Source organism: Empidonax traillii, unplaced genomic scaffold (assembly GCF_003031625.1).
Source record: "Empidonax traillii isolate 1590-97213 ecotype Southwest subspecies unplaced genomic scaffold, ASM303162v1 scaffold474:size1423191, whole genome shotgun sequence".
In the NCBI taxonomy this organism is placed as follows: Eukaryota; Metazoa; Chordata; class Aves; order Passeriformes; family Tyrannidae; genus Empidonax; species Empidonax traillii.
In genome coordinates, this window is record NW_020955667.1 from 1124767 (window position 1) to 1186971 (window position 62205).

The 62205-nt window shown below is 46.2% G+C and overlaps 5 protein-coding genes across 7 annotated transcripts; 2 read left to right on the forward strand and 3 right to left on the reverse strand.

The window, feature by feature from the left end:
• Positions 1 to 9746: 9746 nt before the first annotated feature.
• Positions 9747 to 23182, reverse strand: NUF2 (NDC80 kinetochore complex component NUF2). 3 transcript variants are annotated; one of them, XM_027895913.1, is made up of 13 exons: positions 22995 to 23182; positions 22008 to 22082; positions 20512 to 20588; positions 19811 to 19872; positions 18814 to 18911; positions 18369 to 18442; positions 17112 to 17208; positions 16083 to 16145; positions 15089 to 15226; positions 14004 to 14144; positions 13022 to 13197; positions 10887 to 11022; positions 9747 to 10226 (listed from the first exon to the last, which is right to left on the reverse strand). In XM_027895913.1, the coding sequence occupies exons 1-13, from the start codon at positions 23115 to 23117 to the stop codon at positions 10077 to 10079; spliced, it is 1410 nt and encodes a 469-aa protein (XP_027751714.1). In that variant the 5' UTR covers positions 23118 to 23182; the 3' UTR covers positions 9747 to 10076. The 3 variants fall into 3 exon arrangements, with proteins under 3 accessions (XP_027751714.1, XP_027751715.1, XP_027751716.1); XM_027895914.1 differs by having other exon boundaries at positions 21989 to 22082; positions 22995 to 23100; XM_027895915.1 differs by lacking the exon at positions 19811 to 19872 and having other exon boundaries at positions 18814 to 18856; positions 20566 to 20588.
• A 441-nt stretch (positions 23183 to 23623) lies between these two features.
• LRRC52 (leucine rich repeat containing 52) lies at positions 23624 to 28669 on the forward strand. Its single transcript, XM_027895855.1, has 2 exons — positions 23624 to 25065; positions 27373 to 28669. The coding sequence occupies exons 1-2, from the start codon at positions 24303 to 24305 to the stop codon at positions 27621 to 27623; spliced, it is 1014 nt and encodes a 337-aa protein (XP_027751656.1). The 5' UTR covers positions 23624 to 24302; the 3' UTR covers positions 27624 to 28669.
• A 206-nt stretch (positions 28670 to 28875) lies between these two features.
• On the forward strand, positions 28876 to 34428 carry MGST3 (microsomal glutathione S-transferase 3). Its single transcript, XM_027895857.1, has 6 exons — positions 28876 to 28931; positions 31422 to 31545; positions 32418 to 32491; positions 33067 to 33124; positions 33793 to 33865; positions 34205 to 34428. The coding sequence occupies exons 2-6, from the start codon at positions 31429 to 31431 to the stop codon at positions 34330 to 34332; spliced, it is 450 nt and encodes a 149-aa protein (XP_027751658.1). The 5' UTR covers positions 28876 to 28931; positions 31422 to 31428; the 3' UTR covers positions 34333 to 34428.
• Positions 34429 to 34633: 205 nt separating this feature from the next.
• On the reverse strand, positions 34634 to 42434 carry ALDH9A1 (aldehyde dehydrogenase 9 family member A1). Its single transcript, XM_027895854.1, has 11 exons — positions 42221 to 42434; positions 41371 to 41516; positions 40174 to 40303; positions 39735 to 39869; positions 39057 to 39253; positions 38120 to 38260; positions 37305 to 37493; positions 36712 to 36799; positions 36224 to 36365; positions 35606 to 35718; positions 34634 to 35501 (listed from the first exon to the last, which is right to left on the reverse strand). Exons 1-11 carry the CDS (start codon positions 42399 to 42401, stop codon positions 35407 to 35409), a joined length of 1557 nt encoding a protein of 518 aa, XP_027751655.1. The 5' UTR covers positions 42402 to 42434; the 3' UTR covers positions 34634 to 35406.
• A 132-nt stretch (positions 42435 to 42566) lies between these two features.
• Positions 42567 to 60609, reverse strand: TMCO1 (transmembrane and coiled-coil domains 1). Its single transcript, XM_027895856.1, has 7 exons — positions 60462 to 60609; positions 59051 to 59128; positions 55777 to 55836; positions 52739 to 52785; positions 52066 to 52133; positions 48461 to 48605; positions 42567 to 42899 (listed from the first exon to the last, which is right to left on the reverse strand). Exons 1-7 carry the CDS (start codon positions 60529 to 60531, stop codon positions 42801 to 42803), a joined length of 567 nt encoding a protein of 188 aa, XP_027751657.1. The 5' UTR covers positions 60532 to 60609; the 3' UTR covers positions 42567 to 42800.
• Positions 60610 to 62205: the final 1596 nt, after the last annotated feature.

The following is a 62205-nucleotide window of genomic DNA, read 5'->3' on the forward strand; positions in this document are numbered from 1 at the left end:
AGTGCAGGTATTGCTGATTTGGGCACAAGGGCCACACAGATCATCAAAAAAGCAGCACAGTTCAGGTGGGAAAGGACCTTCAAGAAGATCATCCAGCTCCAAACTAGTTCTCCACAAGAACAACAAAACAGATTATAAAAGGCCAGAGTGTAAAACCCCTGATCTTGTTGTCCCACTGTGTTTCTCTCCGAAATGCAATGAGACAGAGCACAGATGTGCAAAGCTGTGCAGTCTAATTACATACAGGACTGCTCAGTGTATGTTATATTTTACACACCTTCATTTCTTCTGCTGCTCGTAAGATACAGCTAGGAGCTATCCCTCAGTAATTTACTGGGAAAAAAGAAAGACTAGAAATGAAAAGTCAGGAGAATTAAAGACACAAGGTCAACATAAAGCTTTCCAAGTACTTCCATCTCTTTCAGGGTAGTGAACCAGAAGAACTTCTGAGTTCAGCATTCAGATGTCTAGAATCGGTTATCAACAAAAGTATGTTACTTAAAATGAAACATTAACTGTTTGCTTAATTCTTACTAATATATTCATTAATTTTTTTAAAGTTATATGACGAAACAAACAAACAAAAGAAACATGAAAATTGGGTTTATTCAAATATTACTCTGATGATAGCAAGTCCAAACTCCATCTTTCACAGAGTCCTGCTTCCTGAGAACCTCAGCAGAAATAAAAGTAGAAGATACTAGATTTTAAAAACAAAATTCTGGACAAAACATAACAGCAAAGAGAAAAGTATAAAGCGGTAGCAAAACGAGCCTTTCTAGTGATTTTCTCCTATTTTAAGGAAACTGTGGGCAAACGGACAAGGCTCTCACATTCCACTCAGTTTTGCTTTACTGCTCTCTGAGCAGCATCTCATCTGAAAGAAAAGTACCTGCAGAGAACACATCTACAGTATCTTCATAAAGCACTGAACCTTATCCCAGATGGAAAGGCATTCCCAGGCAGCTCTGTAGGATAAATCAAGAAGCAAGGCACAGGGATAAAACAGCCACCTGTAATAGAGATCTACTTTACAGAAGGAGCGATTCCCCACGTTACCAAAGACAGCTTTTCATCTGGATATCACTTGCTGTGAAATTAAATCCTGGCACATTTGGGAAATGGTCCATGGAGAGGTGATTAATTCTATTAGAGGATGTGGAGGGAACTCACTCTTATTTCCTTTGTTAAGGAACAGAAAGAGGGTCCAGAATTCAGATTGTAACAGTGTTTATTCTGGAGCAGCTCCTTGAATCTGTCACTGTCATGGACAGGGTTACTATTATGTGTCTGTAGGAAATGACCTTATCCTCTGCATTTTTCAACATTTTGGAAATCTGAAGGCTTTCTCTGGCTCTCCTCTCCCATAGTGGCTCCATGGAGATGTACTTGCAACTGGACAGTTCCTGGTACTGCAGCCCTCACCTCCCTGATTTCAACAGGATAAAGCAAAGGACTGATCTGGTTTTGTAACTTGCACTGCCCACCATTTAAAGGGTTCTAGTGGTCCCACTATACCCTTTTTTTAAGAGTTGATCCAAGATGCCATCAACTGGGTGAAAGGAGACAATTTCTGGTTTGGTTGGTTGTGGTTTGTGGGTTTTTTTGTTTGCCTTTGTTTGTTTTTCTTTGAGTTTGTTTGTGTTTTGTTTGTTTTGCTTTTACAGGTGTGGTTGTTTGGGTTTTTTTTTGTTTTGGGCTGGGGTTTTTTAGATTTATTTTATTTTCCTTCTTCATCTTTCATTGCCTTCCACTACCAGCACATCTTTTTGCTTGCTCTGTTCCTTGTATGTTTACACACACTTGTTCCAGAAGGATTTCTGGCACTGAGAAGTCAAACCTTTCCTTTTGTCATCACTAGAAGCAGCTTTCACTACCAGCCTCTGAAACCTGCTGCCAAAGCAGAATGAAACAGATAGCAGGGAACAAGAGCTTAACAAGGAGTTAAGAGTAAAAGCAAGTGGAGTTGGGAACCAAAGGACACATCCAGTGGGTTCAAGGTCTTTTTCTGGCGGGCTGATGGGTGAGCATTGAAGGTTACAGTCAAGAGTTTCCTGCTATCAGCTTAGTTTCCCCCTGCTATAAGTGAAGTTTAATTTTCTCCCTCTGTAAGATTTGTCATTACTTATCCCACAGATCATGATTTCCCAGTTCTTTCCCATTTTTGGCTTTTGAAATGCACCCTTGTGAAGCTGGATACGTTTTGCCAGCCTTCAGCAAGCAACAGAAGTTGTCATATCTCTCCACAGCTTGCTCATGACACTCCTATTAATGCTCCCAGGAAGAAGATTTCTTTTTAAAGGCACATCCCTGACTCACTTATTTGTGATTCACTATGAACCCAACCCGTTCCCTGCAGTACTGCTTGCCTAGGCAGCTGTTTCTCATTTTTTTAATCAGATGTTTCCTCCCTAAAAGTAGCATATGGCATGAATCTCATCTTATTGATTTCTAGCCATTCCTACAGCCTAGATAGTATTGAACTCAAAGCCTTCTCTATAGACTGCTGGTAAATTCACACCCCACAGCATCTTCCTCAGGCATTGTAAGGGATTCTTTCCTGTATAAGCCAAAGTATTCATGGAGGAAAACTGAACCCAGGGCAGAGAGTTTGCAGGTTTAGGGGGGAAAAAAATAAAAATAATAATAATAAATTTTAAAAAATCACTCTTTGACAGTAAGCCAAGGGCAACTGTTCTTTGAGAAAGGTTCTTCCAATAAGTGTGATCCCACTTTCTAAGCAAATTCAGTTTGTGCTGATTTTACAGTGGTGTCCTCAAGGATAACAACAACTACAGTCAATAGGCATTGCATCAACCACCATTCACTCACCCACCCAGCAGTCACACAGCCCAGAAGAAAGATTCCCTTTCTCAAAGTGCTTCCTTGTCCTGTCCAAATCATCATAGCTTGATCCTTCCTATAGCATTTTAAAAGCCTTCAGAATCCCAGTGGCACAGACCTTTCCATACCCAAATCACAGGACTCCAACCCAGACAAAAACTCATTTTGTTTCACAGAATCCTAAAATGGTTTGGGTGGAAGCTACATCAAAGCTCATCATCTTGTTCCAATCCCCCTGCCATGGGCAGGGACACCTTCCACTAGAGCAGGTTGCTCCAAACCCCACCCAACTTGGCCTTGGACACTTCCAGGGATCCAGGGGCAGCCTGATCTGTGCCTCACCACCCTCACAGTGAAGAGTTTCTTCCCAACATCCAACCTGAACCTACTTTCTTTCAGTTTAAAGCCATCTCACAGCAACACAGGAGTGCCAGCGCAGCAAACCCTGACCAGCTGACACATTTCCACTGATACAGGGCAGGACAGCTCAGACAGAGCCAACACGTGCTCTGCAATATGTTCACTGCTGGTTTAAAGCAGCAGATTACACCAATGCCCCATTCAGAGGATGTCAGGCTGTGTTGGCACATGGTCACAATGTGTTGTTACATAGTAATTTTACCCTCAGCCCAAATATCACTCACACTAACACTCTGGCCAGCCACTGCAAGGTAATCCCAGGCAAAAATAAAACCCCAAATTTTTCCCTATTAGGTCTGTGTACAACATAAATCTGTCTTATTTCTTTTCCCCTTGCATTCAGCTTTTTGCCTGAATGCAAGAAGACAGAGGTTTAAGAGGAATACATTAAAAATGCTTTCTTAACACTAACTGTAAATTCACCTGTCTCCTCAGTGCTGATACATTTTCCTTCAAAAGTTTGCATCCTTTGACATCTTTGCAGTCCCTCCATGTTCCTGCTGCTGTTTCTCAGCAATAGATAAGAAAACTTCAAAACCTTGCTCTGCAATTATGAGATTCAAAAGAAAAGATTTTTTTTCCCAATCATTCTACATAAAAAAGCCTGAATCAGAGCCCAGCAGTGCACAAATATTACTCATGTCATTGACACTAAGAAAAGGGAAGCTGTGAATAAAAAATGTTAAAAATGAACACAAGGAGCATTGTTTGCATATCAGAAAAATTAATCTACATAGAGAAGTGTAAGAGCCTGCAATTCAGAAAGCAAAGAATTAGGACAGCCCAGCTGAGAATAATTTTCTAGCCAGTTAATTTAATTGCATAAATCATTCCTTTGTTAGCAATAAAGAGATATAATTAAAATGAGATTGCTTCTCATTTCTATTCTCTGGAAACTAAAGGAATTGATTTTGGGGAAAGCATTCTTCCAAATACCAGATCGGCAAATTACATTTACCTTTTTAGAAAGGCTAAATTATTTTGCGCTAATATCATGGAGGGTTTAATTAATTATAGATCTGCCATATGATCTTAAAGAAATAATTTACTTAATGCCCACAGAACAGAAGTTTGTAAGCGCGTGTATCCCTCTGATAGATGGTGTGCAGATTTTTACAAACAGGTCACAAGTTGAACAGGTGGCTGTCAGGAGAAATAGGAGGAAATATAATAAATGTTTAAGGATGGGGGATGGTTTGTTAAGAGATATTAAACCACTGCTTCCTATCTATTGGCACATACCTGGATTACTGTTCCTTGAGCACCCGCAAATTGGGTTTTCTTTTAAATATTGTAATGATGGTTGTTTTCTATCCACAAATCTTCAGGGCTCAATAAGCAGTAACAGGTTAATAACTGAACCAGTCAGAGAGGAAAAAAAACACATGAAGCCCACCAATTAAAACAGAATATTGCTTCTGCTGAATACTGCAGGGGTTGGCCACTGACAGGGCCTTTACAAGGCTGTAAGGCACAGATCTACACATGGAAATCCAGTGCACAACGCTCTGTAGGCTCTGCTTGTCCCCCCAGAGCCATCAGGCAGCACAGAACCAGGGAGATCACACAGGTTTGGACTCTCCCTGCTGCACTTAGGGCCACCCAAGCAATGGGTCTAACAAAGGGGACTGAAAACATCCCACTCTGCCCACCTACCACACACCCCAGCACTGCACCCACAGTCCTAAGACCTGCAGTAAAAACAAAGGCCAAAGGGCGTGACCAGCACTCCAGCTTCGACCAACAAATGCAGAAGAGGGTTCCCAGAAGTAAGTAGAAGTCTCCCCAAATCTTCATATGCCCTCACTTTTTGAACTGCATTAGCAAGGGGTAAAACAGCAGCTTGCAAGTTGGTATCCAGATTTCACTCCTTTGGAGCTCTTCCACCCCAGATACAGTTAAACATACATACATAGTTTCACGGAATTGTAGCGAAAGGACAAGAAGTAACGGATTCAAACTAAGAGGGGAAATTCAGCTTGGATGTATGGAACAAATTCTTCCCTGTGAGGGCACTGAAGCCCTGGCACAGGTTGCCCAGAGAAACCTGTGGACACTCCATTCCTGCAAGTGTCCAACGCCAGGTTGGATGGAGCCCTGAGCAACCTGGTCTAGGGGAAGGTGTCCCTGCCCACGGCAGGGGGTGGGAACAAGACAATCTTTAAGGTCCCTTCCAACCCAAACCATTCCATGATTCTGTTATAAGATACTAAGCATCATTTGAGATACCTGCCTTCCATTACCAGCCCCTCTTTGTAATAATTTACCACACACAGGACCTCAGGTACCAGGGGAGGCAATTCTCCCTCTTCCATTACCCCTCCAAGAACAGCTCCTTTTGCCTGCCAGGGGCTTCAGCAGAGGCAAGGATGGAGCAAAGGGTGGGGCTGCTGTGGGCAGAAGACGGACAACAGAATCCACTCCCTCTCTGTTGTACCAGGAGGGTTCTCTCACATCCACTCCCTCTGCTTCTCTCAACAAAGAACAGACACTCCTTTCTACATATTTGAGACCAATAGCAATCTCATGGATTTTTGCCATGCTGATGACTCTCTCAGGTGTCTTTTTTGTCAGGCAAAAGCCGCCACCCTTCCACCTTTCTCCACAAGAAACCTCCCCTGCCATCCAGCATTCCCATTCCCCAAATTTGAGGCTTTTCAACAAGCAGAATACTAGGTACAAATTTAAGTCAGGCACAAATTTAGAACAGGCTACTTCTGATGAACTCTCCAAATGGTCACAGGAAGTTTTCCACAGATCTCCAACAGGCACTAAGCTGTCATTTCCATGGAGAACACATCCCTACGCAGCAAACCCTGCAGGCTATGGAACATCTCAGCAATGCACCTGCCAGGCAGGTACAAGTTCCCAGTACCAGCTTAGCCCATCCTCTCTGGGATCTACAGGGAACTGAAGCTCCCCAGGATCAGCACATGTGGGAAGTCATTCCTACACGCAGTTCATCCCACACAAGCTGCCTTGTAAGGTTTTTCCTTTTCTTCGTGCTTTGGAACAGGGGAACAGAACAGGAACAGCTGTGTCCCAGGGACATCATTCCCCACAGAGACCACTATGGCATGGTGACAACACACTCATCACTAGAGAAGATGCTGAGAAAGGAGAGCAGGTAAGTCGAGAAAGGAGAGGGCTCTGCATGCAAGAGTTAAATAGCAGATAGATTAGATCTCATCATTTGAGTTTTCCAGGAAAAGTATTGTGTTGCTATGGAAACCTCAACATAACCTGGGTTTTCCCTCCTTTTGTTTGCTCATTTTCTACAAACACTGGCCTCACCCAGTCCTCTCCTGCTGGACTTGTAGCTTTAAAAAAACAACATTTTTTTCCCTCTCATGCCCATTTTTCTTTGCAAGTACATTTTTCAGTGCATTGCCTTTCACAACATCACTGTTCCAACCTCCAAACTCCTTTTTGCAGTAAGTACTGTATGATATGCTACCCATTAGGAAACTGTGTTTCTAAACACCTTGTTCTCTTTCTGCCTGGGGAAAAAGGGACAAAAACCTCATGGTAATAAAACTGAAGCTTTATTCAGTGAAAAAACCCCACATCTACAACCTCCCTTCTCCCAGAGTCAACATGCACATCTAGTGATTGTTTTTTTGTTACTTGTAAGTACCTGTTTCACCCAAGACACTGTCTAGAGTGTTTATCTCCAAATTTCAACAGCTCTACTCATGTACCTTCCATGCAGCGAGACCAAACCCAAAAAGCAGCACTGCAGGGCAAAGACCATCAGGGACAGGCAGCAAAAAGGGTCATATCCTTAGGTGGAAACACGTCAGTAAGTTTTAACTTCCAGTTTACCTGGTCCTGGCCAGTCCTAGAATATTCGAGTGTCAAGCTGCAAAGCTGTTATCCTGAAGCCGCAGATTCAGCAAGTTTCCTTGTCAGAAATGGAACACGAATCCACAGCCACTCTCCGTGCCAACATCCCCACCAAGTGGCCAGCACACCAGCTCCTCTTCCAGCTCATCCCACGCCACAGCAAGAGGGTCTCAGAGGTGAGAATACAAACCTTGCTCAGCCCTGCCCACCTCACCCAAAGCATAACAGAAATTGGGCTTCAGAGACAGAGCTCTAAAGATCTTTAGAGCCACACTCTGGAGCAAAGGCAAAACAGAGGAGTGATAAAGAGGATTCCTGCCTTCCCAAGAAAAGCAGCAGCACGCTGGGGAAAAGGTATCACACAGCCTCTTCAAGTTTTGTGCTCACTTGCTGTGCCAAGCCATAATCTGAGCTCCCAGCACACTTCCCATCTTACTTTTTCCATTTGCAAAGACACCAATGTTGGTTTAAATTCTTTTAAAAATTGCTCAAAGAATATTGTTAGTAACTCAACACATTTCAAAATGAGTGTGGCCAGTCCAAGCAGTACAATGCAATCTTGCTACAATTTATGTCATATATTATGTAATACACTTAAGCATATAAAAAAAATTAAACTGCACATTTAAGCAGTAGTTTAGACAGAAAGTCAAAATTTTCTTGTTAATTTTTTTGTTAGTTTAACACTGCCCTCTTGAGGGAAAGAGCTGTATTGCCTTAGCAAAGCCATCCTTCCTTCACTGCTCTTCAGGCCATGCTGAATTCCCCTCACTGCCATATGGTTCAAGGTGGGTAGAATTTTTTAAAAGGCAGTAGACTCACACCTAGGAACCAATAATCTCTAGATATAAATAAAACATAAGCAAAGTGTATTTTAAATGCTTTAGTAAAAATACACAGGTGACTGTGAAGGCACAAGAGCCTGTTGGAAATACAAAAACCTGTCCCTTGAAATCAACAGTTTTCTTTCTTCATAAATTTCAGCCTTTTATTTTATCCAACAGCCAGAGTTGCAAAACCCCTGAGAGAAGGAACCAGGATCCAGCTTTTTCTTTGTGCTGCAAATTCCTAGTCACTGGGATACACAAGCATCATCTCTACAACCTAGGAATCTTCGTCTGCTGGCTGGAATAATCCCTTGTAGTATCTACTGGAAGCTTTTGGGATTACCACTTTAAATCTTTATGGCATCACCAAATAAAAAAAGTTAGAGTCACACCCCAAAATTGTCAGGGAGATTAAAAGAAGAAATGCTTGGCTTCCAGCATCTTGCCAAGCTGGGATGTAGGCTAGACTGACAGCAGGGATATCACAAGAAAGCTCAGGGAAAACTTCAAAGTCATCTGTCTTCAAATGTCACAGTATTGTAAGGCTGGAGACACCCAGAAATTACCCCAGCATTTTGCACAGGCATCAAGTTCACTGTTAAATACTGCAATGAGAAGCCATATCTTCCCATGGGCAGTATCCATGTTACACTGGAATCCACCCTATGGCAAAGGAGTGGAGCATGTGAAGAACAGTGTTTTAACACACAGCACAAGAGGAGATATTAATTTAAAACTCACTTCTGAAGTACAATACCCAATTCTACATGTGGCCTAGAGCATGAAGCCCAAAGAGAATTTTTCTCTGCCTTGTATGTACTCAGCATCTTCAGGTCTTGGAGGAAATCAACCACCTTAGCAGTTACACTTTCCCTAATCTCTGCACAACGCAACAGAACTTTGGGATGAAGACTATGCTCACTTAAAAACACGATGTGGTGCCACACGCACACCTGTCACACAGAATATATTTGGTGAAATTGGAAAACTATGAGAAGCTTTTTACTAGGTTGAAGTTAGCAGATTAACACAGGCTTCCTCTGAAAAGTCCCCATCCCTGGAGATATTTACAAGTGTGGTTGTGGCACGTGGGGACACAGTTTAGTGGTGGAGTTGGCAATGCTGGATTGGATTCAATCTTCGAGGGCTTTTCCAATCTAAACAATTCTGTGCTACAGGGCAAGGAAAAAACCCCTCAAAGCAAAACCATAGAAGGGTTTGATGCCTCAGTAAGAGCTTTAGAAGCAAGGATCAAGCCCTGACTGACTTACAACCTCTAGTTAATAAGAGATGGAGAAGAATTAAAACTAGAAAGATGGCTTGAATCCTCATCCTTTCATCATAAAAAGCTGTGTAGCACACATTCCTAAAAATGTACAAAGCAAAGTTTTTCAATTGAAATGTTATGCCAAGTCAGTTAGAGGAGTAGAGAAGGAAGAGACAAGAGAAAAAGGATTAAATATCCTTATATCAACTATTGTAAAAAGGAACATTTTAAAAATAATTAAAACCACTGTGGCACACTGGGTGCCATCACAATTTAAGGTACAAAATATCAATCTATAATTTAAGAGAATTAAGCACCCTAAAACAGACATTTTAATAAACACAGGTGGGAGTTCAATACCCCATAGGGCAGAAATAAATTCAAGGATTGAATGGGACTGTACTGTTAACTAAAATGATACTCCTGTGTGTTTACAGTTACCAATATTTGTGCTGAGAGCAATTTGGCATTTACATGGATTTCATCCTAATTGAGTGATGGTAGTAGAATATCACCTGTTACTGACTTATCTTGAACAAGGCACCAGGTCTTCCAAGAACAAAGTTTACAGAACAGTTCCTACAAAAATCAGGATTTTGTCTAAAGGCCTGAGCAATTTGGGGCTAGCAAGAATTGCAGTATTACCAGTAAAACCAGGTACTGACTGAAACAATAGAAACTGGGTGTTTTCTTATCTGTGTTAGTGAGCTCACAACACGAGGATCTGCAAACAAAGCTAAAGGTGTTCTGACATGGTTTTTGAGAAAGCTGGCTTTTGCCTGGAATCGTTATCCACCCCATGCAAAGCACAAGCTCTTGAGTTCAGGTATGAGGACAAACATAACGAAAGCAGAACACAAATGCAGACAAGCTTAGCGACTACTTCCAGAAGACTGAATGCTAAGCAGCCCTTTCTTTAGTTCAGCAATTCTCTCTTCTCTTGAGGCTTCATAACTCTTTGCTGTCTTAATGAGAGATTCATGACACTTCTCCAATGCAGCCTTCAAAATTTGGTGTATTTCCTAGAAAGAGAAGATGAAGGGAAAAAAAAAATCCATCAACAAAGTTAAATCCTTACCAAGCATAAATCTTAAGTGAGTGGTGTTGTGGACTCAAGCGATTTCAAAGATCTGTAGCTTAAAAAGCACTCACAAAACACAAGGGAAGTTACAAGACATCAGAAAAACAAGGAAAGCCACAAACAAAATCCCATTATTGTGATTCTGTTGAAACTCCAGTGGTTTCAACACTAAGATGGTCAAGCCAACCATCACCAGCCCAGTATTCCCACCACTCCTGCCCCCATTCTGGGTTAACCTGTGCCACCCAGGTCTCTGCCACTGTGACTGCTAACCCCTGCCCTCCCAGCATGGTCAGTACTTCAGTAATAAATAGATAGAATGAGATGCTACAGGCAAACTGTGACCCCTTACTTTCAACCCATCAGGATTTCTGCCTCCTTCCAAGGCTGAGTTGGACAGATATCTTAATAAAAAATCTAGGAAGAAAGTATCTGTGATATGGCAAGTGGTCCCTGTGTTTGAGGGAGGCTGTTGGGAGGATTGTTGTACTCCCCATTCTACAATAACTGTTCCTTTATCTACACAGCTCAAGTTAAAAGTCAGTTGGTTGTTTTACCAAAAAGAAGATTTCTTTGTGGGGAGGGGGTAAAAAAACCTCACCTTGGCTTTCATTGCTTCTTTTCCAGCATTCTCCTTCAGCTCCTCAATTTTGTACCTTGTCTGTTGGATTTCCTTGTGAATGGCCATCACTTTATCATATACAGCACCCCTCTTCTCCTGGACTTTGTTACAATATCTAAAGGTGAGAGAAAAAAAGTTACTTCTGAGCCATTTGACTAATTGCAGATAAAACTTTAACCCCACTACAAGCAAAGCTTGCATTTTAGGAGCATGGAACTAGCAGCTTGAAACTAACAACGATGTCTAGAATTTACTTGTTTGGAAATCAATCCAATTTTTAAACCAGTAAATCTTACGTACAAGAAGGGAAATTCGAAGTGGAATTAAAGGAGGATGTTGAAGATCCTCAGTTGCTGCCAGTCAAGGCAACTCAAGTGACCTCAGCGGAGCAACTCCAACAGGCAGCTGGACACTGTCGTGCTGTCTTTGAGTGATGCAGGTTAAAAGCAATACAGCTGCACTTGATGTTTCAGCATAACTGAATGTCACACATTTTCCTCAGCCCTAGATCCCATCCCACCGGACTCTAATCCCATACATCTACATCTGTTACCTGCAGCAACGTCCAGGCCATCATTTCACTGTGTCCCAAGGACCAAATAATATTTCCCCAGCATGCAGGTAAATCCAGGTAGCTCCAGCTGTGAGCTGCCACATCATCAGCAAAGGGTGAGTGTGGGAACAGGGGCTCTAGTCTGACTTCAAGTGCAGAAACCACCTACCAGTTTATTCTACAAATGCTTAGGGTAATTACAGCTGGAATTGCAGCAACAGCTTTCTGTAAAGAATGACTAAACTCATACTTGGCAAGAGCCCACTTACACCTTCCTACCTCAAGGGAACAGTCAGGACAGATTCTCTTATTCACCAACAAAAACTCTTGTTTTCAAATCAAGGTTACCTCCCTTCCCCTCTTGCTTATCAAAGCATCTAGTTTTACCACTCAAGGCAAATACCTAACACATTAAAACTAGAAATCAGCAGCAACTTTTGACATAAAGAAGCATTAGATTATATTATTTTTGTTCTTTAGTTAAAAGCTACTTTTCACAGAATCACAGAACCAATTGGGTTGGAAAAGACCTCTGAGATTATTAAGTCCAACCTCTGAGCAAGCACCACCCTGTCAACCAGACCAGGGCATCAAGTGCCATGTCCAGCCTTAAGCACCTCCAGGGACAGTGAGTCCACCACCTCCATGGGCAGACCATTCCAATTTGTAGATACCCTTTCTGTGAAGAAATTCCTCCAAGTGTCCAACCTATTTTCCTTCCAAATAATCTCACTGAGCTGGTATTACACACTAAATAACTAAATCTTGCTGCCATTCTACAGACCACACAAACTTCGAGCATGACTAAATCTTCCTTGACTCCCTCAGCTCTGTGGAAGAAGCTCTCTTCTGTCACAGTTAATCTACTCAGCCAATAATTTTCCACATTCTCTTTCCTATCCATGTACAAAAAAAAAAAAAATTGTTCTATAATAAATTTTCTATAACAGTTCAGCTCTTCTAATCTCACAGTGAAGCCACGACCTTACAAGGCTGCAGTTTGCTGCTGCAGGAGTGACTGACATGCTGCAAACAGGGCCCTGCAACCTGCCTTCAGCATATGGTAGGAAGGAAGAGGGACTGAGAGGCTTTGATCAAATGACACTTTTCCTTTTGTTTGAGAAGCATCATGTCAGGATAATGCTCCTCAAAGATGAGAGCCCCCTTTCCCCATGGGTCTTGAACATCTTTGATAATGAGCAAAAGTGGCAAGGGAAATTATGAAAAATTCATGAAAGGCAAATGGGGCTTTGTTGAAGTCTGATAAGTTGGAAAATTATCCCAATGTGACATTCTCTTTAAGAAGATAAAAGAATCAAGAATAAGCATTATAAATTAAATTAGTGCTCCAATAAAAGAATTGCTGTCAAGTCACATTGCAATTATTGATTTGAGACCCCAAGTCCCTGCCTGAAGCATTGCTGGTCTTCATACAAAGCTGTCCCACACTGCTCATTTTCCTCTTACTGCTAAGCTGTGAGTTTGTACGAGACACGAACTTTGGCAGCGCATAAAGAAGACATAAAAGCAGCATCAGGCAGAAACATCAGCTCATCCTTACTCAAGCACAGTGCACTTGTGCTGCTCAACATCTTCACGCTTCTTTTGTATCTTTATCTCGACCGTAGACAGCGCCTCATGTTTTGCAGTGACCAGTCGCTTTAGGGACATTTCATCTGTCTTCACCCTTTTCAGCTCTATCTGAGCACTATCAATCTGGTCCTCCAGATTTCTGGCCTGGAGTACATAAGGACAGAAAGAAATTAAATGAGGGGAAAAATAATCAAGACAACATTCCTTGTTAGTGTACTAAGATTAGAACTAGGTTGATGCTTTTTGAAAATCTGACTGCTGACTCATTCTCCCAGTGAAATACCACTTCTTTATTTGATTATAAATACATCCAAATGGGCAAGATCCCATTACTTAGAATGACTTTCAGAAGTCACTGACTTCTGCTATAGCTCTTTGCCAAGGGTAATTGCAACACATGCTATACAAATACCCAAAAAGACTCCACAGCATTTTTCAAATGCTCCTAACAATTGTGTTCTCCCAAAACCAAGTAGCAAATAGCAAGGTACTGTATCGTGACAAACACTTCATCACAGCATGTCTGCCTTAGTAATATCAATAAAGGCATATAAGACATGACTCTTCCCGAAACAGCAATTTTCTTGCTCTTAGTTTCCACTCTCAAGGCAGAAGAAACTCGATTTGACTCTTCCTCTTCCATCATTTCTTACCAAAAACCCCAAGACAGTTCAAACTATTTTAGGTCAGGTTTCTATGGCAACAAAGGCTTTGACTATTCAAAGTGGTCAATAGCCAGTGCATAGTACATTAGCTAGTGCCACACAGCAAAGCAGCAGCAATGTTTTACTGGCATTATAAAGAACGGCATTTTTAAGTTATCCAAATTCCTTCTTTCCAGGGAAGAGGAGCGACGGAAAATTTCACAGTACAGACATTTATTGGTGGCCACCTGCCTTGCTTAGACATTACATTCATGCTAATCAGACGTAATTTTGGATAATACAAACCTCTGATAATACACTGGCCAGTCTCTCCACATTTGCTCCTTGTCTTTCCATCTTCTTTTTGTATAACTGCAACTCCAGTTGGCATGATGGCAGAATCTCAACCAAGTCTCTATAACTCTCATATTTCTGAGTAATTTCTTCCTTTAAAGAGAAAAGGCTATTAATAAACAGCTTTGGAGTTATTCTATGTAGAATTAAAGCATATTGACTTCTGTACCCATTCCCTCGCTGTTTACTGGACACCAGAAGTAACATTTAACAGTTACTGAAATGAAAGTTTAAGTTTGTAAAAAAATAAATAAATAAAAAGATTTATTTGGAATCACAGTGTTTTACACTGAACTAACTAGTTTGCTAAAAGAGCTTCCAAGATAGAAAAAAAAAAAGCTGTGAAGATATTCTATACTGGTAAAACAAGACTCTCATAAAGCATCAGAAAAGCAGATACCTCAAATTACAGAAATAAAGTTTATACCTTTGGAACAAAAATACCTACAGAGGTATGAACAATCATGAACCACAAAAATTATAAGACTGTATATTAAAATAAATTAAAAAAAAAAAAAGCTAGGAAGAGAACTCAGTGATTAGCATACTAGTTCAGAGAGCCATCAGTTCCAGAAACAGTGAGTGATAACAGAACCATTACAAAGCACATATTCTAATTTCAAAGGCATTTGGGAGCTGCCAAAGATTGTCATTTCTTGAGAGCAAACAGTCAGGCAGGTACATTACAGATTCAAGAATTCTACATCTAGCCTTACAAACAAACAATTACTCATTGAGGAATAAGCAGAACTGACTGCAATCCTAATTAAAAAAATCAGCGCAAGCAAAAAACCTCCCCAGAACCAACCCAAAAAAAAAGCAAAAAAAACAAAAAACAACAAAAAAATAAATTAAAAAAAAAAAAACTCCATCATGAACCTTCAGTTCTCTGAAGTTATGATTTCATTTCGGATTAACCACTGTTCTGCTGCTGTTTTACTATATGTCATTCAAGAAGCAGTTCTAGATGACAGTTCAGTAAAACATGTAATTTTTCTAACAGAAAACCTCCTTGTGTGGACAGTGGAAGACCTCACCTTGGATTTCTTCAGTTTCTTAACAGTCTCTTTCATCTGTTCTTTGTAATTTTTCAGTTCCTCTGGACTCTCCACAATTTTTGATTTCAGCTGTTCTTGTTCTTCTTTCAAAGTAGCCATAGCCACTTTAAGGTCATTCTGGTTAACAAGACAAATGCACTTTCAATATTAGCAATTAGGTGAACAAAGAAGAACTGTACAGCATTGTTTGCCAGGATCTTATAACTAGACAGTTTCTTTGCTCTGTAGTTGTTTCTTGTTAAGTGTTTTTATGAATAAATTCTTCTAAACAGTATTAACATTTCAAAGCAGTTCACAGTCCATTTTGTTTCCCTAACTTGTTTACAGGGCGCAATACTAAGAACTGCAGTTAACTAGTACTCCACAAGGAGTCTGCCAGCCAATCCTAGAATGGTTTGGGTTGGAAGGGACCTTCAACATCATCTCATTCCAACCCCCTGTCATAGGCAGGGACACCTTCCACAGACCAGGGTGCTCAGAGCCCCGTCCAGCCTGTCATATGACTAGCAACTCTCTCCCTCAGAATACCTCATTTAGGGAAACCAAAGCAGTCACTGGAGGGTTTCAGAGCCAGTTTTATTAGCCTGGTAGAAGAGCAACAAGTTTCCTGTGCAATCTCTCAAAACCTCCTGTTTTGTCCCCACCGGGTCAGTGCTGCCTCATTGGCCCACTTTGTGCATTTAAGGTAAGCCCATGGCATCTCAAAAGCCCAGATTTCTTGCCCTTTATCAGTTTCCTGAACACAGAGAGCTTGACGTTGTAGAGATGTGTATTCAAAGTTAACAAAACAAGCTACTGCAGTAAAGCTTCCGTGGAAGGAAAAAAAAAGCCAAGTAATTTCTTTTGGAAAATTAATGATCACCGCCTGAAAGCAACCTAGTTCCAAGAATGACTTGATCCTAGAAAGAGAGATGATCTATTAGTTGATCTGAGGTGAAAGCTACATCCTGCACCTACACAGGGGTGTACTCACCAGTTTTCGGGTATTCTCGGCAATATCCGTCTTCTTCTGCGAAATCACTTCTTGCAGAGCTGTCTAAAAAAGCAACAAGCTTTAAATAAGCATCTCTGCAATTGCTACCTGCTTCATCCCTCTATCAGACCTGCCTACAGGAGAAATCCCGTTTATGGGTCCTTTGGAGTGTCATCACCAGCAGACAAAGCTGCAGTCTATAAGATTTTCAAGACAGGAAAGGAGAATGTTCTTGCAAAAGCCACTGGGAGCACTGGGCATGTAGCCAGCAGTAGGTAACTAGGAACAGGGATAAAAAGCTGACTACCTCTATTCCTACTGACCCCAATATTATTATACCCCCCCAACCTTCTTTGCCAGAGGCCCTGTTCTTCAGGACAAAAGAAAAAAATTTAATTCAAGGTTCCAAATAATATTAAAGTCAAGCATATGGTTCATAATATTAATAGTAAAGACATGACTTGATATAACAAAAACCCCTAAGCGTGCATTATTACTTTTCTTTTTCCCCAAAGTTGATGAAAAGGTTACACATGAGACCTTAGAGGCAAGTTCCCGTTGCTGAGCAGTTACCCCTGCAATTAAACCCCACTCTTTTTGCCAGGCATTCCCTCGGGTAACCCTTCTTAGGTCTCATTTCTTGCCATGGCTCACCTCTAGTTCCAATTCTCTAAATTCAGATGGAAAACAAAGGGAAAAATACACATTACAGTTCTGAATAGTAACACGGGTATCTCCCAAAAGCAACACAGGTATCATTACCAAAAGAAAGAGTCAAATATACTTTTGTATTCCCCAAGTCTGATTTCAAATATGTTTCACACTCCTTATAGCAAAATGTAGAGGGGTCAGACACAGCATTGTGTTGCAATGACCTTTAAGTCAGAAAATTCCCCTTTATCCTGTGTTACAGGGAATGGAACAAACAAAAAACAAAACAAAACAAAAAAAAAAATTCGACAGAACTGAGGAACATCCACAATCAGAAATCATAGCAGCATTTCAGAGAAATATATAACAAGACCATACCTGTTTCCGACGATACTCTTGCCTTAGCAGGTGCTCCAGTTCCCTAATGCTCTCTGTTAGCTGCTTGACCTCTTCTTGTTGTTCGGCTGGAACGGTGCTAAGTGAGAAATAAAGATATTGCATAGCTTCAGCATCATTACAATCAAGTCAGAGTACAGTAGATAGAACAATCACTCTCTCCAGAGAGTTTACAGTCAGTAACTTTAGTAATCAGAGCAAGACAGACTTAAATTAATACATCTTATTTTCCTTTGCTTGCAAGACTTCGAAGCATAATCTAAGGGGCTATTTTGGCAAGAAGTGGTACAAGCATAAAAGAGGACTGAGTTTAAAGATCACGTGAAGCAAAGCATAAAAGAACAACACTCCTATCATTTTTTGTGGTGATTTTCATTTACGAAATTTCATATTCCCTGCCACAGAAACAGCTCGTTACAAGGTAGACCTATACTAGATAGAAAACCTCCAGCATAGCACACACCAAAAGCAGCTGCCAGAAAAAACTCTTTGTTTTGAATGCAATCTTGGAAAATAGCCATCTCTTGATCCTATTACCCACAAACAAAACCAAAACTTAATGGTGCAAAGACACAGGCAGTAGGACTAAATGGCTTGAAACAGAAATTGTGGCAAACATGCCAGATAACTAAGGAAGATGACTTTATTCATCTATTAAGTTAAAAATGGGCTTCCTACAGCTATTGAAGAGAGACATCATTAGAAACTAACTGTAACAGCAAAAAGTTTCACCCTAGTCCCCAAGATACAAATAACAGGATTCTCTCAAAGCAGCCATATATTCCCAAACTCATTTTCATTCTCTGCCTGCAGAGAATAAACACCCACAGCTCCCTCAGATGTAGTCCAGATCCTTCAGCAGCTCCATTGCCCTTCCCTGGACAGCCTCCAGCCCCTTAACCTGAGGGGCCCAAAACTGAACCCAGGATTTGTGGTGTCACCAGTGCCCAGCACAGGAGAGCAGTCACTGCCCCGGTCCTGGTGACCCAAGCCAGGTTCTATTGGCCTTCTTGCCCACCTGGGCTCATGTTCAGCTGCTATCGACCAGCACCCTCAGGTCCTTTTCTGTCCAGCAGCTTTCCAGCCCCTTTTCCCCAAGACTGTAGGACTACAAAGAGTTATTATGTCACAAGAGCAGGACTCCACCCTTAATTGGCCTTGCTGAACCTCACACAACTGGCATTGTCCCATTGATCCAGCCTGAACAGGTAAGTCAAGTAGTGCTCTCCTCACACTCACTTCAGTTTCTCCAGCTTCATTGTTGCCTCACGATTTGCAGCCTCCAGTTGTTGGTGTTTCTCCAGAGCTGTTTTCTGCAAATTAAATATTCAGATGTTTTTTATTTTAGAGGAATATAGCTTCTCTCTGGGCATCTCTTAGCCTTGCTCATCATTATTTCACATAAAATGCTTCTCTGAACTATATCTTTTCTCAAAACAACGCAAGTGTCAATCCTTCCCTTACCAGGCTAAACTATCAAATAATTATTGGAAAAAAAAAAACCAACCCTTTCAATAATATCCTAAGTAGTAACTGGTATCTTCCTGTACTACTTGGCTACATTTAAAATCCCAGCATGTCACATAAACATGAAGTTAAATCACAGTCTTTATGCTCCCATTTCTAGGTTACCATTAATTACACTGACATAGCTATCTTGGAGTAAAACAACCCGCAGCCTTACATAGTTCAGTTGTAACTCCAAGTAGACCTGACGCCGGAATTCTCTGAAGTTTACAAAGTTAAGGATGCCACTCAAGAAACGAATAGTCCTCTTTGTTTCTGAAATAAGAATTGCAAGACATCATTGTGCTGGTTTCCATATGTATTGCAATAGTTTATGAAAATTCGGGCAAAATATAATTCAGAGAAGAGGCAGAAAATGCAGGACAGAGTTCAAATTAGTTCTTCCCCTGCTCATCTCGGAAAGATTTCAGACTACACAAAAACCAGCACCAAGCTAGTGGCAAACTTTTAGCAATTCTGTGGAATTTAGCAAATGAAAAATGGCACCTGGGAAAAAAACACACAGCCTCCCATTAAAACAGAAGGCAGGGAGAAAAAGTGTCAATCTTGAACTACAGCCCTGAAGAGAGAACCTCTCTAACTCTTTGACTAACTCAAGGCAGCAATTTGAACTGCAGGGACTTTTTGGCTTTATTCCAAGCAATGTGAAAGATTACAAATATGTTTTATTCAAGACAGATCCAGAAGCGAAAGAGTTCTTCACAACAACTTTTTCCAGGTTGTTTGTGTCATAGCAGAGTCACCAGAGCTGGGTATTGAAGAGGGTGAAGCAAAAAATCCAGTCACTTCCTACACAGGCCTCAGCATAAGAAATCCTACAGAGTTTCAAAGTTGTCAGGATAATTGTCATTACCACCTATTTTTACACTATTTTAAGTGTGTCACAGTCCACTCTCCAGACCAGCAGTTCAACAGACTCATAGCACAGCAAAACTGCCCTCAGTTATTGACCTGGATCGGCCTACAAAAGGAATAAGAACTGCTCACTAGAACCAACTTGTCTAAGGACCACAACACGGGTCAGAAGAACAGCTGGAACCCAGGGACCATACTAGATGTCCATCTGGTTATGCCAAATAAAAAAAAATAGCATCTGGATATTAAGCAACACCCACCACTCCTGGAAACCCAAGAATTATAGTGCACTTGCTTACTTGGGTTTAAAACATCAGCAATTTGGAAATCGTTAATCCGGCACACCGGCAGCAATCGCTCCCTGCAAGGAAAAGAAAACACACCTCATGTGTAGTGACCATTACCCAGTTTTTGTGCTGCAAACATTTACTACAAAACAGATCTTTCCTCTCATCCCAGAGCATTTGCACAGCAAGCACAAGTCTCAGAAGAATAACAAAGCAGGACTCCACACACTGATCAGCATTAATAGTTTGCATTCTTACAGCATCTCAGATGTTTTGATTGACAAAATATTTGCCTGTAGAACAACTTCTCAGCTTAATTAGGGAACTCCTACACCTAACTATTAGTCAGTCCTCCCCTTACAACTGAAATAAAGTTTAAAGTCTAACACTTACATGATTTCAACAGACTTCAGACAGCAAATTTCCACAACAGGAACTTAAGATCTCTGCTCTGGGTAATGATGGCCTTCCAGCCACTCCAAGGATGGATTTGTGCTCCGATCTTGGTGAGGCTAAATTATTTAACCCATTCGTTTAAGAATGTTACTCTATCAAATATTGCTGCCCCCATTCATCTGCAAATTTAACTTTTCTCAGAGCCAGCAAGCAGTGGAACCACCATCAGCACAAAGGCATAAAAACCCAAAACTTTTAAAAAAAATCAGACTTTCACAAGAAACAGCAAGTGAACAGATGCAGCATCTTTTACTTACATATGAATATACAAATTACAGACAGGTAGAAAGCCTTCATATATCTGTGGATACATTATATCAACATTGACCGGCATCTAAAGAGTAAAGAGAGTCAGTGCATAAGTAGAGAACACTTATAACAAAAACTACACAGGTTTCCACAGCATAAGATAATTCCAATAGGTTACACACTCTGAGGATTGTCTTCCCATCCACAGGGAACACATATTAAAGGCTGAAAAGTGTCATCAAGGTAATCAGCAGACTACTTTAAGTGTCACTTTTGGCTGGAAAACATACAAGAAAACAATAACTAAAGCAGCAACACTGCAAACTCTGGAATTCAACCAACTCTACTTTAATTTGTTCATAACTGGTGCAGGACAACAGTCTCTGCATTACACATCTACCAGCAAGAAGCTTTTTCTTTAAACACCCCAAAACTGACACTCAACTGTTTTATGAGGAAGTCAAAATGAGAAAGTAGTGGTACACTGTCACATTTTTCTTATATTTTAAATCTTATGATACAGTATCCCAGCTAATGTCATGGCCTGTGAAGAACAGTTACCTTGTGCACATAATCTGAAATGGCATATCTAAAAATGCCATGAGAAACAACACTATTTTGTTCCCATTTTCAGGCATCAGTTCTTGCCTAACATAGACAGAAGATCAAGTACCTTTTTCACTAAGAGTTATCAGCCTCTCCTTACTTTCCTCTCAGTTAATGGAGAATGGAGATGATCAAATATCAAAAGCAATACTCACTTTCCTTCTAGATCAGTCCAACTTCCTCCAGCTGAGCCCAAGGCAGATGCCCAAGGACACAATATGTATTTTCAATGCTGGACATGGTGTCCCTTCATAAGCTTGTCCAGTCCTTCCTGGACCTTACAGACATTTCTGGCACCCTCAGCATCTCAAATAACAAAATTCACAGCTTAACCACAGAAGGAGACAGTTCTCCAAAGCCTGTCCTCACAGCTTACAGAAAGTGTAGGTGAGCTCCTCTTCATGCCCACTAGTTCCTGTAGTGAAGCAGGGAGTCCCCTTTACAGGGTAAAAGTAAAAAAGCAAACCTAGAGGCAGCACAGCCACAAAACCATTATTCCTACAGGTCTCTTGAGCTGAAATTAATTTCCAGATGAGGAGCAATGACCAAAGCAACTACTCAAGGCCTCAGCAACAGCCCACAGATGATGCTCCCAGGTTCATCTACCTCTGGTTAACGACCCGTGCCAATGGCTGTCCTGCACTACTGCAATCCCATTCCTAAGAAACTGCCCTGAACACAAACTCAAATGCCTGTGGCACCTCACACACAACACCACCTCTGTCGTTTCTGCAACAGAGGCAGAATTCCTAAGCTCCCATTGCTGCAATTACAACACACAAAACAGCAGGCTGCTTGCCATTTACTAGTGAGAAGGCAAGAGTGAGATACTTCAACACTTGTTAAAGTGAATATTCTTTTCCTTTCACATTCCATTACTCTGCTACCAAAGCCATACCATGTAGAAGTGCTCCAGGCCAATTCCATACACTTTCTGAAGGATTCTCATGTAAATCAGGTGTAAAACTTCAAGCTGCAGGAAGAAAGGACATGAATCAGTATTCCATACGTTTGATTATTCAGAGCTCCCAGGCTAGGCCATAAAATTAGTTCAGCCTTTAACACAGGAAGGCCGATTTCACTGAGCCACCAAGACAAATAAGTTTCACTTTTCAACAGTTTGCAGTTCAAGCAATACTTGCTCATAATTCAGTTTTAAGGGACAGCAGGCAGCTCAGACAAGTACAGCCCTACGTATGCCATGCCCAGTTTTCATTACATTATTGCTCACTAAGCAGTTTTCAAACCAAGTGGAAAAGAAAAAAAAAGAAACTCGAATCTTGTAGCAAAGAGCACCCTTCATCACAATATTAAAACATAAGGGAAAAAATACCTATAACCCAAATAGTTTTCCATTTTTAGTTCTAATCCATTATCAATTTTGCTTCTTAAAAATCATCATCCTGTCATTTCTTAAGCAGTTAGGGCCAGACCCCTCTCTCCCCAGGCAAAAGCACACGGAGCCACCTTGAGGCCTCAATTTCACTTTAAAGCCACTTTTCTTCCGCTGAGGACACACACACTAACAGCAACATTAACGGTCAGAGCGACACAGGAGGAAAAAGGGTTAAGCAAGGAGGGGTTTAGAAGCAGAGGCCGGTTTAAAGCACTAATTTATCAACCAAACTGTTGGAACACCGGGACTTCACCGAACACTGCAGCTATTTTAATCCAGGTCTCACAAAACTGGGAAAGACAGGCCGGGTACTGTGATGACACCACCCCCCCACTTCCTGGCGAGGCCCGAGAGACGAGGAGAGCCCCGGGACTCGGAGCGAAGCCCGGAACACCCACCCCGCGGTGATATGGGCCAGGGCAGCGCCCTATGACGCGCGGGGAGGATGGAGGGGAGAGACAGCGAGCCGCCCCGCGGCGCCTCACCCACCTTGGGCGTGCCGAACAGGTCGCCCTTGACCAGGTTTCGGCCCTCGGCGCCCGTCAGGACGTAGGTGCGGAGGGAGGTGATGATCTCGTCGGGGCTGTAGCGGGGGAAGGTCATGGTCTCCATGGCGGCGGCGGCGGCGGAGCAGGGACAGCCCGAACCCGGCACAAACACAGACACAACGGCCGCGCCGCCGCTTTGAATGCGCCGCGCGCCGCCCCGCCCCACCCGCCGGCCTATCAGCGGCAGCGCCGCCGCCGGAGAGGCGGGGCTTTGGGAGTCCCCACCCAATCCGCGGCCGCTCCGTAGCGGGGAGAACGGGGCGTGGTTTGTCGAGGCCCCGCCCCCGCCGCGGCCGTTGGCCGTGAGGGGCGGGGGGGTGGCCCGCGGCTGTCGCGGGGTGTGGAGGGTCGTGAAAACATCACAGAGTGGTTTGGTTTGAGTTGGGAGGGACATTAAAGGTCATCTCGCTCCAAGCCCCCTGACATGGGCAGAGACACCTCCCACTAGGCCGCGTTGCTCCAAGCACCGTCCACTCTGGCCTTGGACACTTCCAGGGATGTGGCAGCCACAGTTTCTCTGGGCAACCTGTGCCTTATCACCCTCACAGGGAATAATTTCTTCCAAATATCTAATCTTAAGCTCTCCTCTTTTAGTTTAAAACCATTCCCCCTTGTCCTACCACTATCTGCCCATGTAAAAACTCCCTCTTTTCCATAAACCCTGGATAAGGCTTAAGTAATAAGTACTGGAGGGCTGCAATGAGGCCTCCCCAGAACCTTCCCCAGCCTGAACAACCCCAGCTCTCTCATCCTGTCCCCTTCCTTTACCAGAGTTGCTCCAGCCTTCTGGGCATCTTCATGGCCCCTCTGGACCCACTCCAGCAGGTCCACATCTTCCTTGTGCCCAGGATCCTTGGACCTGGACACAGCACTCCAGGTGGGGACAAGAACCTCCTGGCTCCTGCCATAAGACGATGCCAATCCAGTGCAGCATTGCACGGATCTCTTTCCTAATCAGTAACCAGTGAGCACCTCCTGCAGTGTGACGCTATTTCTGACAAAATTCGTACAGTTCACTGCTCTCCCTACACAGTTTCAGTGCTCTTATCGCACACGCAGCTTCCCGCACCTTCACGCAGCTGGAAGCAGGTCAGCAAGGTCACGGCACTGTCCCCGAAACCAGGCAGCTTCTGCAAGCCACTGACATCACGGAGGTGTCACCTGGCAGAGACGCTCCAGCCACTGTTCCACACTTGTCGATGTAAAAACCAGGCTCAGTTTCCAGCTGGGCGCTCTGCCAAGGGGTCAGATGAGCCACGGACACAAAGTGCTTCCCCAACAGCCTGGCAGCCGGACATCTCCTTGGCATGGCTGTGAGGGTAGCGCAGCTTTCATAGGGCGCCTCGCAGCCCCCCAAAGGGCTGAGCGGCCTGGAGTATCTCAAACCATGTCTCCTTTGGGTAGATTGTGGCCCCTGAGCCTCATGGTTTTTTTGGGGATAGGGATGGCATCAGAGAGGATCAACTGCCCGAGCAGGTGTACCTGTCAGTACCTGGAAGTGAACTGCACCGGGCAGCAGTTCCAGGAGTTCCCTGCAGACATCCCTCTGGACACCAGGCAGCTGATTCTGGCGGCAAACAATGTCTCGTACCTGCCAGCAGTGGAATTGAGCTTCCTGGCTGATTTGGTGTACCTGGACTGCAGCAAGAACCTCTTGGGGGATGACCTGGATTTCACTTTCATTGGTATGGCCAAGCTTGTCTATCTGGACCTCAGTTTCAACAACCTCACCCAGGTCACTGTCAGCACCTTCTCACACCTCCTCAGCCTGGTGGTGCTGAAGATCTCGGACAATCCCAACCTTGTGGCCATTGAGAAGGATGCTTTCGCCAACAACACCTGGCTGAGGCACCTGGACGTGAGCCGGACAGGCTTAACATTCCTGGACACCAGCACCGTCCAGCACCTGCCCAACCTGAGGTTTCTGGGGCTCAGTGACAACCTGTGGCACTGCAACTGTTCCTTTTTGGACTTCATTACCTGGACGATAGAGAGCAACATTCATTTTCCAGGTGAGGGCTGTGTGAGCAGAACCTCTCTCCTCCCTACTTCCACAGATCTCTGTGGAACTGAGAGGGCTCTCTATTCTCTGCCCAAAGTTCAGTTTACGGGGCTGTGCCACTGCATGTCATCTGAGGGTTCCGTCTTCTGCTGTTACACAAACCAGGGGTGGGAGCAGTTGGGTTACGCACCATCCAAAGTTGGGTTTCGTGCCCTCCACACATGGAGAGTCATACTTGCTCACAACCTCAGGGCAGTCAGGGAGGTGTAGGCTGTAGGTGGGATATTGCTGCTGCTCTAAAACACCTGGATCCAGACTCAGGTGTCCCTGTGCCCGTGAGTCATCCCACCCCATGGCTGCAGTGCCAAGAATGAGGATCCTAACAGAGCTCTGGGGAGATGTGCACGGGGAAAACTGCTGCTCTGAATTTCCTGCCTTATCTCCATCCCAAAATCAGCTGTTTCCCATCATATTGAGTGATTCTACAACTGGGCCACGGACAGGCTGAGGCGGGGTGATCACCAGCTGCCTTTCTCAGAAAAATGCTGGTCCCAAGGGTGAAGCTTTTTCTGCAGCTGCAGCACATGAACTTGGTATTTCTAAACAGAAAAGAAACAGCACAGCATGAAGAAAAGAGGAAAGCTTCGTTTTCAGGAATGCAGGACATGATGGTGAGAGAGAGTTGCAAGAGAGAAATTGTTTGAGAAAGTCTGTCCATTGAAAAAGAAAGGGCCACAGAAGAATCCAAGGGGAGAAAAGGAAAGGGCATATAAAAGCTGGTGTTACAAAAGAATCAAATTAAAGATATCTCTGTGTCTTTATTAGATGAAGTAAGCTCCCTATAGGCAGTAAAGTGGGGTTTTTTTCCACATACAGGTTACAGGCGGTTATGGAACAGTGTAATAAAGTACAGTTCTTTGCAGTGAGATTAGAGATAACCCACTGAACCCTGCAACAGGAGATTAAAGGTCATTGAAGGCAACTTGGGAGGGTAGGAGCAGGAAAGGCAGTGACAGTAAAGACTGGAAGGTATGAGTATGGATCCTTACCCTGTACTCTTGAAGACGGGAAGGCCAAAGAAACCAAGGAAGCCACAGAGGCTGTTTCACTTCCCTGCTCTGTTGGGCTTTGCTTTGTCCTGGTGAGATGCTGTGGGAGAGTCCACAGGAGGTTGTGTGTCTCCAGGAGGGCTGCTGGAAAGCATGCACAGGATGGACACCCTGTATCACAAACATATGGGCAGGGAAAGGCAGCCCTAAACCGAGGGTTGTTCCAGGGGCTGATAGCTCCACTGCAAAGGGACATGGGAACAGCGCCCTGGAATCTGCTGCAAGAAGATCTCCACCCTGACCTTCAGAAAGCTACTGATGCTTCACGAATGCCTGTGCACCCATGTTTTGGGCTCAGTTGGATCTGTGCAGCCTAGGGGCTGACACAAAGCTGCCCAAGTTTGGATGGATTTGGGTAACAGAGGGACAAAAGCTCTCAAGTTTTACCCAGGACCATTACAAAGATCAGTGTGAACAGCAGTGATGTCACTCAGCCATATACAATACAATGTCATGTGATAAAAGTCTCCCGTGGCTCATTCCTGTCCACTGCTCCCTTTCCCTTAGGCCCTTCCACCCTGTGCCCCACGAAGTGCCCAGCACAGTGTCTGGGAGGTTCCAAACCTGCAAAGGAGGGAGAGGGCCATGGCTGAGGGCACACCCAGCTTCCATAAGGCACCCCACTCACCCTTCACTAACTTGAGAGGGAACAGCCGGCATCTCTTTTCTCACTGCAGGTATTCAATATGACAGGGTACAGGTGTTGTTTCAGTGGAACTGAATCCCTGATGAATTGCCTCTGCCTCTCTCACAGAGCAAGGTAAGGCTGTGCCTGACTGCAAACCACTCTAGCTGTCAAATGAGCAGCAGCCTCATTATTCCAGCATAATTTAGGCTGTAGCACTTCAAAATGTGTTTGAGAATGAGAAAACCAACACACACAAGTGCTCTCACATGAAGATGAAAGTGCTCAATTCGCAGAGATGAGCGGTGCAGGGACAGCAGTTTACTGCAGCGGCATAATCCAGTGGGCAATATTTTCCTGTGGAGGCAACACCACAGAAATCATTCTGGCAACCCAGGAATTGTGGTTTGGCAGGGGTTTGGCTGTTCAGATTTCACCCAAGCCACGGAAACAGAGGGGTATGAAGCGTGTAGACATTTTTCAGGCATTGAGCAAACTCCTCCACCATTTCTCTAGCAGGACTTCTGTTCAGTAAAGCTTTAGACACAGGCTGGAGAGTCTTATTCTGCTTCTCCCTCTGCAGATGCTGACAACATCACCTGCTACACCCCCGAAGGCCTGCGAGCCCTGAGGATGCCGGCAGCGGAGGCACAGCTTCACGTCAGCTGCCTGACCCAGCTATACAAGAGAGACTACGTCTTTCTGTGCCTCGTTGGCTTCTGCATATTCCTTGCTGGCACCATTACAGCCTGGCTGGCCGGCATCTGTGCTGTTATCTACAACGTCCATGCTTCAAAGGGAGAGGAAGAGGAGGAGGAAGACACAGCCATTTAGGACCAGCCCTTCTGAACTCCCATTGTGGGAACCAAAGGCAGGCCCTTCCTGCCTGATTTTCCCACATGATGTCCCACTCTAGATGCTTTTTTTTTTTTTTTTTGGAAGTGAAATAAAACTGCAAGAGCAGGAAGTCTCTGAGCTCTATTTTCACTTGCTGTGCTACTACCTCCATTTTTCTCCTGCCACTGGGACTGAGGACACTGGAAAAATGTTAATTTTGGAGGGGATAGTGAGAGGTGTGCACAGTGCCAGGCATTTCTACTCCTACTTTACTTCGAGACCACAGAAGAGTAGGGGTACAGGAACTGGCTTGACTGCAATATGGGAAAGGCCCTGGCACTGTGCTATAGTTAGGGATGTCACCAGGCTCTTCCTAGACAAAAAGACCAGCAGAGCTTACTGGGACCAGCCTAGAGAGCTTATTGGAGTCACAGGGACTCCAAGAACTTTCTGCTGTGGAAAGGCAAAGAAGTTAAAAACAGGACTTTTAGGAGTCCGAGATCCCACTGGTTCCTACTTTCTTCCCCATTACACCAGTGACAGCAGAAGAACCCTCTATCCCTCTGCAGCCAGACCACCTGTACCTCCTCCACTGAGTTATGTGCATTTGCAGAACTGAAAAGGCCAGCTCTGGTTTGGTGTCACATAACCCTAAAATTGGATATTTTTTTTTTTTTTAAGTAAAAAATATTGCTTACACACTCTCCAAGTATTCTTGGAGATGGCTTCTGTGTCCATGCCAAAGTGCCAAGATTGCATCTACAGACCAGAATAAAGCAAGATGTAGAAAAGCTCTCTCTTATCACTGGCCCTGGGAACTGCCAGGGGAAGTACCTGCCTAAACGACCAAGCACGGCACCTCCACGAGTGAAACACTATCTGCTCCATCCGACACTAGCAGAGTCTGACGAAACAAAAGGGAAAAGCAGAAGATTTCAGCAAGCACCGTACGAATTACCAAACTAGGAGCCATTAAACTGCAGACTCTCAGAACGAGAGCCGAGATCTGTCTCAGCTATAATGGGTACGGCAGAAAGGGCGAGGAGCGGGATAACGATGTCTGGCGTGTGCTGGGGACACACGCAGAGCCGCTGGGGCACACCGGCGCGGCAAATCTCTCTGCAGAGCCACACGGAAGGATCCCTGTCCCGCTCTTCTCTCGCAGTGAGACTGATCGTGCCTGGCAGAGCCCCGGGCCCCGCCTGCGGGCGGTGCTGCGGGCGGCCCGGCCCCGCTACCGCTCCAGCTCCGTCCCCGGTTCCATCCCCTGCTCGGTCCCCTGCTCCGTCTCGCAGCGCGCCCAGGGTGAGTGCGAGGCTGAGCACCTCGGTAGCGGGGTCGGGGGGGACGAGGGGGATGCTCCCAGGGCTTGGTTATGCAGGTTGTCCCGATGGACGGTGGGGAAAACGGAAGGAACGCCGGGGACATCCTCCCACGCGAGAGAGGCTCCGGGGGAAGGTGGCTGTGGGACGAGCAGGGCACGGGGCTATGCCTGCCCCCCAGCACGGGCGGCTTAGGCTGAGCCTGGCCCCGCCTGGCTTGGGAGGGCTCAGCCCTGGGAGCGAACGGGGGGGACGGGACGACAAAGGGTTCTCCTGGCTCGAGAGGAAGCCTGGAAAGTCTGAGATTAAATCGGGAAATCCTGTCAGAATCCGCGCGTGGGTCTGCTCGAGGAGCCTTAAGGCGCTTTGCTGACTCACAGTAGCTGCAGTGTTATAGCAAATTTGGGAAGAACCCTTATTCTGCAGTAAAGGTACCTCCGGTAGTACTTCTGCTCCCACTCTGTGCTCTGTCGTGCTCCAGAATCTCTTGTTCGCGTGGCTCCAGCCTGAAACATCCCTGGATGGAAAGTAGAAATTGAGTCTCGTGCCCGTGACGGTGCATGGCAGCAAAGCCCTTGCAGCTGTGGACAAAGGTTACTGAAACACTCGGGGCACCAGAATCCGGAAACGATCGTGGGGGAGAGACAGAAAGTCCTGGGTGACTTTGGAGTGCTTTATACGGCTCCAAATTAATAGAGCAAAGGCTTGAGGTGCACTTTTATACCAATAGTGTAAGAGTAGCATAATTGTATAACTCAACTGGCTTAATGCTTTGCTGAGCTCTGCTCCCAAAATAAACCCCCAGATTATAATCTAATGCTGGAAGATAAAATGCCTGGTTCTCCAACAACCTTGTAATTTGAATGGGGAAATGTGACCATCAACCTGCCCTACTAGGTGGGAACATGTTCTGTTTTCAGTATGTCATCTATCAAGTGCTAACCTCAATTACAGGTGCATGCCATTGACTCTTCTTTATTACTTTGGGCTTTTAATGTTTTTACTGATAATATTTTACCAAACATCATGTGGGCAAAGCCAGTTGTTTTCTTCACCTTGCTCCAGCAATAATAATCTCTATGCAAATGAGAAATAAAGCCCTCTGGTCCCCGAAGATTCCCTGTGAGAGGTGCAGACATTGCTGCAATAGGAAGGCTGTTTGCACTGGTTCTCTGAGGTGGCCTATTTTTCCCCACACTGACAGATTGAGCTGGGGGCAGAGAGCAGGAGACACCAAAACCTCACTATATCCTGGAGTCACCATCTGGAGACAGGCGCCAACTGGTGCTTGGTTTGCAGAGGGAATTATCTTGGTGCCAGTGGGAAGTGTCACCCAGAAAACCTCTGAGGTTTGGGATTGTGCAAGAGAGCTGTGGGGAAGGACCCTTGTCCTCTCTTGTGCTGGGAGGGAGCTGGAGTGCTCTGTGTTGAGCAGGGCAGGCTGATGGTGGGACGGGCAGAGGGAAATAGGGAGAACATGCAATGCTGGCCAGCATGGCAGAGGCTGCAAGACGCTCCCCTTGCTCTGTGGTTCTGTCTCAGGCTGCCTGAGGAAGCACAGAACTGTTAAACAAAAGCCACAAAGGCCCTGGTATCTCCTGCTGCAGAGTTGCTTGTGCAGATGTTGGTAACTGTCGGCAGCTGTGTGTTGTTGGGGCTGGTCACCGATTCCTGACTGAGAGGGCTGCTGGGAGCTGCGGGGCTGAGCACTGCTCGTCCAGCCAGTGCCTCTGTACTCAAAAGGTTCGGTTACTATTGCCATGGGGGTGGGGTTTATTAGTCTTCACCTTAGTGGAACAAAATAACCATCATGTAGCCCAGCTCCTTTCAGCTCAGGGGGTTTCTGAGCCAGTTTGTATTTCTCTGTATCCTTCTTGCCAATTTACCTCTTCTTCCCAGAGCTTGCCCACTTTCCTATTGCGTTTATGAGGACTGCCTGCATTCACATGGTCCCTTAGGAAGGAGTTCCACAGGTCAGGTTCCCACTGCATGAGAAAACACCTGTCTTGGTTTGTTTCCAGTGTGTTCCCTGATTTCATTTGGTGGTCCCTAGCTCTGGGGTTGGAAGGGACCATGAGCAATCAGTTTTTTCTCCCTGTCTCCAGAGTATCCCTGCAAGCATAGAGCAGCGTGAGCTGATGGGACACGCTGCTGGCTGTTGTCCTGCTCAGAGCCACAGTCTGGACTGGTGTGCTCCGGACATCACCTTCCATCAGTGCTTCGGTGATTTTAAGGCTTGCCTGACAGGAAGTGTGCAGAAAGCTCTTGCTTTGTGCTGCTTAATGCCCAGCTGGCTCCAAGAGCTGAAAATTCTCCCCCACTCACCATTTCTCTCTTCCTTCAGCCAGTCCCCATGCTGGGAGGTCTTGGATGCGTGCTCAACAATTCCTCCATGCAGGCATATCCGTGCGCCGCACGCTGCCGTGTCTCCAGTCGCATCCCAAAATATTAACCTGCTCCCTCTCTCTGACAGCACCAGGATGGCTGTTCTCTCCAAGGAGTATGGCTACGTCATGCTGACTGGGGCTGCCAGCTTTGTCCTGGTCATGCACCTCGCTGTGAAGGTGGGCAAGGCCCGCAAGAAGTACAAAGTGGAGGTGAGAGCTCAGGCTGAGGGGATGGTGAGGTCAGAGCCTGTCTCCTGCTGGTGCTGCAGACAGGCTAGGGGACACCTTGCTTATTTTGGAGTGACTTGCTGACACTTCCTGCCCCACCACACAGATGCAGAAGGGATGGAGCTGTCATGGCTCTCCAGACAGCACTCAGACAGAGCTCAGGATTTGGGACATCAGGCACTTGGCACCAAGCTGAGACAGCTTGGCAACACCAGTGGGCAAGAAACCACATGGCTGCAAATATGGCATTGGGGGGTAAAGGAGTCGTGGTGGAACAAAAGTGACAGGACGGTTTCTCAAACTCAGGGTGAGCCCATGAGTCCTGTCACAGGAAGTGTTACAAGGTGACCTTCCCTCAGCATCCACTGAGGAGCCTCTAAGCCAGGCAGGGCTGTAGGTTGGGTGGGGTCAGCCAGTGCTGCTGTGAGTCAGGGCAATGGCATGCAGAGGCTGCTGTGCCACTTGGCTGGAGCACAAACCCTCGAGCTCCTTTGCTCTTTCACCACGGAAACGGCGAGCAGGGGTGGGCACAAGGACAGCCTGTTGGGGTGATCCAACTCCTCCTACATTAAGTCAGGATTGTAGCAAATGTACCCAGTGCACAGAGGGCTGGATTTGAGGCCTGAGGAAGCCTCTGCAGCCAGGCAGCAGCTCCAGTGGTGAAGAAGGTAGTGACAATCAACACAGCTTTTGTGGGCCATGGGGCAGCCTCTAACCTGCCACTGCAAGTCAGTCTTGCAAGCATCCAGGCTGCCCTGGGGAGAGGTGCTGCAGCACCCTCTGTGCTGGAGAACAGCCTCCCAAGCCCAGACTGTGCCTGCTCATGTTTTCCTGCTGGTTTATTTTTCTGGCAGTATCCAACCATGTACAGCGCAGACCCTGATAATGGGCATATCTTCAACTGCATCCAGCGCGCACACCAGAACACGTGAGTAACATGTATGAACAGAGGTGCTGCTGCCACGTGCTCCAGGCTCAGCACTTGAAGACAACACACAGCCCTGTAATGCTTAGCAAAAAGGCTGTGCTGGCTCGTTCCCATGCTTTAAACTGTGAGATGGGGCTGTGAAGCAGCCTCCTCTTCCCCAGGTCCCAGCAACTTGCTTCCATGGGTGGATCTTAAGACACAAGGAATCTTGTTTCCTGAAGAGCCTGCCTGGGTCTCCCGGGGAAGAGGCCAAAGTCAACCCCACTCCTGTGGACAGGCTGCAACAGCACATCAGAGGGGTGCTGGAGACACAATTCCTGGCTGATGTTTAGCTGTGGCTTGGGGCACAAAATGGAAAGAGTGGGTGGGTGGCCTAGGAGAGATGCACACGCTTGGGAAAGTCCCTGAGAGCCTGTGCATGCTCAGATCGCTTCTCAGTCAGAGCATTGAGCACAGAGACTCATAATAGGCCCAAAGAGCCCTTGGGAGGGGATGTTTGCAGCTTCTGCCCTTCGGGAGTTTCCTCTTTGTAAGCAACTTGAGCACAAACACCACCTCTTCACTTTTACTTTCAGATTGGAAGCTTATCCCGCCTTCCTGTTCTTTTTAGCCACTGGTGGAATCTACCACCCGGTAAGTGACACTATGGTCAGGTCTGTGTGTCAAAACTCGGCTCTTGCTGCCTGACTTGGGCAGGAGGCCAAGTTAGCCCCTTTACTGGCCACAGCACAGCAGTGCCCCTTCTAAAAATGTACTTGTGCAGGGGAATCAGAGGTATTTAATAAACTCATTACTGCCATTTCAGCTACTAGGCCCCTTTCCTTCTCCTGACGGTGCCTTGCTGGACAAAAGGGAAGCATTCACAGCCTCCAGTCCACAAGTGGGAAGGGTCCCTCCATCCTTCCCTGCCTGGTTCTTCCAAGCCCTGCCCAAGGAGGTCAAAAAAGCCTGGATTATTTTTAACTGAAAGATATAGACAACTCAGGAGGAAGCAGATGTTTGGGAGAGGCCAACACCTTTGTCTTTGCCCCCAAAAGACAAACCAGGTCTCTCCTGAATACTCCTTTTTGGAGAGGGAAGGAAGCAGCATAGGCACATGTGGGAAATGGGAGCCAGCTATAGATTAAGAGGCAAGGTGGAAGTTTGGAACACCTCCTGACCTGGGGCAGCAGCTGCCTCTGAGATCCTGGCCCTTGGTCTGGGCTCACCACCTGGACAGTGGTGAAATGAGATTTGGCACGTGCTGCCTGCATGACTTTGCTCAAGTCTCCAGAACTTTAAAGCTTTTCCTTTCTCTCCAGCGGGTTGCCACAGGGCTTGGTATCACCTGGATCATCGGGAGAATCCTTTATGCCTATGGCTACTACACAGGAGGTAGGTCTTTACCCTGCAGCACACAGCGGGGGTGTGGAATCTTGAGTCTCCTACAGTGACCTTGGGGCTCTTTGCTCCAGCTTACAGAAGGGAGGCAGCATAAAGCTTCCGGTGGGGTGTGGAGGAAAGGGTGCAGGTCCACAGGCTGCTAACACCGCAGCACGTTCTTCCTGCTGATAGGAAGAACACCCATCCAATAGGGATAGCTACGCTAAGGAGGGCAGGTACAGGGCCTGGGATTTATCTTTAGTTCCTGCCCCCCCTTCGGTTTCCAGGATGGGTTAGTCTCTCTCTCAGTTGAGAGAACTGCTGAACTGACAAAACCTGCCTTTTTTACAGATCCCAAAAACCGAAGAAGAGGGGCCATTGGCTCAGTGGCACTCCTTGGGCTACTGGGCACAGGAGTGTATTCAGCCTGCCAGCACCTGGGCTGGGTCTGTCAAGGGGAAGGCTGCCCAAGAAGCTAAAGGGAGTTTTATTCTGTTTTCTTCTAGAACACTTAATTTCCTGTAAATTTTTTCTTGTCTCATTCAATAAAATGAAGTTTCAATTCTGTATTTTCACTCTAAAGTTATAGAGCGTTTTCTTTAAGCTCTGCAGAATTCTAAAGTGACTCTGGTTTTGCAGGACTACAGATATCTGCCCATCAGGCAAAGATGTTCTTTCTAGATTATATGATTTTAGTGACTGAAAAGCCACCTTGAAACTTGTTTAACCCATACAGCAGCAGGCCCATTTCTGGACCCCTCAATCCACGTCACTCTGTGCTAAGATGTTCCAGAGTTAGTATTTATTTGATTGTTAAAAGAAGACATAGACAAACATTTAGAGTAGTTGCTTCATCACGTGTATAAAGAACAGTAAGTTTACAAGAAGGAAGTAAAATAGCTTTCATTTTCCTATGCTGGAGCTTGCTACCACTCTTGTGTGGAGGGGATTCTCAGAGACATGCCTGTCCCAGGCAGCATCAGCCAACCCTTCCCACAGTATTTTGTCCCACTTGTAAGGTACAGATAAAAACAAAACTTGTGGTTACACGAGGGAGCTAGAGGGAATAAACAGTCCTACCCTAAGGCTTTCATGTAGTCAGACAATAGACAGAGCTACAGGATATCAATGTGTCCAAGAGCTTAGACGTGCACTGAGTGTTATCTACCTGTTAAGAAGCCAAAACTGAAGTTGACTGAGGGTAGAAGGCAATGGAAATCAAGGCACACAGCACAGGAAGCAGCCTGGATCAGGCCTTGGCCACTGATAAGCTTCTGGTAGCTTACACAGCTGCAAGAGCTGCTGCCAAAGGCCATATTGGTGCCTTCTGCCCCAAGGTTCCCATTGTTCACCAGGCAGGACAGAGCAGGCCCCCAGGCCGAGCCCTGTGTGTACATTCGCCCTTTTAGGAGCAGGGTGGCTAAATGCTGCTCCAGCACTGTTCCCCCCTGGCACTGACAGTTTTAGAGTACTTTTTTGCTAGATACATGATCTATAACTCTGGCTGAGAGGCAGGGGCTGGCTGATGCTCCCCTGAGCAGGACCAAGAGCCCCTAAAACACCGATTCCACATCACCCATCTCCACACAGACGGTCTTCAGCTGCGAGTAGTACTCGATGGCTGCCCGTCCATTCTCCCTCCCAAATCCTGCAGGGAAGAGCCAGAAGTGAGAACACGGCTCCTGGCAGTGCCAGGTGCCACTCACAGCCCCCGTAACTGGCATGTACCAGGGAAGGTCAGACAGAGCTCACCTGATGACTTGTATCCTCCAAAAGGCAGCTCCACGGGGCTGGAATTGTAGTTGTTGATGAAGCACATCCCAGCCTTGAGAGCAGCCACTACCCTGTGAGCCTTCTGGATATCCCTGCAGGAAAAGGGCAACTCAGTTGGATCCCCTTCCCTCACAGACAACATTCCATTAGAGAAAGACCAGCAGGTCACAGTGGGGTTTGGAGCTCGACCTTCCCTACTCCCATCTTTCCCTGCTCCAAGGATGCAGCACCTATTCCCAAGGATACCAAAATTTAGTTTGATTTGCAAGGGCAGGACAAGGACACAAGCAATGCAGATTAGGGCAAGTGGCCAAGAGCAGCATAGCAGGCTCCTGGTGCATCCTGGAGATGCAAGAAGGCTGGCAGCAGGCCAACACAGGCTGGGAGGAGTCCAAAGGACAGCTGGGCCCACCCAGTACTTCAGGAAAAACTAAGAGATACATCATTTACAGATTTCCCTTTTGGCAATCTGTTGCTCCAGCTTTTCTGGAAGAAGATGCCCGTACCAAGGCACTGCAAGAGCAGCATCAAGTTGCTGCAGCATTTTCCGTCTCCTCCCCTCCCACAAACCCTTCCTGCAATGCTACGCAGTCATACCTGGTGAAGACACCACCTGCCAGGCCATATTTGGTGGCATTGGCTCTCTCCAGAACCTCCTCCTCCGTGTCAAACGGCAGGATGGACATGACAGGCCCAAAGATCTCTTCCTTCACACATGTCATGTCATCTTTGCAGTTCCCTGGAAGCATGGCAGAGGACACGTGCCTCAGGAGGGAGAGCTACCAGCACAGGCTGTGCACTCAGCAACCCACACAGCCTTTGAGACAGCGCTCAGCACTGCACAGCCTCCCTGCAGAGGAGCCAGTCCCACCCTGCATTTCAAAAGCCACTAACTGCACAATTCCCATCAGACCCTCTGACAGCAGAAGGATGCAGTTCTTGGGAGCCCCTCTGGGTGTTTGGTACACCCATCCTGTCCACACTGGGGACATACACAGAGCCAGGTTATGCTGAACGCAGCTTTAGAAGAAACTCAGCCTCATCCACACACAAGACCACAGTACCATGAGCAGGAGGGATCATACCTAGCACACAGGGTCGCATGTAGTAGCCATTCTTCAGCTTTGGGTCATCTGGCACGTACAGGTCCCCACCACACAGCACCTCAGCCCCCTGAGAAAGAGAACAGAGGAAGGTAGGCAGGCATGCTCAGGAGCACCCTGCCCAGCTCTGCCTGGCCCTTGTCCTATCACAACGGGCCCTGCTAAAAAGTTTGTCTCCATCTTTCTCATAAGCCCTTTTAATGAACTGAAACACCGCAATCAGGTGTCCCCAGAGCCCTCTCTCCTCCAAGCCAAACAAACCCAGCTTTCAGCCTTTCCTCATAGGTAAGGCGCTCCAGCCTTCTGATAATTTTTGTGGCCCTCCTCCGGACTTGACAACCCTGACTTTTCAAGTATCACGGGGAGTGGCTTGGCAACTACATTAGCCAATTCCCTCAGGACTCTGGGATGCATCCTCAGGTCCCACAGACTTGTGTATGTAGTGGCCCAAAACACTCATCAACAAAAAAAACCAGCTTAACTAGGAAAGCACAGGGCTGGAAAGCAGTTGCTAATCTGTTTGTCTAACCAGAGAGAGATTTCAGGGCAGTCACAAGGCAGCATCACAACCCCACCTGCTCCTTGGCCTGCTTGATAAAGCCCTGGACACGATTAAGGTGGGGCCGGTTGATGAGGGGTCCCATTCGTGTGTCTTCCAGAAGTGGGTCTCCAATTTTGATTTTCTGGGTGCGTTTCACCACCTCCTTTGTGAAGGTATCCAGGATCTTCCTCTCCACAAACACCCGTGTGCCGTTGCAGCACACCTGGGATACAGGACAGTCTGCTCAGAATAGGAAACAGAACTCCACGCTCCTTCCCTGCTCAGATCCTGCTACACATACAGAAAAACCCGTCCACAGCTGCTACAAGAGTTAACTTGTCCCTGGGAACAAGGAACACAACATGACCCCGCAGCCCACAGCTGCACTGAACAGTCCATGTTGGACACAGTGGTTCTGATGCCACCAGGTGGCAAAAACGCATCAGGTCACCAGCAGAAGAGACCTTGAGCTGACTTCTCAGTTCCCAAAAATGACCTCGTTGAGCAAATTTGCCAAAGGATTACACAAAACCTGCAGCATGTGTGGATATCACAAATTTAGGAAGGACAAAGCCTCATAGTGCTGTAGCTCAGCACACCCGACTGGAACCTGCTGCCCCTCCACAGGGCATCAGCAGTGCCAGAGCGGAGCCCAGGACACAGGAACAGCTGTGATGAGCTGGATACTGGGTGTCAGGGCATCCCTTCTAATCTCTTCTGGGAAATGCATGTCAGGATGGGAGCTCTAGGGCGTCCCTCACCAGAAAAACCATGAGCTGGCTCCACTGCCCAGTTCTGAAACCACCCTGCCTCTCTGGGAAGAGCCACTCCTGTGCCACGGATACACACCTGGCCCTGCGTAAGGAAGTTGGCCATGAGGGCTCCATTCACAGCATTCTCCAGGGAACAGTCTGAAAAAATGATAAGGGGGGATTTGCCCCCCAGCTCCAGGGTGACTGGCTTGATCCCCTTAGCTGCCATCTCCATGATCTGAGGGAAACAAGGACAGAAAAAACAAGTGACCCACTGGCCAAGGGGAGGCTGGTGGAGAGAGGCAAGAGAGACCCAAAAGGATGAAAGGGCCCTGCATGACCTCCCCAACAAGAGAAGCAGCACAAAGGGTAAACTGGGTTTCCTAGATGTGCTTAGTTCAGACTCAGGACAGCCTCAGAGAGTCTGGGGTTTGTCCTTTTATAAAGATAAAACCAACAGGACCTGGGGAGGCATCTGAAGGAATTCCTGTGTTCAGCAAAAGGTGCCAGCAGCTGCACCTGAGTCACTGCAACCCACAGGTGCACACACATAGGGAGCATTCAAAGGACATTTCCCCTCTTTCAAAATCAGAATTTTTTTCTCCAAGTCCTTCTAGGGACTTTTAATTTTGGAATAATAAATTGAAGGTGACAAATTCACAGATATTAACCTCTTGCTTAAAAACAGTAGGTTGCATGCAGCCGAACCAAAGTATTACTGCCAGAAACATTCACCCATTTTTGCAGTGCTGCTGGTTTACACACCCTCCTCCCCACATTGACATCCACTTAGGCAGCTCAGAGACTTCACTGCAACCATGGGTAAACAAGTGAAGGTGACCAAGGGGTTCCTCTGAAAGGACCAAATGCCCAAGCCTGGCAGGCTGACTGGATCCCCAGCATGATCCTGTACATGCCACCTCCTTGCTCAGTCCCAAAAATGCCAACTTGCACCCCTTTTTTACAAGCCCAATGCAGAAAACCTCGAGGAAGTATCGACAACAATGTGTCTTCAAGTGCAAAGGCACCCTTACCTTCATGCCAGTTGGCACACTGCCAGTGAAGGAGATTTTGGCCACATCTGGGTGATGACAGAGGAACTGGCCTGTGGCTGCCCCACCTTGCACCACGTTGAAGAGCCCCTTGGGCACCCCGGCCTCTGTGAAGATCTCTGCCAACCTCACTACAGAAACTGGGGTGAAGGGAGAAGGCTTGAAGACCATTGCATTGCCTAAGGGAACCAAGAAAGAGGCAAAATGGAATTAACACCCCAACTGCTTTGAGTAAAAAACAACAAATCCCCACCACACACAATGAGTTTGTCTGAACAGATGCCAGAAGTCTCCCCCAAAAGACAAGGAAATACTTTCAGCTGATCACTGCCAACTAGTAAAAGGGTGCACTTCCTGGTGGGAGGGCTGGGGGAGATGGGGCTGCTGGTCCTGCCCTACAGACATTTCCAGAGACCTTCCTCTTCAGGTACAAAGCCAAGCTATCAGCATTTTCGTGATTCATTCCCACCCTCTTGACATCTGAGATGTTCCTGCTTTAATTTCCTTTCCCTTTCTGCCAGAGCAACAGTCTGAAGGTTCTACTAATCCTTCAACACTTCAAGGTAATCCTAGACTTTATCCCCAAATCCTAGACTCTCCTCCTCCCCACACAGGATGAGTTGGTCTGAAAAGACGCTGGTGTGGGCAGGTCTCCATTACCGCAAGCCAAGGCCGGGCCAGCCTTCCAGCAGGCAATCTGGAAAGGGTAATTCCAGGCTCCAATCCCAACACACACCCCGAGCGGTTCTCTCCGAGTGAACCCAAAGCATCCCCCAGGAAGTTGGATGTGTTCACCTGCAAAGAAACAGCCAGAAGGTAGAAAAGAGCAAAGCCTCTTCCTCTCTTACCAGAGCTTTAGGGGTCAGATCTGGATTTGCCTGGGAACAGACAGACAGTTTTACCCCAGCAAGCTCACACACAGAAGGTGTGTGAGTGCCCACAGAGCACAGCAGAATCAGGCAGAGATCTCTCAAAGATATTGAGAAAATGGAATGGTCCATCTCATAGAGAAATCAGCAGCAAAGATGGCCTGGTGCCATCAGAGATATCAGGGAATGTGGGACAGAGAACAAAGAGCAAACTCCAGCAATATCCTCACCAGCCAGAGATCCTGCCAGCCCTGCATAATACTCCAGGCACTGCCAGGATACGTCGATGTCTACTCTGGCTTCAAAGATGGATTTGCCATTGTTGATGGTTTCCATGGTGGCAATTTCTTCTCTCTGCTCCTGTGAGAGGCATAGGACAGAGACAGCACATTAGAGAAGCCCATAGCAGAACTCCACAAGGAGGCAGCTGCTTCCCAAGCATGAGTCCCAAATGAGCGTCTGACATGGGAAACTGCCACTTCCAAAAGGGACATTCCCAATTGCTACACATCAATATCCCAGTGGTGACCGAAGGCAGGGGAATGTTGAAGAGAAAGCTGGTGGGGTTCACTGCTAGTTCAGTCTTGCTTAACATCCCTGTTTGCCTAAGACATGAACAAACATGAACTTAGAAGCTGCCGGGCAAACAATGATGAGACTTCGCAGAACTAAACTGGGAAGAAGAGCAAACAGCAAGAGCAGGATGGAACCAGAGAATTTAGTGAAGGACAGACAAAGCAACACAGCTAGGGACAGGCCAGCTACCAGGCAGAAATATTATCCTGCTGTCTGGCAGCAGCAGGAATTTGGCAGAAAGAAAACAGTTTTCTCATGACATATACACACTGGGGAAAGAAGGTCTGGGTTCTCACAGACCAGTGCCTTGATGAAGATTAACTTTGATGCTCCAGAACCTTATCTCACATAGAAGTTTGTGATAAAGTTCACTTATGTGTATCCTCTCCCATGTGTATTATCTGATAAAAAACAGTATTCCTGCTTTCTCTTACTGCCAAGACAGCCTCCAACCAGCAAAAAGCTCAGCAATGCAAGTTATCAAATTTTAGCTTTGAAATCCTGGGCAGTTAATCTTTGGAGCCGTTAAAAGAAGTGCACGCCCTGCAAGATGTGGACTGGATGGCTTCAGCTTTATATGTCTTCTAACAGAATTAAGCTGAGAAGGCACACACTGGCCTTGAATCCAGTGATAAGACCAAAGCTGCACAAAGAGGCGCTGAATTCAGTGATAAGAGCAAAGCCCTGCCCAAGGCAGCCTCCTGTCTCTTCCGGCCAAACGTGGGTTTTAACTCCTGAGCTTCTCCTGGAGCTCTGCAAGTCCTGCTGGAATGCCTCAACAGCCACAATAACCCACAAGGAAGCTCACAGACAGAACCACCCCTCCCCAAAAGCTGGCTCCTAAGACATACCCGGATAATTCTGGCAGCCTCCAGCATCACCCTGCATCGCTCCATGCCAGACATCTGACTCCATATTTTAAAGGCAGCTTTTGCACTCTGCACAGCCAGATCAACTTCCTTCTCCCCAGAGCAGGGCAGCTTGCACAGCACACGACCTGGGTACATTTTAAACGGGGAATAAATAAGATGGAAGTCTCAGAAAAGGGGCTCAGAATGTGGTCTACCTTGCACCAGAAACCAAATAGTTCAGTCCAGCCACCCATACCAGGTACAGAACTTCCCCCGTGATTCCCACTGATTTGTAATTTGCCATAGAAGAAGTGCTGTAATTCAGTTGTTCTGAATTAAAAGAGTTGCCACCCTTTCACAGCCACGTTCTAGTTACTAATTAGCTCCAGTTGTTACAAAATTCCTCTGTTTCCCAGTGGAGTTTGTTACACTTCTACTACCATCTTCAGGGCTCCGTTACACATTCCTCAGCGCCGTTAGACACTCTTGAAGTGATTTCTGCTGAACCCTAGGCACTGATAACTAAAAATAAATAACTTCAGAGAGATATTTTAATCGTGGGGTTTTGCCAAGATCAAGCACCGCTGGATTTTTTGCCTGACTGACAACGAGAGCTGACTTCTGCTGTTAAAAGACTGACGATGGGGAAACGCTGGAGGCAGAATAGCCACTAAAGCACGGTGGCACAGGGGCAGCAGGGCGTGCAGGACCCCCGCACAGGTGGCACCCAGGCGAGCTGGGGGAAGCAGAGCGCAGCCAGGCCGCGCAGAGAGGTACCGCGGAGGCTTCTCCCGTGCACCGACCCCTCTAGCTCAGGGTTACCCCCACCCCAACAGGCTGCGGGCGGTACCTGTGGCCGGCTCATACACCTCCTCCACCTGGCCGCCGTCGGCGGGCTGGACGCGGGCGCCCGCCCGGTAGTTGAGGGGCTGCTGGATGGTGACGGTGCCGGTCGCGCTGCTCATGGCGAGGCTGGGAGCGAGTGCGCAGAGCCGGGGAAGGAGGGTGGGCAGCCGGATTTGTGCCAACATCGGTGGGATCCCAAGAGGCGCCGCGGCGAGAAGCGCCGCCTCCTCCACCGACGCTTTTGTCCCGACAGGGCCGCGCGTCCCGCCCCATCCAGGGGCGTGCCCGCCGGGATGGAGCCGAACCCGCGGCCCCGGGCGGCGCTCCATCACCCAATTAAGACACATTAATTAATTAACATGCCCATGCCGTTTATTTCTCAGAAACAAAAGGTCGAGTTATCTTCTCAGAGGTGTTTCCTGGTTTGATGAGCGATGAACTGCTGGTGGAATACTCCAAATGGATGATGATTTCAATACTGTATAGCCTGGTTTTGGATGGGTGATGCCTGGTGCAGAATCCCATCTTGTTACCTCCCAAAGGGAGTCTTGTGCACTGGCCAGGCCTTCCATGAAGGCTATGCTTTAGGAGAACTTCCCTGCCTGAGGTGGGGGGCCAAGGAAGCCTCCTGCCTGCTTGGTGGCAGCCCGGGAAGGAGCAAGACCGAGCATCTTCTGGATATTCTGCAGAAACAAGAACAAAGAGCAGGATAGTGTCAGACCATGATAAGGGAGATAGAGAGGAAGAAATCCCAACTTTGCTTACAGAGTCACAGAATTGTTAGGTTGGAAGGGACCTCTGACGATCATCCAGTCCAACCCTGCCAAGCCAAGACAGGGTCACCTGGAGCAGGTGACATAGGGATGCATCCAGGTGGGTTTGGAATGTCTCTAGAGAGGGAGATTGGGCAGCTCGCTCCAGTGCTCTGCTGCCCTCAACATAAAGAAGTTCTTCCTCCACCTGTTGAGGTAAAATTTCTTGAGTTTTAGGTTACATCCACTGCTCCTCATCCTGTCACTGGGCACCAGTGAACAGAGTTCTGGCACCATCCTCCTGGCACCCACCTTGGAGATATTTATGTGCATTAATGAGATCCCCTCTCAGTCTTCTCCAGACTAAACAGGCCCACCTCACAGTGTCTGTCCTTGTTAGAGAGATGTGCCAGACCCCAAATAATCTCTGTGGCCTCTGCTGGACCCTCTCTAGTGGTACAAGTAAAGCCTCCTTCCTCGTTTCAACAGATTCAGGTTCTCACCCACACAGCCTTATCCATCTGTCTACTATATACTGGACCTCTATCCCTATATGTTCAAACTAGCTTAGCACAGAGCCAGACAACCATCCCCAACAACTACATTTAGAGCTGTACCACTCCTTCCCAAATCCACATTTTGGCTGAGGGTTCTTTTCTACCTCCAGCTACACACCCCATAGTCAGCTGGCAGGTGCCTTGTCAATGTCTTTGTGCATGTGTTGGTTTAAAATCAACCTACAACATCTTTGCAATTTAAATGCAGTGCACACTCAGGAGCGTGTTCCCAACAGCTGCTCACGAGCAGAACCATGCAGCCCTTGGTCTTCCCAAATTCCAGAAAGCACTGTTATGGCAGCCCTCAGAGCCAGAGGGTCTGCAGGCTGGCGAGGAAGGCCCTCTCCTAATGCAGCAGGAATTTGGGTCAGCAGCATGGCAACCACAGTGTGTGCCAAGTCCAAGTCAGGAGCTTAGGCACAGAATTAGCATGAATGCTAGGGCTGCAGACAGAACAATGGGGCGGTGGAGACATGCAGGATAACAGGACCCATGTAGCAAACCCCAAAACCTGACTATTGAGATGACCTCATCTGCATCCCAGCAGGGTGTTTCAGTGGAAAACAACAAACAGGGAAAGAATTAATTAGCAGAGCCAGGCATAATCTTTAAAAAAAAAAAATCATACCAGAATACTTAAATTTTATGTTTTTCCTGATTTTTGTGAAATTTCTTTTAAATTTTGCAACAGTGGAACTACAAAGAGCCACCAGTTCTTTGGGTTTCATGCTTCACTGTAAGGAACTCCAGCTCAAGATGCTGTTCCTGCAGTGCTAGCACAACAGGGACATCTTATGCAAGGGAGAGAAGAAAACAACTGTGTCCTCCTCATGTCACCAGCTGAGTCCTGGCTATTGAGACAACAAAAGGAGGAAGGAGGATTCTCTTCAAACCTGAGTGTCCTCTCCAAAATAACTGTCAGGATAGGTCAGACAGGAAGGAGAATATACAAACAACAAAAAGAGAGAAAAAAAAGAAAATAAAAGGCAGATAGTTTTGTAATGCCATAGTAGCTACATTAAAATAAAACAATCAGGAATCATTACAGGTGGAGACTATGAAAAGGAAGGTTTCAGCCCACACAGTAAAGGAGAGGAACACTTAAAGAGCAATTATATGAGGTCCAAAAGTCCATAAACCAGCCACTGGCTGATGTTTAGCAACGGAATGTATACGAGAGCATTAACTCCTTTGTGAGGTTCCTCTTCTCGGCACTTCCTTAGTCAAGCAGTGGACAGAAAGGAGAAAATAGGAGCAGCCGAGGGACACATCCAGTAACACCAGAGGGTGCTGTAGAGCCAGCAGCGGGCAGGACCATTATCCTGTGAGCTTTCTACCGTCTCACTGGTGGAGCAGAGATCCTAGCAGAGCATCCTTGGAACCAAGGAAATGTGCACTGCCTCCAAACCTGTTCCTTTCACCATGGAAGGAGAGGAGAACAATGGTGCTAAAGTTTACTCCAACTGCTTGAACAGTTCTAAGAGGAAGGGAGATGACAGACTGTATGTGAATTCCAGACCACAGTCAGTCTCCAGCACTATCTTTACATGTAGTCCCCTCCATGCTGTGGAAGGCAGATAGGATCAGGCACTAGCTCCAAAGAAAGGTTTTCTGGACAGCAATCCTGAAGTCTACACAGCTGGAAACACCAGGGATGGGGCAAGGTTCAGCAGAAACCTTGTCCTGTCTGCTGCAGGCCACCTTGCACAAGGAAGTCTGCAGAGTCTACTTCCAACACAAACACAACCATTACCTTCAGAAGCAGGGAGGGAAGACTAAAAATCCGAATTTCTCATCTGAGCTCTTTTGATCTTTCCTCAAACGACTGTAGGAAGGACAGGAGCTGCTTCTGCTTTTGTCTTCAAACCCAGAAGGGGCCTCAAGGCAGCAAGTGGCTCTCTGCCCTAAAGACCAGGCTCTGTGGGAAAGTGCACTCCTGGCAGTAGGGATAATTGCTGGCTCCCCTTCCCCCTGGGAACACATTTCAGTGAGAAGCAGCCTAATCTACAGTTCAGATGCGTGTGAAAAGGAAGTGAAGACCAGCAAATGCCCGAGGAACAGCAGCATATCCCTCTTCCCAAACAGCACAGGTGAAGGCTGGGAGCTTAGAACCATGAGTGAGGAAAGAGGATGTAACCCTGACATTACACCTCCCACCCAGCCCAGCAGACTTTCCCAGCTGAAATCCAACAACTCAAGGACCCTTGGAAGGCCTCTCCCAGCAACCCTCCTCTCTCCAAACAGGAAAGCAGGAGGAACTAGGAGACAGGATTTACGTGCCAGGGAGAGCTGGGAACAGCGCAAAGGAAGTTACTCACTGCGAGGTGACTATTTTGGGAGATGCTGGCCAGGTCACAGGCAGCAAGCTTCCCAGTCAGTGTTTGAAGAGTTTATCACCCCCACATGCCTGAGGGCCCCACGAATAGAGTGCCTGATGCTGCTCCTGCCTGTCCAACTAATGTCAGTTTAACCACCGTCCAGTTAAGTCTCCCACCCTCACATACTCCCCTGCATTTCCCATCAGGTCACTGTTTTTTCACACACACGAGTTCCTCCACCTCTGAGCTCCACAGGAACATATCTCTTCCCTGCCTTTGATCCCTTCACAGGCAGCTCCAGGGAAGGCTGAAGGATGAATGATCTCCTTTGTTTGTGACCTGTTCCCTGACTTTTGGTCCATCTTCACTCCTCCTCTTGTGTGAGCAGCATCAAGCCAGACAGGATCTCCCAAACCAGTTCCCCTCCCTTGGGCTAGCAGCTGTTTTGAAGCCAGCATGGCAAGATTTCCCCTTCTGAACACAGTGAAATACAAAGGATCACAAAACTTTCACCTCCAAGGTCATTGAAAAGCACTAAGTGCAAGTCTTTGGCACCATTTTAAATCCTTAATTACTTCCATGCCCTCTCCCCAGGCCTCTCACAGAGCTCTAAAGTTCCCAAAGTTGTTATCACCTAGGTTCTTTCAAACAGCAATAAAGCCAGGAGCAGGATGCCAGGAGCAATCACAGCTTTGGTTCCTACTTGTTGAGCAAACTGGAGTGTCCCTGCCCTTCCCTCCAGGTACCAAGGAGGAAGAAACTGCCTGACAGCTGGAGAACTGCAGGAATCCAGGTTAAGCCATGTTAACCACGATCACATAGATAAGGCAGCACTATGAAGACTGCAGTTTTACACCCTTCTCCAAAGCAATAAACGAACTCCCCTCCTCCACAAGGCCTCCAGCATGAACTCTCAAGCACAAGGGCAATTTTTTTCCCAGAATTTCTCTTGAAAGCCCAAACCACTGCAAAGAGCTCGGCATTTCTGAGTTCCTGCCATCCACCAGTTTCACCATATGAAACAGCAGGAAATGCCCAGGACTAGAACTAACCCCAGGAATTATATTTTTGGACAAAAATGGGGGATTTTTCAGCAAAGGAGTTCCCCAGTCAACCAGACGGGTGAAGAAAAATCTTGCCGGCAGTGCTATCTAGTTTCACGTAACTTGCAACATTGCAAACAGAGGACTTCCCATGTAACAGGTGAGTAGCACAGAGCAGCACCAGACAAGATTGCTTGAAGGAACAGCATCAGACCACAGCATACCAGGAATTCTGGAAGGTGATCTTAAGAGCTAAAAATGTCTAATTCTTTCAACGCAGCAAACACTGCGCCAGTTCCCGAGTCACTGGGAAGTGAGTTTGTCTTCCAGCAAACAGTCAGGAAACCCCTGGCCTTTGGTACTCTGAAGCTGCGCCTGCCTGAAGTGAGGGGTTGGCCAGGTGAACTCCAAGTGATCATTTCAACATAAGTTATTCTACAGTTCATTACCAGCTTTTGCATAGGACCAGACACAGATTCATTTCAACACAAGCACCCAATACAAAAGGCTAGGGAGAATTCCATTTACCAGCGTGCACTTTGTGACTAAAGGAAGTCTCTGTTACAGAGCTGCTTCATGAAGCTCATCCCAACTTCTGACAGCATCTGGCATAACACATCACTTCTCTTTGCTGATCTGCTATAAGCCTAAGTCCCCTGCCACCCCCAAGTAAAAGCAGCAAGAATTCAGGAAGTAAATCAAAGAAAAGGGAAATGAAATACAGAAGAGCAGGTAATTTGCAGCTAGTTGCACCAACATTCATCCAGTCCCCAGAGTCTATTAATCTGGGAAAATTTGGAAAACAAAGTAAATTTCTGGCTGCACTGAGAAGGCCCTCCTGTCCTCATTGGCCATTCTGACACTTAAACTGCCAGCGAACCTTCCTGAACAAGCACTTCTCTTATCCTCACTGATATCCTCACCCTCTTCCAAAAGATGGGACTATCAAGCTGTGTGGATCCTACTCTTGGCTTATCATACTAGACCCCCTCTGTCTGTGTCAAGTCCCTGACACGGGGAGAGACTTGACATTCAACGTAAAATTCTTAAGACTGAAAAATATCAGGCAGCCAGCAAAAACAGGAAGGACAAACCCAAAAAAGCAGGTTTAACTCTTTCCTCACTTTTCTAGCAACTTTATGGACTGATGAAACCTTTATAGAACTACCAGTCACCAAGGAAATTTCCCCTGAAGACACTAGTTTGTAAAGATGTAAATGTTACTGTAAAAGTCATAATTACTAAAAAGTGGGATTTAGATTGCCTTCTGATGGAGACAATCTCTTGGTATGGCAATCCATAAAGTTATCATAGAAATCAGGAATCCGTTTCTGCCAACTCTGGCCTAGAGTCCTGGTGCAAGTCTCCAGTCAAGTCTTCCAGGCCAGTGCAGGATATTGATTGTTTTTATGACCTCAGCCTAGAATGACTTTGAATATGAGGCCGAGGAATGAAGGCAAACAATGGATCAAAGATAATATGTGCAATACTGACAGCAGCGGTAGATTCCTCTTCATGGATGGAGACGTGCTTTCCCTGCTCCAGGCACACAGGAGAGACAGCAATGTGCTCACCTGTCTGATTGACATTGTGCAGAGAATGTAGAGGAAGATGAAGGAGCAGTCGGTGTAATCCTCACCCAGCAGGTTGCGGTGGGAGAGACCTTGGATGTACGAGAGGGGGATAAACGGAAGCTTTGCCACCACTCGGCCATCAAATCTGGAAAAGAGAGCACTGCATCACAACTGGGGACAGTAAAAGAGCATTTGGATACGGAAAGGGAGCATCTTCAACACAGCACCAGAGCAGATGAGAGTGCACGGAAGGCTAAGAAGCCTTGCTGCCTTATCCAGCCCACCTCTCCACACACTCCACCAAGGAGACTGAGTATGCCTCACTCACCGAGCCCTCCACACTCAACTATCCACAGGGTAAAGAGGTTTCCCTCAATAACAGTTTTGGCACAGTCAAAGAGGTTTAAGTGATGGCCTGGACAAGCTGTTGTTTCATAAAATCTTGGTTGGTATTTTGCAGTTTTCTGGTGCATTTTATTTAGCAGTCAAATTTAGCAGATCAGTTCCCACTCAGCACCTCAATAGAAGACAGATGACTGTCACCCTGCTGTATTGCAGTTACTGCAACAAGACAGACTCTTTGCTTGAAGCAAAAGAGCATTTTTTAAGCAGAGACTAAATCAAAAGACACCTTTTTCTTTCCTGGAGCAACCTCAGCACAAGAGGGCCCATTAACAGAACACATTTAATACCCACAGTCTTCTCTGCATTAGCTCTGAAGACGAGGCAGTGCAGAGGCAGGATGATAGTGCATATTCCAAGCGGCATGTACTGCTCCTGGAATTCCTCCAGGTCCACATTCCAGGGCATCAGGCAGAGTGTGAACTCTGGCCAGTTTGCAAAGATTTCTCCCAAGTCAGACAGTCAACCCAATCTTTTGAAGTAAGTGTGTATGATGCCTCATCAGCATGTGCATATTTGGATGTTATTTTCTCTGCATGTGCTGATTTTCGAACAGGTGTTTCTTGTTTCAAGAGATCCTAAATGAGCCTTCTTTCCTGTGGAGAGGCATTCACACAGCTACAGCTCAAACACACACCAACTTTGTTTACATCTCACAGGCAGTTTGGCAAAGGAGCTCAGAACGGATGTTTATCTCCCTGTAACATCCCCCAGTGGCTTCAAATTCTACGTTATTCCTGCTGTGAGAATGACAAGTACTTCAGCAGTAGCACCCCGAGGTACCTGCTTTTAATTCCAGCAGGTTTTCAGTTATGAAGAAGCACTGAAATGTACAACTCCTTGATTAAAGCAGAGAATTGATTGCATCAAAAAGTTTCTGGCAAGAGAGAATTGAGACACACAGAAGCTAATTTCTCTCCCAGGAAAAATCCCCAGTGGCTTGGAGGCCACCACTGCTACACATCTCGCTGCCTTTTAAGCCACAACAGTCATTCAGCTGCTTGTCTCAAGCACAGCAGTCTGCTCTTGGGGTTTAAATCAGCCTTCTTCATGCTTCCTTCCAGCATGGTCCAACCTGCTGCTCCATTACTACTGACACGCTAAGAAAGAGAACAGCTCATCGCAGTGATTTCCATTTATGGCTGAGCTGGCACTTGACAAACGTGAGGTGCCCAGCCACAGAGTAGCAGCATTTGCACACAATTCCTTGCTCCTTTTGTGCCCTGGAGCCATGACCCCACTTAAGAACAGGAAAAGCAGCAGATGCGGCTGCAGTCACTGCAAGTCTCAGCCACCCTTTTTTCTCCTTTTTGTACCACACCCACAGTGCCTCCACAGATGAACCAGCAGCAGGGAGAAGAGGAAGTCCAGGAGCCTCCTGAATCTGTAACTGAGCTGCTCTTCCTGCAACAAGCAGCTACTCTTTATACTATGCCAAGAGACTGATGTTACAGGGAACCAGCTCCATCAGACAGTGCAGGTACCACCCACCAAAGCTGCCATTTGATTCAGGTCCACTGGCTACTTTGTACTGAGACCAGGAGCAAGGATTTAATTATGGAGCCCCAAAGGGCAGACAGTCAAATCTTTAGATTTTAATTCAATAGCCTCAGCTATTAGCATGAAAGTTATTCCAGCTCTAACAATCAGTGAGCTCTCTGGATACTTCTGGTATTCATGCTTCCTGTAAAGAAAGAGGCAGTTCAAGGAAAAATATGCCCAAAGGTTCACATAAAGCCTCTGTCTAGTAGCATGATCTCTGTGGGCAGGAATCCTCAAAGGAGAAACAAGACAAGTAAACTTGGTGAGTTTTAAGTTTATTGGTTTCTTTTTTTTTTTAGGTTAATATCTATGGAAGGAAGAGATACAAAGGATTTAACCCAAATCAGTTCCTTCCTAAAGCTCTTAATAAATTTACAGTTCTGTAACACTACTTGGGCACAGCATACTCAGAACTGCCTCTTCCTCCTATAGGAAAATGGGTAGAGGAGGGTAAAGCCTTTTGTTTTTCCACTTGTTTCAGTGCAGGGGCGGTGCTGATGTTTGTATTGCACCCAAACAGCACAGCAAGCACTTGAAGGCCTCGAGTGCAGCAGCACTATAAATCCCCCCTCAGACACCTTGTTGCTGGGGATGTGACTCACAGTGCACCTCCAGCCCTGCTCAGGGCTGCAGTGAAATGAGACATCAGTGACTCAAGACTGTACCCAAATTTTAGAGTCCTTTATTGCCATGTTGCTCTGCTCAGCTTCCTAGCACCCAGAGAATGCTAGATGCTGAAGACTGACTAAGCTGAATAAATAAAGAATCCACACAGTGGCGCTTCTGTTATTATGTTACCCCAAGTTTGCAATTTATCCACCCACAGATCTCCAGTAAAATAACAATTGAGTGTATCCTAGGGACTGCCAAAACAGAGGCCAAAGGCTTTTTATGCCCAACGATGTAAATTCCCATTTGGAAGGACAAGCATATTGCCCAGATATCAAACAACCTCCTAAAGGTTATCCTAATCATATTCATGTCACCTTCAGATTTAACAGCCAACAGTTCACATTTTAAGTGTAGCAAAGTTTTAAAAGTCAAGCACAGGTCTTTCAGATTTGCATATCTAAACCAAAGCTTTCTATAACCATGCAAGCCAGTTTGGGGGTTTTTATCTTTGTTTTTAAATTGGACCTATCCCAGGTCACTTTTAAAGCAAAGGAAGATTGGAGCCCATGCCTGGACCTGTCAATATCTGGACTCTGATCACCTTAAGTAGGGCAACAACAAACTCTGCAATTAAAGCTCGTTTCTACAGGCCAGGGAGCTGACCCAGTTTTGCTTGCAAGAGCATTCTGTGGTCACACTATTATACTCAAGCCAAAGCAGCTGAAGACTGAAGCTGCTTGCCCGACATCTCCCAAACTTGCCCTAATCAGGATGTTCCCACACAGAATGGGTATTAGAACTGTGTCTAGACTGAATGCAATTTATTCAGCTTGACTGTCTTCAGTATTCAATGTTCCCTCTTGAGCAGAACATGCATGTGGTGACCAAACCACCCCAACTTCATATGAAATACTGATCCATTTTATACAGATTAGTTATGGTTCTTGGCTGGACTCTGCCACTGCAACACTTCAGATGCTAAAGGGAAGGTGGAAAATATATTCACCATAAAAATTTAAGAAAAAAAAATCCAGGAAGATGATACTTACATGGAGTTGAACATTCCCATCAAGGCAGTGAAGCAGAAGCCGATGGCAAACATGGATTTCATTCGAACCTGCAAGCAGAAAGGTCAGAGGCAATCAAAACAACAGGCCTACACTGAAGTACTGTGAGCTCACACCCTCATGAAGAGGCTTTGTACAGATCACTGAAGTCTACAAGGAAAAAGGATGACCCAAAAGGCAAAGAGATTATAAAAGTGACTGAAGAACTCCCAAAGGTAAGTTTGGTCAACAGCTGGGTACACAAAGGCAGGCACAGCGTGGGCCAGGGATGTGAGGAATCATGGGGACAAAACCAAAAAGTGCTCTAGAATTTTCCTGTTACCTTCTAGAGGCTTTTTCGTTTTCCTTAAGCCTATACAACCAGTCAGCAGGGGATCATTACAATGACTGAAGTTACAAGAAGTCAGACAAATTCTACTTTGAAAACATCATGGAGTCTTACAAAGCTGAAAATGGCTAAGGTTTGGCATGAGATGAGGCAGTAACTGCTGGAGAACTCTGTGGCTCACACTAAAATCTGTAGAGAATTATTAGAGAAAACCCAGAAGGACGTTTCAGGAGGAAAAGCAGCTATGTCTGCCAATTGAATAGTGTCTTTCTGCTGGAAAACTGACTGAAATCCCCAGCAGTTGGGAACTTTGTTTAATTTTCGTACCATTGACAAGTCCCTGTTGTTATTCTTCAGCTTCTCTTCTTGTCTCTCTGCAAAGACAAAAACAACAGTTATAATCAGTTCTGTCAACCTAGAAACCAGAGTGTTTTCATTTCCAGGAAGACTTAACCTTTTTGGCTGTGCAAACAAATAACACTTCCAAAATCAACTCCAGCTCTGCCAGACAGTAGAAAGTGAAAAACTGTACATAGCCAACCATTTCTCCACAGCAACGTGCAGCAAGGCTGGCACAAAAAGAGGAGGCGGCTGGAATCACACATTCAGCACTTTTGAAAGAAATGCACCGAATGTCAGATTTGCTAACTCAACCGACACAGCAGCATGAACATTACTGCCAGAGAACAGACAGTGCCCCTATATCACAGTTCCCAAAGAAAGCGGTCTCAGTTTGGCTGCACACCACTGTAAATCTGTTGTGTAAGTAAAGATTTCATTTTGGAGGTGTCAGAAGGGACTTTGAAACAATACAAAGAGCTGGGAGCTGCACCTCAGCAATGCCAACATCCTGCTTGTCTCAGTAATGAATTTTGGACTCTTGTCACACCTCTGAGGTTCTCCAAAGATGGAAGAGATTTCCTACATGAAATTCAGTAATGTGTGTATTATCGTGCTTTGCAGAAAATACTTTAAAATACTGCTTTGGAAATTTAGTCTGTCCTTAAGTCACCACAAACTTCAAAGACGCTCAGAGACTGGAGAGGACATTTTCCATGCCCCTCACTGGAGGGCTGCTCTGGCCTTGAGCATTATCTACTGTCACCTTTCTTGTCCCATGTCTCCATCATCCCTTGTGCTCCTCTGAGGATCCAGAGCGTGAATGAAGAGGGAGTGATGCAGAAGTACTGTCAAGTACAATTTTCCAAGGATCCCACTGAGGTTTCATTATAAGAGGTCCAATGACACAGAAGCTCCACAGCTCTCTCTCTAAGCACAGGGACTCACCGTAAGTGCTATGAAAGGCAATAGCAACACCCCTACCCAATTTCTTAGAATCCTCTTGGTTATTTTCAGTCACTCCTGACTACAAACCATCCACTCTGGCAGGAACTTTCCAGACACCTGTTTCCTGACCCAGGTGGAGAATTTTGTTCTGGGACATTTCAGCAACCTCAAGCCAGTTCTTCAGGAATCACGTTTGGCACAAATACTTGTTTTTTCCCCTCTGCTACATAACTAGCCATCTTTTTAGGTGGGCTAAAGGTTACATAGGAAAAAGAACACAGCTCTGATCCCCCAATATACCCGAACTGTCTCTCACCTATTTCTACAAACTCTAAACAAACAGGCTCTGGGTGCTGCTGTTCATCCAGCACTCACGTGGACTCCTGATAATGTCAGTCTTTCCTTCCAGGGGCACATGGACACAGGAAGCAGTAGCAAAGTTTAAGCTAGCAAATGAATTTCTTAAGATGAAATGACAAAAGGCCACACCATGATGTTAAAGGTGTCCTTTTTCAGCAGTGTCAAAGGTGATTTAGACACAGCGTCATAAGTAGGAAGCAGCAAATTAAACCTTCTCCTGCAACTTTCGCCCTACCTCCTCGTGCACATGCATGATTCATCCCTTACGAAACCAAGAAATATCATCCACACACCTCCTGCCTTATTCTGTGCACAGAACAGATGGCAACCGAGGCAGGTCTGTACCATAGTTGCTACTTATCCATAAAGCCCCAGTCAATATTTGTTTGTCATTAACTAAAATGGTAGAATTCAGAGGAACTCCAGGACAAGTAAATCTGCTGTTACAACAATACCACATCTTGCAGAGTGATTTGACATCCAGCGGAGTTAATGAAACCTGAGATTTCAAAAGCAGTGAACAGCTGTGAGTCATTTTCTGGAAGTCCAGCTTGACATTTAGGGCCTAATTTTTCAGAAACATCAAGAATTCAGCTTTGCCTGAAAACAAATGAGACACTGAAGTTATGCAGCACTTGGAAAAATAAAAAAATCAGTTTCAGTATCTTAGGTTTTGCCAGCAAGCATCACAGCAAACAAAATCAGTGGTCACTTCCTAAGTTCTGATCTTAGTCCCTTTGTGCTTTGTTTTTTCATCAGCAAAACAAGATTATTTGAGTGCATAAAAAAATTGGTGGAGCATCTGAATTCCTCAGATTCTACTGTTTATTAGTTTAGCCCAAGCACAAGTACAATACTGTCTCCCAAAAGCATAGCTTGGATGGTGCCCCACAAAAAAAAAGCCACCGTCACACTTTTTAATGTTATGTGTAATTGCTACATGGGGTCACTTTCAGAGTTGCCTTATCTACCAAGCAGTGTTCATCCCACACAGGGATTATTGAAGATTAAGAACTGAAAATGCACAAGAGGAAGCATTTTGGCTTCTGTCCCTAAGGGAATCTAACGACAACAGGTTTTCTACCTAGGAAGAACTGTTTGAAGATGTGTTTATAATTCCCAAGCTTTGTACAGATCAAATGACTAATCCAGCTACCTGGAGTTACAAAGGAATGAGGAAACCAACTCCCAGGAGCTCTCAGAAGTGTTCCTGCCACAATTTCTGTAATAACTTAACTGAGCTTTGCTGCACGTTGCAAGTCCTGCAAATAACAAAACTTCCTAAAGCTCACGTCCCTTAAACATTTATTACTTTGTTCTTGCTTAGTTCAGTACTTAAAGAGTTACCTTTACCCAGGAAGACTTCAGCTTATTGACAACGAAAAAGAATGGAAAAATAAATCACTGCCTAAAATTGACCAAAACTAATTTATCAAACTTGAAATAAATCTACGGACAGTTACAGTCAACATAAGGTGACAGTTACAGCCACCTTCAGCTCTGTTATTAATAACAATCATGGTTAAAATGGGAGAGAAAGTCAATGAGTTCAGCAAGTGGTGCTGCTCCTCTCCGTGATCTGCCCATGTGACCAAAGCAATCAGGAGGCTGGATGTCTCCTGTCTTGGAAGAGCAAGGCAAATGAATAAATATTTTTGAAAGTACCATGGCTTCCGAAAGTTTCTCAGCTTTCCCCATTTCTGAGGCACCAGTCTTACCTATCTTCTTTTTCTGCTGTCTGCCTGCTGATTCAGTTATCGTTTCCTTCTTCTTTTCCACTGCCAAATGAAAAGATATTCCGTCATTTCTGCACAAGGTAACCACCACTCCTTTTTCACACATCAAACAAAACGTTTTATTCCTATAGAGAAGTGGGGCTCAAAGCAGCTAGGTAAGTTATCAACTATCAGGGATGATTACACCTATCAATTAAAAACTATAATTAAAAAATTCAAAACCCTGCATGAGACATGAACATATTTAATGGGTTAATCCACAACCCTGTCAAGAGCCCATTACATTACAGACTGAGCAGTCTGGGGACAATTTTGGCTTAAGTGACCCTTGCTGATTTGTCATTAGTACTAGACAGTACTTTTGATTCAGCAAGTGCAATGAAAAGAGCTTTGTGGCCAGCTCTGCTCACAATTATCTGCAGTGGGAAGCAGAATACAGGACCGCCTGTGTTCTCGCACATCCCTTCTCCACAGGCCGGCATTCTCAGGGGAAATGCTGACCAAGCAGTAGGCCACAGCCTCTCCATTCTTCAATTAATTAGTACTGAAGTATTTGCAGTATCTTAAAGTAGGAGCCTAAGCTCAAAGGTATAAAACCCCAAATCAGATACCCACCAAGCATCTGCAACCCACTGCCACTGCAGCAAGCAAGGCTCACGCAGAGCCAGCACAGTGAACTTGTAACATGGTAAATGTGCTGCTCGTCTGCAAGTGTTCTGCTGACAGCAAGAAGGGCTCTCCAGGAAGTAAGAGACATTTTAATTCAAGAACTATAACAAAAGTACTACAAGAAGTGAGGAGTGACCACGGTCTAGCAACAGATAGCAGCCCTTTTTTTTACTCTGTGTATCTATGTAAACTGCTTCTACCATATCTACCTTATCAACAAAGAGATTTGGCTCATTGTTAGCTCACAGATACCTGAGTGCTAGGACTGTACTCCCATATGAAAGACCAGCTCAGCACAGATCTAGCCCTGATTTCAAAGCACAGAGGAAAAAAGGACCAGCCAGACTTCCAAGCCACACGAGGATTTGTAGAGCTGCCCTCCTCAGTGCCTGTAAGTCAGTCACAACTGCTCAGAAAACCACTCTGGCCCAGACAAGTTACCTGAACATCATCTCTTCCACAACAATGTATTGAGACACCTGCTTTTTCCTAAGAACAAGTGTATCTCTGAAAGGCAAGCTGAAACAAGAGGAAAAACAGGGAGCTTGTGCCCTAGGGAATACTGGAGAGAAGTGCCAGGTGACTCAACGCACCCAGCAGTCACAGAGAGCTCTCTCCATAACTTCCCTTTTGCCAAATCCAGATGGGGAAACCTGATCAGTCCACCCCTACCGTGGTCCACATAACCCCATAGCCCCCAACTCTAAACTCTAAGCAGCCTTATGCAAACCCAAAGGGACAGCCCCAGTTGCCCTATGGTTCCAGCAGAACAAAGAGTGTCAAGCAGTCTCTAAAGCCATGAGAACATACATGGCAACACAGCAGAAAATCCAGGGATAGCCTTCAGCCTTGCAAAGCTACCCCCAGAACACTGACTATAATCTCTGCAGCAGCCTCAGTCAGACAACTGTGCCTCCTCCCTAGGAGGACAGGAAGAGACGAAACTAAGGAGTAACAATGTCTCCTTAAGCACATTACTCGGGCCCCTTTGTTTTTGCAAATCCTAAGGATCCCTAGGACTCTCACGGGAGAGCTTAAAGATCTCAAATGTGTTTTTTCCTGTTTCAGATGTGTTAGATAACAGCTAAAAGGTGTGGCTCAAGTGGTCCACTTAGCAAGTTGTAAGCCACCAGGTCAGCCAGATGTCCTCAGAACAGGAGGGGAAGGAAAAGCTGAATTTTTAGTGACTCCTTATTTAGCTTTACCTTTTTTTTTGTTGTTGTTGGGGGTGGGGAATCGAACAAGGAGATCAGAAACTAATTGAGATGCATGAACCTCATGTCTTTCCCTTCACAGATGATAGCCTAGATACCAGGAGAGCTATTAAAAACAAACAGCATTAAACTCTTACAGCAGTCATTAAGCCCCAGAGACTAAGCCCTGCTAACTGCTTTCGGAATTTAACAGCACAAACAAACAAGGACACTAAGTTTTCAGCTGGGTTTCAACTACTTCTCTGACTTCCTCTTTTGGGGCTAATTCCATCGTACACATAGGACAAGTGGGATTAAAGTGAGGCAGGCAGAGATGCAATCCCTGTCTGCCGTGGTGACAAAAGCCCCTAATGTAGGAGCTGTGATACAAGCATGACTACACTTTACCTCCTCAGTTTATTTTGCCCCGTGGAAGGCTGGAATGAGCTGGACCGGCAAGAGCAATAAGTGGTAACATTGTTCTCTCGTGCACTAGGAGCACTGATATCCCAGTGAAACACTTTTAAGGTAAAAGCAGCTCTGTTTGGGCTCCGGTTATGGCGTGGTGTCTCACTGCTGTAACCTGTGTGGGGTTCACACAGTTGAGTTTGAAAGGTAAGATGAATTTCTCCTCTACTCCTTGGTTTCCAATACAGACAAGTGCATTGAAACACTCCATGATCAGCCTCTCACCTTTACCATTCCTCTTAATATCCAAAGCACATTTGACTGCTTGCCCTCAGCTCCTTTTCCCCTTCCTCCCTCATCCTTTGCTCAACCTCTCCCAGGTCTCTCTGATGTCCTTCCTACGGAATGAAAATGGAGCTTATTTCCTTAATCCATTCTGTTAGTTTTCAGTTCACATTAGTATAATTTATTCTTACATCATCTGATAGCTCAGACCTTCTACGATGACTTGCTCTTTACTCATCCTCTGTCATTAATCACCACTTTTATTCTTCACATGTTATTCATTAGTCAACCCCAGAACTTTCTCACAACAGACCTCAAATTCACCTTTTTACCCCTGAAAGGCAGAAACGGCATCTTTGAACATATTTCAGGCATTTATTTCAGACATTAGCCACTCCTGTTCAGAAAAAACAAGATGCCAGTACCAATCTCTTACTCCATTAACAGAGAGAGCAATTCAGACAAGGCAACAGGTCTTTGTGCTGAGCCTCCTCCAGCAAAAGGCAAGAATTAAGGACAGAAATAAGTCCACTCACTACAGATTTATGTAACTTGTAGAATTTGGCTTCTATGAAATCCAAGCTAAAGGAAGTTCTCACCCCCTGCAGAAATTTCTCAGAGCACAGCCATTACTCAATGTGACACCTGCAGGAGTCACAGGAGCAGCAGGACACTTTCTCTGATGCCTGAAGGGTACTTACATTTCTTGCTCTGCTTTTCCACTTCAGCCTTTAATCTCTTGTATTTGTCTGTCCGGTAAACCAACACCCAAGTGATACCTGAAACAAACACTCAGCAAGTGACCAGGTAAGCAAAGGCCTCCTGCAATAACAGTGATGCAAGTGAGCAAATGCACATGCAGAAATTAAACATTATGTCTACAAAACCACGTCACAGCACAGCCAAGGCAGCATAAAGCACCAGCAAGAGGTATCTTCCCTTTTCTTCATAACCCCTTCTCATGTTTCACATAAAATGGAACTGTAAAATAAACTATGAAACAATCTATATATGAAGCTAAAAAAAGTCTTTAGTTTTTCATTTTATATATAAACTATATATAAGATAAATCTCTTCAGAAATTGACCAGCTTCGGTTACCTCATGCTCATATTTACCAGCTGTTGCTCACCTTAGAAATCAAAGCTTCATTAAGGCAATTAACATCTTTGTGTACTGCTTTTTCACAGCAGCTAATTAAAGCCTGAGGAATAATTCCTGCTCCTACCAGGACCTGTCCATTAGCAGCATCACATTTTGAAAAGGCGAATTAAGATATTAGACTAGACCAGAAGAGACCTCAAGAGTTCCTCCAGTCTAAATTCCTTGCACTTAAACATGATAAAACCAAGTTGAGCTACAGGTGGCTTGTGAGCAGCTCAGTGTCAGCCCCTACACAAAACTCTTGGCCCCTTCTTGTTTTGGCTTCGTCTTGACAGCAGGGCTGTGCTGCTGAGTCCCTGGAATCACCAGCTGCAGGGAAGAGAACCCTGGAAACACTTCCCAGGTCAACACAGGTCCATGCTGTGAAAGGCAGAGAAACGTGTACACAGTCCAACCCCAAATGCCAGGAGGGCTCCCAGAGTAGCAGTGCCATATTCCTCTGAGGACTCTCCCTGGGATGCACAAGAGTGCTGTCTTGCAGTTCTGGGATGAAGGTTTGGGGGTAGAGGGGATAAAGGGAAGTTAGGGATACAGCTCAGTGCCAGGAAAGGGGCCTCTGGCTTGTGACTACCCCAAAAAGGCACCAATCCGACCCATTCTTAAAGAGCTTCACCTATTTCAACCATTTAAAAACAAAAAGTCCTTTCAAGTAGCCTAAGCCACCACCGTCGCAAGCTCAGGTGGTTTCTTCACGTTCTTCCCACAAGAGCTACGGTGGAAAACTACCGTGTCCTCCTTCACCCTCCCCCCCCCTCCTGCGAGAAGAAACAAACCCAATTCCTCTGCACCAAAATTCAGTGCCGTTCGGGGTTTATTCATTCCTGTCCGCCGGGGTGCCCGTGAGGTTCCGGAGGCCCAGAGTCCCTGAGCCCCAGCGCCCCCAACCGCGCCCCTCCACCCGCTCCCTCCCGGCGCTCGGGGAGCCCCCCCCGCGGACTCGGTAACTCACCCTCGGCCAGCAACGCGGTGCAGACGGAGATAAAGACGATGAGGAGGGTGTCGGCGAACATGGTGCTCATGGTGCTGCCCCCGCCCCGGCAGCGCCGTCGCGCACCCGGAAGTGCACCCCGCACCCGGAGGCTGCCCTTACGCGTTGCCTAGCAACCGCCGGAAGTGACTACCCGCCATTCCGGAGAGGGCGAGGGGCGGGGCAGCTCGAGGTGGCGCTGCTCGATTGGCTGAGGCGGCTGTCAATCACGGCGCGGGCCCCGCCCCGGCAGGGTGAGGGACCCCTCTGTGATGGCTGCGGGGGCTCTGGGTGAGCACTGGGGCACTCTCCGAGTCCCGCACACGGGGCGTGCTGGTGCCCGCGGTGGGGGTCATAGAAACACGGAATCAGTTTGGTTGGAAAAGACCTCCGAGCTCATCGAGCCCAGCCTGTGACCCAGCATCACTTTGCCAACTGGACCCGTGTCCAGTCTTTCCTTAAGCGCCTCGCGGGGCGGTGATTCCGCCGCCTCCCTGGGCAGCCCGTCCCAACGTCTAATCGCCTTTTCTGTGAAGAAACCCTTCCTAATGTCCAACCTGAACCTCCCCAGCTGCAGTTGGAGACTATAAAATCCGGGTGTGTGCAGCCAGCACTGCCCTCCCTGTGCCTTGCCGGGATGTGGTGCCTGGAGCTGCTCGGAGGGGAAGGTGCACAAAGCGTTTGCTTTTGTTCAACATACCCCTTCCAAAGAGTTTGCCTTCGAACAGCCTTGGTTTCTAAAACTCTGCCCTGGGTGAACTTGCCAGTGGCATGAATGGAAGTGTTCACGGCAAGGTTGGATGAGCCTTGGAGCAGCAACCTGGTCTACTGGAAAGTGTCGCTATCCATGGAACGAGGTGATCTTTAATGTCTCTTCCAAGCCAAACCATTCCATGTTTCTATCAATATCCTGTTAGTACAGCCCACCAGGAGGCATTTTTTGTGATCAAATATTTAGGAATATTGTTATTTGCCCTTTACCAGGGGCTGTTGCTGTCCCTGTACAGCCAGCAGTAGAATACAGCATTTCCTGATTCACAGGGCTGGAAGCAGGGAATTAAATCTCCCATTGCTCCGTGTGTGTAAAATATTCACATATGGGATGAGACTAAGAAGAACGTTAATAAGGACAGTGCAATAATGACAAGGATTTGGCAGACAGACTTAATTGACTTATTGAGGCTCCAGCAGTTACACCTAGAGCAGCAGAACTAGACCAAATCCACGGGTTCTAATGGGGTGAGGAGACCTAGAAAGCAGAAATACAGAAAAGGAAACAGGGCAGGCAGGGAAGGGCAGGTTTGTGCCTGTCCTTACATAACGGAGGAGTTTGCTATCAGTGACAGTGATGCGCTGTGGGATTACATAGGCAGAGCTGAGTGAAAAACAGGGAAGGTAGAAAGCCTATCACCCTTAAATTAAGCACTCCATTCAGAAAGAGGGTGAGAAACTGTCGTTCGGAGGAGACAGTGCAAGCAATGAGTGAGAGCGTGAGGTTAGACAGCAAACAACCCCTCCGGGAGCCTGGTGACATGCACATGAGGAAACACGAGAGCCACGTGTGTGCAGGTGGCTGCCGGTGAGTCAGTCACTGAAAGTTGCAGATAAGCACCCAAGGAAAGTCCCGGTGCTGTCTCCGGGCACGGGGAGCTTTCTGCAACATCAGGGGAGAATTGAGAACTGAACGTCAGCGATGCAAGTCCAATGGGATTCAGAGCCATCGGGG

Excerpts from the sequence above, each read along its gene's own strand:
- NUF2 (XM_027895913.1), bottom strand. The coding sequence starts at position 23,117 with ATGGAGACCATGACCTTCCCCCGCTACAGCCCCGACGAGATCATCACC. Across the intron at positions 19,873-20,511 it reads TGTAATTTGTATATTCATAT|GGAGCGATTGCTGCCGGTGT; the intron begins GTAAGTAAAAGA and ends TTTTCCTTGCAG. Across the intron at positions 11,023-13,021 it reads CACAAGTGCACTGTGCTTGA|ATATTGTAACAAAGTCCAGG; the intron begins GTAAGGATGAGC and ends TCTCACCTTTAG.
- LRRC52 (XM_027895855.1), top strand. The coding sequence starts at position 24,303 with ATGAGCCACGGACACAAAGTGCTTCCCCAACAGCCTGGCAGCCGGACA. Across the intron at positions 25,066-27,372 it reads GAGCAACATTCATTTTCCAG|ATGCTGACAACATCACCTGC; the intron begins GTGAGGGCTGTG and ends CTCCCTCTGCAG.
- MGST3 (XM_027895857.1), top strand. The coding sequence starts at position 31,429 with ATGGCTGTTCTCTCCAAGGAGTATGGCTACGTCATGCTGACTGGGGCT. Across the intron at positions 31,546-32,417 it reads GCAAGAAGTACAAAGTGGAG|TATCCAACCATGTACAGCGC; the intron begins GTGAGAGCTCAG and ends TTTTTCTGGCAG. Across the intron at positions 32,492-33,066 it reads CAGCGCGCACACCAGAACAC|ATTGGAAGCTTATCCCGCCT; the intron begins GTGAGTAACATG and ends TTTTACTTTCAG.
- ALDH9A1 (XM_027895854.1), bottom strand. The coding sequence starts at position 42,401 with ATGTTGGCACAAATCCGGCTGCCCACCCTCCTTCCCCGGCTCTGCGCA. Across the intron at positions 40,304-41,370 it reads AGGCTGCCAGAATTATCCGG|GAGCAGAGAGAAGAAATTGC; the intron begins GTATGTCTTAGG and ends TGCCTCTCACAG. Across the intron at positions 39,870-40,173 it reads GCTGGCAGGATCTCTGGCTG|GTGAACACATCCAACTTCCT; the intron begins GTGAGGATATTG and ends GTTTCTTTGCAG.
- TMCO1 (XM_027895856.1), bottom strand. The coding sequence starts at position 60,531 with ATGAGCACCATGTTCGCCGACACCCTCCTCATCGTCTTTATCTCCGTC. Across the intron at positions 48,606-52,065 it reads ATGGGAATGTTCAACTCCAT|ATTTGATGGCCGAGTGGTGG; the intron begins GTAAGTATCATC and ends TCTCTTTTCCAG. Across the intron at positions 42,900-48,460 it reads GCACAATGTCAATCAGACAG|AATATCCAGAAGATGCTCGG; the intron begins GTGAGCACATTG and ends TTGTTTCTGCAG.